The 72089-nt window shown below is 44.2% G+C and overlaps 1 protein-coding gene across 2 annotated transcripts; it reads right to left on the minus strand.

The window, feature by feature from the left end:
* Nucleotides 1-919: 919 nt before the first annotated feature.
* Nucleotides 920-49281, minus strand: LOC147454449 (thylakoid lumenal 15.0 kDa protein 2, chloroplastic-like). Of its 2 annotated transcripts, XR_015188627.1 has the most exons (7): nucleotides 48999-49281; nucleotides 10228-10334; nucleotides 7557-7647; nucleotides 7404-7475; nucleotides 2332-2441; nucleotides 1444-1607; nucleotides 920-1356 (listed from the first exon to the last, which is right to left on the minus strand). XR_015188627.1 is itself a non-coding variant. In XM_086516404.1 (6 exons), the coding sequence occupies exons 1-6, from the start codon at nucleotides 49249-49251 to the stop codon at nucleotides 1264-1266; spliced, it is 726 nt and encodes a 241-aa protein (XP_086372530.1). In that variant the 5' UTR covers nucleotides 49252-49276; the 3' UTR covers nucleotides 920-1263. The 2 variants fall into 2 exon arrangements, 1 of the variants encoding a protein (XP_086372530.1); XM_086516404.1 differs by lacking the exon at nucleotides 1444-1607 and having other exon boundaries at nucleotides 48999-49276.
* Between the last annotated feature and the right edge of the window lie 22808 nt (nucleotides 49282-72089).

A 72089-nucleotide genomic window follows, 5' to 3' on the forward strand; every position in this document is an offset into this window, starting at 1 on the left:
GTGTATGAGGGGAGTGGCCGAGCGTGCCCTACCCGACTCCGAAAACAAAACAGTGATATAAGCATGGTGTCTATGAAATGTGTATTCGATTTTTAGGCTTTTTGAAGCTATTTTAAGATGCTTCTTTTCAACGTTCATGTTTGTAATAGAAATAGCGCTTGCGTAAAGAAAGCTTTGAAGACTCGAGCGACCAAGAAGGAGGGCAAGATATGCTGCTACAGCTCGCTCGCTCGCTCTCTCTCTCTCTCTCTCTCTCTCTCTCTCTCTCTCTCTCTCTCTCTCGTGTGGGTGTGTGTATGTGCTAATAAAAGGAGGAAAATGGTACTACCTCTCTGTCACCCAAGTGTGTAGATTGGTTATGCCATTTCCCTCTTGAATAACAGGTCTTCAGTTCACTCTCCACGTCGGCTAGATCTTCAAGGTAGTTTCCTATGACGTTAAAACTTTCTCTCTTTCTCAATAGTGCCGTCGTTCGCAAGTTAGTGACGGCCTTGTTTCGGCTAGTCTCGTATTGCTCGCTATGTTTTTGCATTTGGATTGTGTGTGTGTGTGTGTGTGTGTGTGTGTGTGTGAGAGAGAGAGAGAGAGAGAGAGAGAGAGAGAGAGACACAGAGAGAGAGAGAGAGAGAGAGAGAGAGAGAGAAGCGCTTGTCATTAAGCTGTATGCTCAGAAGGGGAGTATAAACATGATATGTGAAAGACTACCTAGCTCCACTCTCTACCAAATTGTGTGTGTAGGATGTCTTGCAAGTTGCGGGGGTAGGAGCAGGGTTGGAGATGACCAGTTCTATCTCCTGTGTCTTGTCTGCCCATGTCATCGTCGAGCTCTCTTATTTCCGTCTCATGCATTCTCTAAGCAGAGAGAGAGAGAGAGAGAGAGAGAGAGAGAGAGAGAGAGAGAGAAGTTTTTAACGCCGTAGGACCAATCATGTGCATATGCATTCCCTTCTGTCACATACAAGAACTCTTAAAATTGACTTCTGTAAAAACTGACTTGGACTACTGTCAATAGACTGCATTGGCTTCAAATTGATGGAAGGTGAGTGTGGCTTTGGCACTGCATAGTTATGTCCATTGCAATGTCAAGAACTGCAGAGTAACTGATGTGTCACTATTTGAGCCCTCACTATTCTCACTGATGCGTCACATGGGACCGTATGTACAACATTCTTAAAATACGACGACGAGCGTCCAAGAGAGTCCTCTACTGGCAGCAGAGGACTACAGCTTTTACATCTGATAGAGTGGCCAGCTGAGCATTGATTACTGAATAGTTGAGCATGCACTTGGACCCGGAGGCTCCCTCAAACAAGTGCTGATTGCCGATACAGCTGCTTCGATAGACGCATCCTCGCCCTAGCAGGATACAAGGAAAATTAAAACTACAATCGGATGAGAAAATTATAGAGGAAACGAGCGGCACAAGAGTGACAATCAAACAACCCCCTGAAAGCCTTCACAATTCTTATCAGCTATTTGGCTGATAATAATATCTTTATGTATTACGGTAGTTTGTTTCTCCTCAGTGCCTCGAGAATTTCTTGATAGTTTCCTTGCTTGATAGTTTCCTTGAGGATTGCTTGATAGTTTCCTGGTGAATCTACTACCTAGCACACCATTGGACCATAAACCCGAGATACAAATAATCATAATAATAAATACATGTACAGCACTTTCACACCCTTATTCAATTTATCTTCCTCTTCTAGTATAAGTGCAAGCATGTCTTAAGGATAGGCGCATGGGTGCGGACACACAGAGCATCCGCAGTCCTCAACGGTACATCTGCCTTCCACACAACACACGAAGGTGATTTTCAAGAGAGCGTTTCTTGCAGCCTGCAACACGTTTTGTATGTGGTAGAGCAGGACATATGGCAGCTGGATGCACTGGCAAAGTGGAGCTCCACAGCGGAGGCAATAGATAGATGTCCAAGAGAGACAGGCTCAAGTATCTACAGCGACAAGAAGCCCAAAGATAGAGAGAGATAGAAGAAGGGAAGCAAAGAGGAGGAGGAGGCACAGGTGGACAGAAATGCCTCAGGTTATATACATCTCTACGTCTACCAACACAGGGATCCTACTCCATTGGACCCTCATATTGAGGCTTCATCTTCTTCAACAATTATACGTGTTTCTCCTAAGCCTGATAAGGCTCTTGGGGATGCTGTTGTACCTTCATGTAGTTCAGATAGAGATGAGATTCCTCTTGTCGTGCTCATGACACACTATATGGAGAATTTTCCACCTCTTGAAGAATAACCAATCTACCACACGCGAGAAAGAGAGAGAGAGAGAGAGAGAGAGAGAGAGAGAGAGAGAGAGAGAGAACCTTTTCTTGCCAATAGAACATGTTCCCATATTTTCCCGCCAGCCGACTCCAGAAGCTGCGTGGAACACTAAGATCAACCGCAGCTCCAACATTGAAATTCAGAATATTACCTATATGCAAAACCAAAGTCATAACTGTCGTTAGAAAATGTGGCTCGCAATACAATTCAGCAGAGCTTAATAATAGAGTCTAAGGAAAACAAGAAAGCACAAACTTCACAGCTGAAATTCAATGTGGAACATCTATACACAAAACACGCTTCCCTTAGATGCTAATCACCTTAATCAGCCATTCTGAGTCTTCATTACTTACAAATAATTCAAACTCAGAATGGCTGATTAAGGCTTGATTACATAGGCTGGTTACTAGGTCACCTAGTTACCTTTGTTACTTGACTAGCTGCCTTAACTAGCTGTACAGACAAACTAGCTGAAACATCTGCTTAGCTTGACTAACATCCTAGCTAGGTTCACCAAAGGAAGCTGGTAAAACTCACTAGCTTTACTAGTTAGTGTAGAAGAGAGAGAGCAATGAAATGTTATATTGACGTGGCCAGACTGACCTATGAGACCAAAAGGTATGTATGTACCTACCCTACATGATCATCATATTACATCATCTCAAATCATATGGGAAGGGATGCAATCATGTGAGGGCTAACGAGGTGTACAACAAAGAAAGTATATAATGGTGATCATCCCATGAACTCTCTCATGGGTCTCTGCAGTATGGCCTCAATGTCCTCCATAGTCAGCTCTTTGGGGGGGGGGTGACTCCATGTGGCTCAACGATGCTCCGTAGCCTCCGATGTAGACCTCATCTACGCTGTGAAGATCCTTGCATCCATGGCCTCATGAGCAGCCAAGCTGCATGGCTCGATCAAGAAAGATGCCCCAATGAGGGCATGACTGGGTAAACTGTGGTGGGCAATCCTGAGTAGTCCCTCTGTAAAAAGTAGTGATCTGCCTCTGTATGGATCCTCTGTGTGTAGGTCCTCTGCTCTTGAGGGTAGTCTCTTTAAGTCTACGGACCTCCAGCAAGAAGAGACCTAGGTATCTCTGACCATAGCAGTCCATGATGTGGGATAAGGGGCCAAAGCCCTCTCTAAATAAGCAATGAAAACGCCCGCACATTTCATAGTATGCTGTGCACTAGCAAATATAATCCTCCTCTGTCTCTAGCTCTCTCTGGAAAACTCTCCTCTGGGGTATACCCCTGTATCGGGCCTCGGCCAGTCTCTATCTCCAGCTGGTGAGATGAGGTGTATAGCTCATAGTTACCCGGAACGTGAAATCGGAACGGGGAACGGCAACCGGTAGGAAATGCCATCCCCTGTTTTAGACACTCCTCCTAGAATCAAGCCGAATGAGATCATGCCTGATAATCTTGCTAATCTCTGAATGTGTGAGGGTGAGGGATGGTGCATCCAAGGAATTCTGAAAAGGGGGCAGCCTATCCATACTAAATCCATGCAGCCCAAAACGAGATGATATTTGTGCAAACTAACATGAAGTATCATCCTCACTGGCCAACTGCGATGACACAAACGCTACTCGCGCATATCTGTGGAGTGGAGCTCCCATGTGCTATGAATGAAAGATGCTGATCTAGCAAGAGCCTCCACTACACACAAACACACACACACACACATACACAGAGAGAGATGAAATGATATATTAACATCTTCAAAAGGCCGAATGACCTATGAGACCAATCCATTACAAGCTGGTGAATCTGATACCATGTCTGCGCTCAAAAAAAGAGAGATTAAAATGAATCTAGAAGTGCTACTAGCTAGAACTGTGTGAGGTATGTGTGACTATTGATACAATGGGTGCCCGATACAAGAGGGTGATATAATGGGTGATGAATCCATACTCTGGATGGAGATAGTATGGCTCGAATCCTCTGTTGTAGTCTCAGTTGATGCTGTGAAGCTCCTCTCCTCAGTCATGGGTATCTCAATCTCCCTAGCTCCAATGCTCGGCCAATGAGAGTACCTTGGGTGTGAGTATGAGCTGAGCTTTGCAGTGGTGGCTGCTCCTCTATCTATCCAGTGTCTGGAGTGAAGAAATCAGTAATCTGACTTTGGGATTGTCTCTCTCCAGATCTCCTCAGTAAACTATCTTTGTGTCTGTGTAACTCAAGTAGATACAGCCCAAGACATCTCTGGTCCTGATAGCTCATGACTCTAGAGAAGGGTCCAAAGCCCTCTCTAAATAGACAATGGAAGCGACCCCGTGTCTCGTAATACACTATCACTGACATATATAACGCATCTCTGTCTTTGACTCTGTATGGCATAGGCAGCATATCCTGCTAGTTGCCAGTACTGAATCTACGAGTCTCAATCTCAAGCTGGTGTGAAGATGTCCGTATCTAACAAAGGCACAACGTAACCCATGAGGTAGATGTGTATCTATATAGCTGGGTCGAATCACAAACCCATCCCCTGTGAGTTGGAGGAGATTCTCTCTATAAAAAGCCATCTTCGTGCACAGCTCCTGTGTCGATTCTACCCATGTCCTCCTGTTGTCCAATTGGGTCAAGTCCTAATAAATGAGTCTAGAAATTTCCACCTGTGTAAGAGACAGCGATGGTGCATCAAGGGGTATTGGAAGGGGGGCAAGCTGTCCATGTTGAAGCCATGTATCTAGAACCATGATGACATCTATGCATACCAGCATGATGTGTCCCCTTGTAAAGCTAACTATCTCGAGGACTCAAGGGCCAATCTGGCGTATCTGTCCTTGGTAGTATCCCATAAGCTGTGAATGAAGGAGAGTGATCTGGTAAGCGCCTCTATCTCCATAGGGGGGACTACCAGTTTGGCTCTAATGATCTCGTGTGGCACGGAGGCCCGAGAGATCATAGACACCAAGGACCTCTCCATACCTCTCTGTTGGGTTAGATGTGGCTTAGCATTAGGCTATGGAGGATGAAGCCTTAGCTTAACCATGATGTCAGGGTTAGGGTTAGAAATATGGAGGTTAGGGTTAGGCTATGCCAAGTGCAAGAGCATAAAAAGAGAGAGAGAGAGAGAGAGAGAGAGAGAGAGAGAGAGAGAGAGAGAAAGAAAGAAAGATTTTTAACGTCTATGTCAGGCCGAAATCGGCCTATGAGACAAATCAAATGTACATGGTGTGTATGTCATCCGTCTATCGGAGAGAGAGAGAGTAGACACAATGATAATGCTCAAAGTGCAAATAATTCATTAGAGAATAGCCTCTTAAGTAGGCTTTGTGCTTTACAATCATTGGCTAGAGAGGTTGCATCCTCTTGCTATTGGACCATGTCATCATTTATCAATTCCTAGGTGGCTAGAGGGCTTACCCTAACACTCTCCACCCATCCAGACCCACACAAGGTTCTCAAACCTGAACCCCATAGAGCATAGTTGAAGCTACAAAGGAATCAAAGAGCCAGAGCTTTGTTCGAGGTTCCTGGAACTGAACCTGCGAACACATCCTCTCCAATCCTCCCAACGCTCCATACGCCCTAGTCAATATAGTCTATGTTGCTCTCTTCAAAGAAAACCTTGGTCAATTGAAGACTACCCCAAGATAAGTGTATGCATCTATGTACTCCAGTCTCCTGACCATAAGTGAATGTAGGTGTTGATCTCCCGATTCACTGCGGTGTGGTGTTAAACACCATAACCTTGGTACAGGCAATCCAGTATCCTCTGAAAATCTATGTAATGCATCCAAATGTCATTGCATACCCTCTGGTGAGTTAGAGATCAACACAATATCATCAACATATAGCAACAATGGAGTCCATGTCCCTGGCAATTGTTTCTAGAGTGTGTACATATCCCACCACTAATCTGTATAGAGCCATGATCCCCAAGATCAACTCAATGTGCACTCCAATCTCCTGTAGTCTGCGCATCAATTTGGCTCTAGGAACCATCTCAAATGCTTTGCGAAAATCCACAAAGCTACAATAAATCCGTCTCCCATGTGCCCTACCCTCCTCAATGATGGCTCTGAGTGTCAAAATATGGTCAAGAGTGGAGAAGCCTCTCTTGAAACCGGCCTATCCCACTACCGATATGCCCTCACTCTTTGCCCATCTAGATGCATACAACCGTGCCAATGCGTGTCCAATCATAATAGTACGGTAGTTTCCACGATCCGTAGGATCACCTACTTTGAAGATAGGCACAACAGTAGACCGTCTCCAAGTCTCAGGTAGTCTCCTCACACATGACACGATTGAACAAAACTGCAAGAACCTCTGCCAGCATATCTCTAGCATGTATAAAGTGCTTTGCTACTAGGCCATCATGATCATATGCCCTCCTGGTCTTCATCCTATCAATGGCCATCTTCACCATCTCAGTGGTAAAGAAGGTACTCGTAGATGGCCATGGCTCAGGAGGATCTGGAAGGTTGTGGAGAGAGAGAGAGAGAGAGAGAGAAAGAAAGAAAGAAAGAAAGATTTTTAACGTCTATGTCAGGCCGAAATCGGCCTATGAGACAAATCAAATGTACATTGTGTGTATGTCATCCGTCTATCGGAAAGACAAATGAAACAAAATTGATACAAAACTGAGCTGAAAGTAGATAGTGGAGTATCTGAGGAGGGATGGAGCTCTATCTCTAGGGGTATATGCATGTCTGTATGCTCAAGGTAGTACAATCATGAGAATGCATCAAGCTATCTAGCTCCATCCTGTACTAATGGGGGGGTGTAAGATGTGGTACATGGGTGGGTCTGGTGCCAAGGCTACCCGGATGAAAGAGAGAGAGAGAGAGAGAGAGAGAGAGAGAGAGAGAGAGAGAGAGCAGCAGCAGCAGCAGATTTGAGCGCAGCTAGTCCATCTGTACATTGCACTGCCACGCGGCATTAAGAAACTTTAATGCCGTAGCAGCAATAAGGCGTGAAGGTTACAGTACAAGCCTAAGGTTTCGATTTTCTGTGCAACCTGCTCTGTGCATGCTGCCAAAACAATGTTGATAGTAACACTACAACCATGCAATATATTCTAGCTATAATGGTGAGAGCAGTACCAAACAAACATATGTTAGAAACAAACAAGCAAAACAAATATAATCATCTCTCACCACCAAGAGAGGGATCTGCAACAAATACGATTGTGCTATCATCCACTTTCCAGAAATCCTTGATTGCAAGCCCTGAAACAAATAGTCCTTTCAACAAACAATGATCATAATCAAAAGGGTGTTGTCCACTTCTTTTATTGTCTGGCTCAAAACCTGGAGTATTTGGATAATTTTGGGCTAGCACCCGCAACTTAAATCCCGTCTCTTCCTCAAGGTTTGTTACTTCCTTAGCAATGCGACCCTCCTGGACCAAAACCAAAAGATAACAAGTCAAAGATTTCAATAGATTTCATTATTTGGATAATAACAAATTCACCCTGCCCAACCATACAAGCAAGCAGCTAAGAATGATGAAGTTTAGACAGGATGTAGAAAAACCCCAAAAAAAAAGAAGGATAGAGATTCAAAGGCACAAAAAGTGACCCTCCCAATGTTTACTTGTGGGTTTTGAGTACATATTAGCACTTCACAGTGCTTGGTGCGTGAGTTTCTTTTGGACTCTTCTCCTTGGCTTCACTGGACTTAAATACTTTTGACTCTTGTTGTAGACTCTTTGGGATAAACACGCCGTCTTTTCCAATATTCTGGAATCAAACAAGTAACTTGAAATGCGAAATTAATGCATAATGCCACGAAGTTAAAATGAGTTAGGCTAGGCATCAGAATCGACATATCTAAGTAAGAGGGAGGAGCTTATGCACTAAAGCTTAGAAGTGTGAGGCTTGGTTCTCAAATCCGATTGCAAAGAGAAAGGGAAAAGGTAAGAAGGTGAAGGCTATACAATTGAATGAGGGGCAAATTGCAAATAGAAGCATAGAGCATGCTCCTAATTCGAGAGAAGGAAATTAATTGGTTTCCACCATCATAGTTACCAGGAATGGAAAATCGGAATGCAGAATAGGGAACAGAAACCAATTCCAACTTCCCGTTCTGAATGGCCATTCTGTGTTTTAGACATGACAGGGAATGGAAGCTTGAAAATGGCCATTCCCTGTAGCTATGCACACCATATCCAAAACTTTCACAAAAGCAACGACTATTGTTCTTGAAGGCTGTAGAACCTTTGGGGCTAGATAATTGTGGTTAATTATAGGTCAAAAACTTATGTGGTTTTTCGAAAACTGAAACCCCTTTGAGTATAAGAGTACGTGGTACTACATAAAAGTAGTGTCCAAGTCTCTCTCTCCTTTTCAATTTGTCTCTGAGTTTCACTTTTCTATCATATCTATCGGTGAATCTTTCAGTGTGTGAATTTCTATCTCTGAGTTTCACTTTTCTATCATATCTATCTTCGGTGTGTGAGTATCAGATCATTTTTACCAAGAGCAAAATATTAAGAATAGAAGCGCATTTTTAGAGTTTAGAGGATTCGCACTTCGATATCAATCCTTTCGGATTTGAGATAAAGTTCTTGCTTTTACTGTCTCCAAATAGAATCTCCTTTTTAGAAGGATTAGGAAAAACAATATTTGCAAAATTTTGACTGTCTACTCCAAAGACCAAAAAATACCAAACAAAACAAAACAAAATCCAAAAACTAGACAAAGTAGTATACCAATGCAATTGTAAGAGAAGATGCAACAAAAGGCTACATACTCTTCATAGTAGTCAGAACCAAGTGACGACTAATCAACGCTGTTATGTATAGCACGTTCGGTATGGGTACGCTATGTATATTATTCATTGCCCTCGGATGATACAGATATGGTGCATCATGTATGACAAATAAAGATAGAAACCAACGTTTAATGCTGCCATTCTTGATTTTAAAAAATTTACTAGAAATGACATACATAAAAGTGATCTTTGAAGTTGTCTCAATCAATTGCTTTCAAGCTGTAAGAAAGAACTTGAAAGGCTTAAGTATGGCTCTACTATAGCCTCTTGTTTTAATTGAACAAAAAGCCATGTTTAAGCTGTCCAGATCCATATGATGGTCCACAACTACAGTACGTATCGTACGAATGATTTGGAAGAAGAAGTTAAATATGCAAATGGATGCTAATGCAAGACAATCAATAACAACATCATACAGCTTGAAGGGACCAACTTCCCCCTCAAGGGAGTATTACGAGACTAGACAACCCTTACATGAGTGGCCCATAAAAAAAGGGTAATGCGGGAGCCATCTACAGGGCTCATAGCCAAGAGTTGGGGCAAACATGAACCAACACAACAAGAGGGGACAAAACCACACTATGGAGAGATAGTAACCAGCACATAAATAGCCTTCTTATTGGTTGGACACAACCACAACAAAGCCTGTCACTCACAGACAGAAACATGGGAACCTAGGAAAAATACAAGGCATCCATATATAGGCCTTATAGGCCCAAGTTGGCGCAAACATGGACCCACACAACAAGAGAGGACAAAACGCAGAGATAGTAACCAGCACATAAATAGCCTTCATATTGGTTGGGCAATACGAACAGACAGAAACGTGGAAACCTAGGTAAAATACAAGGCATCCATACAACACATGTACTTCGTTAGCTAATTCCATCCACACTCTTCCCATTCCCCCAAGCATGGCATGTATCACAAAAAACGATGCTTGCCCAAGTTAAACCTCGTTCAAACTTCGAGTCCTTTGGGCTAGCCTAGGAAATGTAATCACTCTTAATGCTACATTCGTACAAACAAGGTTCAGTGATTGTGGTGATGACTTAGAGCAGTACATCAAAAGGTTAATTGTCAATAGAAAACTCGGCCAAATAACTGGCCCTGTAAGTTTATAAGAAAAGAGATATTTCTATTCATCTTTTAAATTATTGTTTAAAATCCTTCTCAACAATAATAAGAGTACAAAAAGAAAGTTTACCTGACCTTCTGAAAGAAATCCTGCTGCATCAATAACAGGGGTGAAAGTTTTCGGCAGCAGCTCTGGTCTGTTTACACCCTGAGGCCTTGCCTGAGCAATATCTATTCCTGATTCCACAAAATGTAGAACTCAATCAATAAATACTAGACTTTTGTGCATATAAATCCGAATACAAACATCTTTCACAAGAAAAACCATCGTTCCACAGCTAAGTCGCATAAATGCACGTGCCTCATGTCCTGTAAAACTTGTAAATCCACTTATCTATAAAAGTAACAGGGCATGGGACTTTATCTACTCAAGCAAAATAATCATTACATGGTAGAAAAACCAAAAAGTAGAGCTAGAACTCCTCTAAATTGCCAATGTTTCACTCAACCCCATTTCTGAAACATGCACAAATACAAGCAGTAAATTTACATGACTCTTACAGCATCGAAGAAAGAGAGCAGTAGATCTATAGACGGGACATTACATTCATTCCACAGTTCTGTTAATACTATCAAGAATGTCGTTCTGATATGATGTGGCCTCCAAAATATCAAAATAGTGAAGGCAAGCTTTTGAAGTTATTTGTAGGAGAGAAAAGATAGAGCTTGTTTCTCTAGCTGGTAATGCCCAGGAGCTTTCTGACGTTAGTTTATGTATGTTATGTATGGCTGTATGTATGTGCGTGTGAAAGACGAAAGGTGGACCCTCTTTACCGCCGAGATGGTAAAGAAAGCCATTGACAGGATGAGGACCAGGAGAGCATATGATTACGATGACCTAGAAGCAGAGCATTTTATACATGCCAGAGATCTGCTTGCAGAGCTTCTAGCAGTGATGTTCAACAGTGCCATGTGTGAGGGCCTACCTGATACTTGGAGTTTGTCTACTAATGTACCTATCTTCAAGTTAGGGAACCCTAAGGATCCTGGGAACCACCGCACTATCATGGTTGGACGCACATTGGCACAATTGTGCATCCATCCTTGAGCAACAGTTGAGTAGATGGGCAGAGAGAGAGGGTGTACGGGCAGTAGGACAGGTGGGTTTCAAGAGACGTTTCTCTACTCTTCATCGTATTCTGACACTCAGAGCCATTATTGAGGAGGGGAGATCACGTGGGGGACGGCTCTATTGTTGCCTTGTGAATTTCCGCAAAGCCTTTGATACAATGCCTAGAGCTAGATTGATGCGCAGATTGCAGGAGATGGGGGTACCCACACAGTTGATTTGGGGGATCATGGCTCTATACATGCCACTAGTAGGGCATGTACGCACTCCAGAGGGAATTTTTGATTTGGTTCACTCCACTATCGGGTGAAACATGGTTGCCCACTATCTCCTACACTATTTGGCATGTATGTGGATGAGGTTGCTGACTATATTGAGAGGGATGGTGATAGAGGAGCACAGTTGGCAGGGACATGGACCCCACTATTGTTATATGTTGATGACATTGTGTTGATTTTTGACTCCCGGGAGGGGATGCAACATCATTTAGATGCTTTGTACACATTTGCCCGTGATCGTGGATTGTCTGTTAACTTGGGGAAACCCAAGGTTATGGTGTTTAACACCACACCACAGTGGGTCAGGAGGTCAGCACCCACATTTACATATGGCCAGGAGACGGTGGAGTATGTATACACATGCATACACCTATCTTGGGGTAGTCTTCAGTGGACAGGTGTTTTCATTGAGGAGAGCAACAGAGACTAGATTGACGAGAGCTTATGAAGCCTTGGGAGGATTAGAGCAGATGTGTTCATAGGTTCAATTTCAAGTACCTCGAGCAAAGTTGTGGCTTTTTGACACTCTAGTGGCTTCAGCTATGCTTTATGGGGTTCACATTTGGGGACCCTCGGTAGACCACCATGGCAGATCTGGTAGCACTGATGGATGGAGATTTATGGAGAGGCCTCTAGTCTCTATGATCTCTCGGATGATTCGGGCTAAGGCCTCAATGCCACATGAGATTATTCAAGCCAAGCTAGCTGCCCCCCTCTCATGGTTGAGGCTCTTACTAGATCAATATCCTTCATGCATAATTTATGGGACCTGCCAAGAGACAGATATGCTCGGCTAGCCCTTGAGTCATCCCTACAACTAGCGCTGCAGGGGGGCACAGTATGGGCAGATGACATCATGGTTTCAGTCACATGGCTTCAGCATGGATAGACTGCCTCCATTCCAGTACTCCTTGGATACACCCTCCCTATCTCTCACACGGACAGAGATCACTCGACTCATATGTCAGGATCTGATTCAACGAGATACCAGGAGCACATGGATACGACCAATACAGGAGTTAGGCACAAAGATGGCTTTCTATAGAGACCATCTTCTCCAACTAACAGAGGATGGATATGTGATCATACAGGCCTATATGGACACTCATTTATCCTATGGGATACGATGTGCTATTGGGCAGATGCGCACATCATCGCATCAGCTAGAGATTGAGACTGGCAAAATTTAGGAGGCCAGGATATGCCAGTTGTGTCATATAGAGCTAGAGACAGAGTTACATCACATTTGTCATTGTCCGGTATACTATGAGATACGAGGTCGCTTTCATTGTCTATTCAGAGAGGGCTTGGACTGTTGGCTAGATTCATGAGATATCAACATCAGAGATGCCTCGGGTTGTTTTTGCTAGAGCTGCGCAGACACGGAGAGAGTCTCTTGAGGAGATCAAGCAGTGGGAGTGTCACAAACCGGTGACGTGGCATGCCACTATACATCTACACACTCTCCCTCTTGTAGGCAGACCCAGAAAAGGCGGCAGAATGCTGACGTGGCTGTACGGCAGATTCGGGATTCTGCGCTGAAAAATCCACTGACATGTGCTGACGTGGCAGAGCGTACGGAACCTGATGTGGCTGGCTGTACGGCTTTGGAGTTAGCCGATGCTTATTCCTCAGATACCGTCACTGCTTCTTCTCTGAGAAAAGGAGGTAACTCTTAACGAACAAACGAAAAAGGTGCCCATTTTTCTTTTTGGTAGCCAAGTTCACTGCTGGTTTTTGGCTGCTTTTCTACGCAATTGCAAGAGAAAGAGAGAGAGACAGCTTTTGCTTTATTTTATTAAGGCATAAGAGGAAGAGAGAGAAGGAGCCTTTGCTTTATTTTTATGCTTTTAGAACCCAAGCTTTTGATTTTATTTCTCAGCCTTTGCGGCTCTGCTTTTAGCATCCCATGTAATCTTTAAATATGTGAGGAGGCCTCTAACGACTCAGAGTATCTGGACGCAGAGTCTGAGTGTGAGCGCCTGCCCGTACTCTTGTACTTTGAACTCAGATTAATACAAAAAGAAATACCGAAAGGGGCGCCAGTCTTTGGGGCCAATCCCTCCAGGCACGGAACTCCGCTACGCTAGTGTTGAATCAATTGTGAACTGTGAAGTATATTTTGAAGTGGTTATTTGTGCTATCGCATTAGATTCTTGACGTGGAGTGTCCAAGTCTGTTACAGTTGTATCAGAGCACGGCCGATTTCTCTTCTACGGGAAATCCGATCCCAAATTTTTTTCCGCGGCACCTATGGCTTCAGGCAAGGATCAGTCGACTCCCCCTGCATCCGGAGATGCGGGAAGGATCACAATGAAGATTCAGGCAAGGAGTATGGCCCACCTCGGCCTACTCAGGCGGAGCGTCGAGAGATGGAGCGTCAACGATTGATCAGCGACGCAACAAAGATGATGCTTAATCTTGCCAAGGACCGGAAAATGGCACAATATATGAGCAAGACCTCTTTGGAGGAGATGCACACGCAGTGGCAGAAAACCACAGAACCACCCCGAAAACCCGTTCTCAAGAAACCTCCTGCTCCCAAGAAGTATACAGAGAAAGAATTAGAAGAGGTGGTTGATGCACGAATTACTTAGCTTTTTGACGCGCAAAACAAAGCTAAAAAGCACGGCAAAAAGCAAAAGAAAGGCGCTGACTTCCCGGGTTATATGGGTCGTCAGTCTACTTTTGAAAAAGCAAGAAAGCAGAAGAAGCGTGTTCGATTTGAAGGAGTACCCAGTTCTTCTTCTTCTTCTTCTTCTTCTTCTTCTTCTTCTTCTTCTAATAGTTCTTCTAGCTCATCTGACTCAAGCGAAGAAGACCGAAAAGGCAAAAAGCGAAGCAAGAAGCAGCGCCTTAGAAAGGGCAAGGAAAAGACAAAGAAGTCTAAATCTCGACCCGTGGGTGACAATTCTACAGAGGACTTGTCTACAGACAGTTCAGACTCTGACAACAGCAACTTTTATGCAAAGAAGAAGAATTTTTTTTAAGCCAACCAATATGACTTTCTGGAAGACAAAAGCAAGAAAGCCCGAGAGTTTAAGGAAGGTGGACAGTCAATTAAATTTGACACTTTTTCTCGTTATAGAGATGCTTCGAAGGCTTTGTCTTTTATACAGCAGTTTGAAATTGCTTCTCGGGAGGGCGTTACTCAAAGCACTCTTAAGATTCAGAGAGTTGCCTCTTACTCTAAGGGGAATGCTCGAACTTGGTGGTCCACGCTTCTATTAAGCAAGACTGCGCCAATTAAATGGCTGAAATTCAAGAGGCTTTTTATTTTTTCTTGGCTGACTCGAGAGTATGAACGCGATATACGAACTGCTTGGAACCATCTTCGGATGACCAAGAAGGATACAGTGGATGCTTATTGCGAGAGATTTTGGAGCTCTTTTCTACTCGCCTCTTCGTTTCAGAAGATCTCGTTTCAAGGAACAGATTGAGCGGTTTACCTTGGGTCTACCTACAGAGATCCGAGATCACTGCTTGGAACAGAAGTCAGCTTCTATTCAGGAGTTAATGAGTCATGCGAAACAGGGTTTCGCCATCCACTCTGGCAGTCTGACCTACCCCACCGATGAGATCATGAGCCGAACAAACTTCGACAAATGAAAGTAGAAAGAGAAAGAGCAACCCAGAAAAGAAGGATGCACGACCCAAGCTTACTCCTCAGGAGCGGGCTCGCTACATCAAGGAAGGGAAGTGCTTTGGATGCGGGGAAACTGGACATATCTCCGCAAAGTACCCTAAAAAGGCACAGAAAGGACAGAATGACAAGGACGATGAAAGGCCAGAAAGTTCTAAAGCAGTTGAGAGACGTGGCAGAAAAGGCAGATAAAAAGCAACACCGGTACCACATTGCGTGGGACCCGAACCGAATTAAATAAATGAAAGTACAAACTTTGCCGTTTTTAGGGCAAAAGGAAAGATCAGGAAGCTCTTTTGAAGGAGCCAAGGCCAACTTCTTTTGAATTGGCAGCTCGATTTGGAATTACGCCCGACAGGCTGAGGCCACAGGCGGAGGTAGTTCGAGTGGCATCCGAATGGGATGTTGCCATTGCACCGAGCATTGGCAAACTTCATTTGCAATGACAGGGGTGTTTAGGGCACGCGGAGTTTTACGTAATTGCCTTGGAAGGTTGTGACGTTCTACTCGAAATCCCTTGGTACCACAAGAACAACCCCATGGGTGAATACCGGGCCGAGAATGCGACTTTGACAAATGAAGGGCTCAGAGATTGTACTTGATGAACTTCAGTTTCTTTACTCACATTTTTTTTTGGGAGAGAACTGAATGATGGATAAAGGTCAAATATGTTTTGACTTGAACAAAAGAACGCCAAGATTTTCTCCACACTTACGCCGATTGCTTCTTAGAGGGCCTGCCAGGCGAGTTACCACCTGCTCGTCCTGAAGATCATACCATTGATATGATACCTGGAAGCACACCACCGAACCAGCCACCTTATCGTGTGAGCCGAGCATAGAACAAAGAGATTATGAACCAAGTGAAAGACCTCTTGGAAAAGGGTCTTGTCCAGCCTAGTACTTCACCGTATTGCTCTCCAGTGTTGTTCGTTTTGAAGAAAGACGGATCTTGGAGAATGTGCATCGATTATAGAGCTCTCAACAAAATCACCATCAAGAACACATTTCAGATTCCTAGGATCGATGATATACTTGACAGATTACAGGGATCCTCATGCTTTAGTATTGATTTGAAGAGTGGATATCATCAGATCCGAATCGCGCCGGGAGACGTCTACAAGACAACCTTTCGGACAACTTTTGGGTTATTTTAGTTTTTGGTGATGCCTTTTGGCTTAACCAATGCTCTTGCGACCTTTAACCGGATGATGGACAGAATTTATCGAGAGTACCTGCTATTTGTTGGCACTTTCTTTGACGATATCATTGTTTTCTCCAAGAATGAGGTAGAACATAGAGATCATCTGCTTCAGGTCTTTCAGGCATTATGAGATCACAAGTTAGTGATTAATGCAAAGAAAAGTGAATTTTTCCTACCAGAGATACACTTTTTGGGACACATTGTGTCAGCAACGCAAGAGTGCAAATGGATCCGGCCAAGATAGAGACTATCCGTGATTGGCCCGATTTGAAGAATGTAGAAGCTTCTTGGGATTGTGTTCGTACTATAGACGGTTCATAGTTTGCAGAGGTTGCTTCCCCTTTGCATATCTTGACACAGAAAGGAGTTCCTTTCTTGTGGGGACCCACAGAGGTAACTGCCTTTCATACTTTGAAAGAGAAATTGACTACGGGAGCAGTTTTGACTTTGCCAGACTTGCAGAAGTCGTTTGAAGTATATTGTGATACTTATGGTCATAGTCTGGATGCGGTCTTAATGCAAGAAGGCCATGTCATTGCCTACGAGAGCCAATTGTTCTCAAGACCGGAACTGACAGCACAGATTTATGAGAAAGAGCTTTTGGCGGTTATTCATGCTCTTACTTAGTGGCGGCACTACCTACTCGGAGCGGACTTTACTATCTTTACAGACCATCAGAGTTTACGCTACTTGTCACAGAAGCAGCTATCAGAAAAGCAGATGCGATGGGCGAACATCTTGTCACAGTTTCACTTCCAGATTGTCCATGTTCAGGGACAGAAGAATTTGGTGGCTGATGCTTTGTCTCGGAAGCCGTTGGTTCTGGCTATTTCCGCGATACATCATAGGAGCTTCGAGGATATGGTCGACCAGTATGCCACAGATCCGCATTTTGCAGACGTTTTCACACGGATACGGGATGGGGAGATAGTAGCTGGATATTCCATTCGGGATGGCTACGTGATGAGGAAAACCATGTTGTGTGTTACACAACCGTTGAGGGAAAAGGTTATGAGTGAATGCCACTGTCCGCCTTTTACGGGTCACCGCGGCATTGCTACCATCATGAAAGAGGTAGAGAGATACTTCTCTTGGCCGGGACTCAGGAAGGATGTGGACGAGTTTGTGCGCAGGTGCTTGGTATGCCAGAAAGTCAAGTTTGACAGGCATAAAGCACAGGGATTGTTACAGCCTTTGCCCATACCCACCCGCCCCAGGGAAAGCATTGCAATGGATTTTATTTTTGATCTCTCCAAAACACAGAGTGGTCACAATGGTATCTGGATTGTTATTGACAGATTTAGCAAGCACGCTCATTTCATTCCAGTGAAAAAAAACAGTCAAGCCGGATCACTTAGCGAGACTATTTGTGGCCCAGGTCTTTAGATTACATGGCATGCCTCCGACAATTGTCTCCGACAGGGCCCCAGGTTCACGAGTTTGTTTTGGACGGCTATTTGGGAGAACATAGGCATGCGATTGCAGTTCTCGTTCCACCCGTAGACTGACGGGCAACAAAGATTGCTAATTCAGTGGTACTGGATTTGTTGAAGTCTTCTTGGTTGGATCAGAAGACTACTTAGGAAAGGTTTTTACCTTTGGTGGAATATGCCTACAGAAACATGTTTGACTCTTTGATGGGAAAGATGCCATTTGAGATTTTTGAATTTGCTACGAAGGTTCTACCCTTCCTTAGCACGAAAGATAAGATTTTTCTTTGAAGCCGACCAGTTCACGAGGGACTTGGTCTGGAAGGCTTTGCAGAAATTTGGCGAACGATAGAAAAAGGCAGCAGATCGCCATTGTCGCGATTTGAAATTGAAGGAGAAGAATTGGGTGCTCTTACATTAAGGGAAGGCACGACCGAAAAAGAAAACAAAAGGGAAAGGAGCGACCTCTTTGTAAGCTTAGCACGACATAGTGTGGACCTTTCCAGGTTTTCCGAAAAGATAAATGACATCTCCTTTGGACTGAAGCTGCCAGAATACTTGGAGGATTCACAATGTTTTTTTTTAATGTGAGTCTCTTGAAGCCTTTTGAAGGCGATGTGCCTGTTGATGAACAACCCAAATTGGACGAAAACGAGCAGATACTCGTTCCAAAACAGAAATTGGCACGAAAAGAAAGAAAGAAGGTAAAGCGAACTGACGGTTCTTGGTTAAATTCAAGACCTACTTCGCAGTGGACGCGAAGCGAATGGAGGAGAAAGACCTAGCAGATATTCCTCGAAATGTGAATCTTTACCTTGAAGCTTTTGGTTTAGCATAGTCTACTCCAAATGGAACCCAGAATTCAGCTTTGGCCGGAGATATGGTGTAGTGGGTTTGCACAAGAGGGGAGTTACTCCGCTCCTTAGTCAACAGATGCCTCGATTTTTTTGAATACTAGAGTCACTGATGTCTCTTTGAGCTTCAGGGATACTGAGAGCTGACAATATTTTGTTGGATGACTTTATGAAATGGAATTCTGGAAAAATAAGAAATTGACTTGTTCTTGACTTGTTTAAGTTCAAGAACTGATAAACGAAATGACTGCAACATTTTAGTCTAAATGATCTCGAATAGACATGGTTGCAAAAGGGGTTAGTCAATCAGGCATCGATAAGGTCCTGAGTGGATCTAGATGCGATTGCTAACTACATTGCCGAAAAATCATGATCTAAGATCCGAATGAGTGTTGAATGTCATGTGATGTCCTATGATGTCTAGTGATGTCCTGTGCTGTCGTGTGATGTGACTGTCAATTGGTACATGTGCTAGATGTGTGTTCCTAGTACGTAGGTACTAACAGCCAATGTCTGCTAAGGCAATTTATGGCTTCTGTCTGTATTGCAGGCGTAATCGAGGGCGATTACAATGCTTTCAAGAGGGGGGTATGTCACAAACCGGTGATGTGGCATGCCAGTACACATCTACACACTCTCCCTCTTGCAGGCAGACCCGAAAAAGGCGGCAAAATGCTGACGTGGCTGTACGACAGATTCTGGATTCTGCACCGAAAAATCCGTTGACATGTGCTAACGTGGCAGAGCGTACATAACCTGATGACGTGGCTGGCTGTACGGCTTTTGGCTACGCTGGTTTTTGGCTGCTTTTCTATGCAATTGCAAGAGAAAGAGAGAGAGAGAGCCAGCTTTTGCTTTATTTTATTAAGGCATAAGAGGAAGAGAGAGAAAGAGCCTTTGCTTTATTTTTATGAAGGCTTTAAGAACCCAAGCTTTTGATTTTATTTCTCAGCTTTTGGGGCTCTGCTTTTAGCATCCCATGTAATCTTAAATATGTGAGCAGGCCTCTCACAACTCAAAGCATCTGGATGCAGAGTCTGAGTGTGAGCGCCTGCCCGCACTCTTGTACTTTGAACTCAGATTAATACAAAAAGAAATACGGAAAGGGGCGCGAGTCTTTGGGGCCAATATCTCTAGGCACAGAACTCCACCGGGCCAGTGTCGAATAAATTGTGAACTGTGAACTGCTTTGAAGTGGTTATTTGGTGTTGTCGAGGTAGATTCTTGACTTGGAGTGACTAAGTCTGTTACAGGGAGACATTCACAGAGGGAGATCACTGACTTCTTTAGAGCAGTGACTCAACAACCAGATGAGCATACTTCACAGCACAGTTCAGAGCCCACTTATACCAAAGGTATATTAGTTGACAGAGCCATTGAGCTTGGGAGAGCTAGACGCCCACGCCTACGAGGGCGACCACACGACATCGACAGAGGCTCCATCAAAGGCTCGGGACTATTCTAGCACGACATGGGAGATGCCCAGTACGACTATTTATAGAGGCGGACATTGATGAAGCTCTTCAATGACCGATGCAATACTTTCTAGGACAACGCCTGATATCGGGCATCCTCGGGCATTGATGATGATGACGATGATTTTAGTCTTTCACTTTACTTCATTTTTATTTTTGTACCCAGACATTGGATTAGGTCCACCAAGATTGTATCAATTTGGTCTCATAGGTTATTTTGGCCTTTCGAAGACGTTTAATATAACATTTTTTTCATTTCATTTCTTCAAGTTCAGTTATTAGCAGTTTCTGTTCGTGTGTTGCTATTGATTTCTCGCTTGGAGTGTCCAAGCTTGTAATAGTGGTATGAGAGCTTAGACGATTCTTCTTCTAAGGAGGATCCGATCCTTTTCTACAGCACACATGGGTTCTTGTTAGAGTTCAGGCATCTCTCTGGATTCGTCCACTTGGTCCCCATTTCTCCAAGGGACAGGTGTTAGGGAGTGAGGGTGTAGCACGGCTACAGTGTCACTCACACAAGAGGGGTAGTTAGTTACAGTTGGTCAGGAGTTCACACTGGATCGATGGGCAGTGACATGTGGCAAGTGGTACTGATGGTGGTCTAGTGGACACCGTGACCAAATCACCACCACCGCAGTTTGGAGATAGGCTTAGTTGGATGGGATATTTTGCTAGCCGTTGGTGGCTCTTTATGAGATGCATACGTGTGGTTGGTTCTAGTTGTCGGAGACTACATGATCATCCACTTTGTATGGTCGAGCGTCTTAAGTCTGGAGTCTGGAGTCCAGCACCACACACGCACTCTCCCTGCACATTGGAGCCCCCACACCCCCATTGTGCCCTTGAGTCCTGGGCTTGGTGCTGCCAACCAGAGTTTGAATGGTTCTATGTCAACCAGAGTCTGAATGGTTCTATGAGTTTGTCGAGTTCCACTGAGTTTTGAGTCTGTTGTTGTGCTTTGAGTTTCTGTGTGATGTTTTCTTTCTGTTGGAGTGAGGTTTCTCGCGTACTGCACTGAGGAGCACCCACTGTGGAGAGCACGACACAATTTCCCTGCTTACAGGTGCTCTCATTTTTGGCACGCCTGGTGTGACCTCAACTGAATTCTCACTCCACTCCATTGCTACAGGTTGAGGAGCTAGCTGGTTCAGCTCCTCGCTTGGTCTAGTCTGTTTAGCTCTTCACCTCGTCTAGTCTGTTTGTGTGGTCCAACATGGTCTATACCAGCTTCGCTCTAGTCCAGCTTGGTCTAGTCCAACTTGGTCTAGCTGGCCTAGTCTCTCGCCCCTATCGAGCAGGAGTAGCCGAGTCTAGCCTGGTCTAATCGGGTATGGTCTAGTGGGTCTAGACTATCCAGCAAGTTCGAGGATCTCGGCGCCAAGAGCTTGTGTGAGTTGTTGCTACTGCATGACACATACAAGGCAGTCTAAAGATCGACAAAGCCTACTTAGCCCTCTAAAGTACTACCACAGAAAGCGTCAACCTTTCGCGCAAGTAGAAGTCCACCAGCCCCGTTACCCCTCCCCTCCCACGCAGCAAAGTGGGTGGAGAAGGCTCTTCCCAAGACTTCGTAGCAAAAACTTCAAGAGAGTCTTCAACCTGAAGCCACTCTAGAGGAGTTTGTCACTGTTGCTACTAGGATAGAAGGAGCAAGAAAGCTATTCAACGACTCTCCCCAAGAAGAGACTGCCTCTGTACTCTTGGAAAGTCCATCTGACCCCTTGACTTCTTTACGCAGGGAACTAGATGCCCTGAAGTTACAACGAGCTCTTCAAGAGGAGAGATCGTTTTGTCTGTGACACGAGAAGCCTCCACACCAAGAGGCTTTCGACCAAATCAAGCGAGAGCTAGAAGCGCTCAGGACTCAACAGGAGTCTTAAGGCTATGGTCTCGTGTAGCTCATGCCGCTCTCCAGGGCACCCTCCACCATAGTAACAAGGAATGGCCATTTTCAGGTCTCCGTTCCCCGTTCCCATTCCAAGTTCCCGTTCCGAATCCCCGTTCCGTGTTTCAAACGTGAGTACCCGTAGCAGGGAATGGCATTTTGTGGCAATTGCCGTTCCACGTTCCCGTTCCGGTTTCCCGTTCTTGGTAACTATGCCCTCCACATGAATGCCCCCTTCGGGCTTATTGCCAATTCTGTGAAAAGTCTAGACATGAGGACAAGGATTGCTACTACCTAAAGGGATTGCCGCAAATACGGCAAAGTCTTGGTCCTACTCTTCAACAAGGGTTAGAACCTGCCACCTGCATCCAACATGGTTTCGCCCTATGGCCATCCAAACCACATGCCACCTTTGCTGACAACCCCTCCTCTACAAGGTATGCAGAGCACTTTTCCACCTCAGAGCTTTTATCATGCGAATGCTCCGTCAGCCCCTCAAAGCTTCTGCACCTTCACCTCCACCTCCATGCACCAGGAGTAAGGACTACCTCGCCCATCCAATCGGCCCATTTTATGCAGGGAATATGGGGATCACCAAAGCAATTGCCCCCTGCGGAAAGTGTCCCCTCCCTGCCGTCATTGAATCGAAGCTAAGGATCACTACAGTAAGGATTGTCCCAAACTCCGTGCATCCACGTCTTCGAGCCCAAGTCAGAACCAAGATCAATCTGATAGAAGTTAGCACCCTCCCTCAACCGGCACTTTCTACCCATGTGGTTGCCCCTCACAGTTGGTAGAGGAGCCCATGGGTGTCCTCACTCGGGCCCAGAGGGTAGCTCTCGGCATTAGCATTCCAACAAGTTCAACTCCCCCACACATTATCTCACCACTGAATACCCCTCTTCCAGAGGTTGACAAGCCATCCCCTAGTGCCAAAAGAGGATCTTCATCTCTGCTCTCCGATATTGATGGGGCTTTCTTAGAAGCAGTTGCTGACCTACAACAGATCAAGGAAACAAAGAAGGCTCTGATCCAAAAAGAACAACCTACAGCGGAAACTATCTTAAAGAATACCTTTCAACAAGTATCACTCTACAACATGCTTCAGCTAGATGCGAGCTTTTGAAGTGACACCCTTGCAGTTATTCAATCGCTTTTCCCCGGAGCACGTCCTAATGGTGGGCACCTCCCAGTGCAACCATCAGAGTCCTATATGATATCCTATCCATTGATCCCCTCACGGATTATAGAAGCCCTCGCTCGTCTCACCGTGTCCATTTTGGGGCAGCAATTCTCAGGAGCCATCGTGGATGGTGGATCTAGCATCAACCTGATGCCTGAGTTCACTATGTTGGCCTGAGGTCTGCAGCCTACCAGACCTGCTCCCTTCATAGTTTCATTGGCCGACCACAGGACAGTCTACCCATTGGGCATAGTGGACAAGGTGCCTCTGCAAGTACAAGACTTCACCTTTAGCTTGGATTTTGTTGGTGTTCGTCTTCCCCAGGATGAGGGAGGATTTCCTTTGCTCATCCGTAGACCATGGCTGTGGCACACTAAAGCACTGCATGATTGGGGAAATGACGCAATGTGAATACATACTCCTGGCTCCCCAATGAAACCCATTTGACTTGAAGGAGGCATGGATCCAATGGTGCAACATAGTTCCTTGTCAATGGAGTCCAACCCTGAAATCGAGCAGCCTACTCCACCTCATGGGTCAGACGAAGACCTTTTGGAGTGGTTGGAAGCTGCCAAATCTATGCCTTATTATGGAGTCACTATTCAATCTTTGCCTGCAGCTACTCCCATCTCCAATGTCTCTACGGTAGCTTAGCCAGTGAGCCACTTCAGCCAACAGCAAGTATGAAGGTCACAGGGGCTGATAACTCAGCTTCTCCCTTTGTGGAAGTCTTTGGCCATGGTGACTCGTGAGCCTATAAACCTTAAAGGATGGAGTTCGCCCAGTCCTCAACCTACTCTGTGTCTCAAGCACTGTCATTTGCCGAGCTTCCCCAAAGATGGTCACAAGAAGTAACTCGAGGTGAATCTCTGCTCCAAAAAGCGGCAACCTCTTCATCTTCAGCAATACCCTCTCCAGAACCAGCTCAAGAAACGAACTCAAGCAACTCTGACAACCCCCACCAAGTTCTTTCACCTGCATGGCTGTGGGATCACTCGGTGTTGCTCAATCAGGTACATGTATACAAGTGGGAAATCGAAGATCCCTATTCACATAACTTCACCCAGCTTGCTTTTCTCTGTACAATCCGTTCACGAGGAAAACCAATACAAAATTGGCTAGTGGTACCAAGCTTTGGAGGTGGCTAGAGGAAAACTATTGCTATGGACAAACGACTTCTGTCAGCCAACTAGAGTCCTGTTGTGGTGTAGCTGCACTAGTATCACAAGATGATTCTCTGCTAGTGGTGAATTGCGAGCTTCTTGTAGCAATTTTGGGTTTCTTCAGTATGTCATGATGATGGGAGCATTCCAGCTGAGAATGGGATTCCTCCATGACCCCCCAACCCACCCCCTCCCCTCTCTCCCCTCACCAGCCCACCTTGCCCCTACCCTCCTCCTCTCGCCCCTCACCACTCCCCCTCTCTCCTCGCCCCTACCCACCCCCTCTCCTCACCCCTCACGACCACCCCTCGCCCTACCCTCCCTCTCTCCTCGCCCCTACCCCACCTCCTCCCCTCACAACCCCAACTCGCCCCTACCCACCTCCTTCCCTCTCCCCTTGTCCCTCACCACCCCCCTCGCCCTACCCTCCCTCTCTCCTTTCCCCTACCCACCCCCTTCCCTATCCCCTCGCCCCTACCCACCCCCTCACCCACTCTTGCCCCTAACCACCTCTCTCTCTCTCTCTCTCTCTCTCTCTCTCTCTCTCTCTCTCTCTCTCTCTCTCTCTCTCTCTCTCGCCCCTACCCACACTCTCACCCCTCCCCTCACCCCTACCCACCCCTTCTCCTCACCCCCTCGCCATACCACCCCAGAGCCCCTCCACCCCTACCCGCCCTACCCCTTTGCCCCTACCCACCCCCTAGCTTGTCTACTTGTCCTTCTCTAGCCCTTGTTGTACCTTTCCTCTTCTCCCCGCATCTTGCTTGGATGGGTGTGGCATTGGACCTTCGTTATGCTTCTTCAGCTTCTGATGTCGGTACCTTGTATTTGCCCTCCCCTCTCCGTAAAAACTTCTCACCATGATTTGGTGAGTTTGGTTGAACAGTTATTGGGAATATGCCGCTTCTTCCAATGACCTTGGTCTACATGGAAGTTTTCAATGAGATGGTGAGTGGTCTTGTGGCGGGGAACCTATAGGAGGGCTACAATGTCACTCGCACAGGATGGGCAATTAGTTACAGTTGATCAGGAGTTCACACTGGACCGACTCTCGCTTGGGCAGAGACGTGGCAAGTGATACTAATGTTGGCCTAGTGGACACCGTGGCCAGATCACCACCGTAGTTTGGAGATAGGCTTAGCTGGATTGGGATATTTTGCTAGCGGTTAGTGGCTCTTCATGAGATACATATGTGTGGTTGGTTCCAGTTGTCGGGGACTACCTGATCATCCACTTTGTATGGTCTAGCGTCTTGAGTCTGAAGTCTAGCACCACACACGCATTCTCCCGACACGTTGGAGCCTCCAGACCCCCATTGTACCCTTGAGTGCTGTTCATTCAAGAAGATCTCGTTCAGAGAACAGATTGAGCGGTTTACCTTGGGTCTACCTACAGAGATCCGAGATCGCTGCTTGGAACAGAAGTCAGCTTCTATTCAGGAGTTGATGAGTCATGCGAAGCGGGGCTTTGCCATTCACTCTGGCAGTCTGACCTACCCCACAGATGAGGCCATGACACAACGAGCCGAACAGACTTTTGGGAATGAAAGTAGAATGAAAAAGAGCAATCCAGAGAAAAAAAAAAGGATGCACGACCCAAGCTTACTCCTGAGGAGAGAGCTCGCTTCATCAGAGAGGGGAAGTGCTTTGGATGCGGGGAACATGGACATATTTCCGCAAAGTGCCCTGATAAGGCACAGAAAGAATAGAATGATAAAGACGACGACAGGTCTGAGAGTTCGAGAGCAGCTGAGGAATGTGGCAGAAAAGGCAGATAGAACAGCAGAACTGGTACCACATGGCGTGGGACCTGCACCGAATCTAATGAATGAAAGTACAAACTTTGCCGCTTTCAGAGCAAAGTGAAGGATCAGGAAGCTCTTTTGAAGGAGCCAAGGCCAACTTCTTTTCACTTGGAATTGGCGGCTCGATTTGGAACTACGCCCGACAGACTGACGCCACAGGCGGAGGTAGTTCGACTGGCACCCGGATGGGATGTTGCCATTACACCGAGCATTGGCAAACTTCGTTTGCAATGACAGGGGTGTTCAGGGCACGTGAGTGACGTTCTACTCGGGATCCCTTGGTACCACAAGAACTACGCCGTGGTTGACTACCGGGCCGAGAAAGCGACTTTGATAAATAAATGAAGGGCTTAGAGATTGTACTTGATGAACTTCAGTTTTCTTACTCATTCTTTTGGGAGAACTGAACGATGGATAAAAGTTGAATATGTTTTGACCTGAAGAAAAGAACGCCAAGATTTTTTTTCTCCACGCTCATGCCGATTGCTTTTGAGAGGACTTGAAGATCATACCATTGATCTGATATCTGGAAGCACGCCACCGAATCGGCCACCTTATCGTGTGAGCCGAGTACAGAATGAAAAGATTATGAACTCAGTGAAAGACCTCTTGGAAAAGGGTCTTGTCCAGCCTAGTACTTCACCGTATTGCTCTCCAGTGTTGTTGGTTTTGAAGAAAGACGGATCTTGGAGAATGTGTATCGATTATAGCACTCTCAACGAAATCACCATCAAGAACAGATTTCCGATTCCTAGGATCGATGATATACTCGACAGGTTACAGGGATCCTCGTGCTTTAGCAGGATTGACTTGAAGAGTGGATATCATCAGATCAGGATAGCACCAGGAGATGTCTACAAGACAGCTTTTCGGACGACTTTTGGGTTATTTGAGTTTTTGGTGATGCCTTTTGGCTTAACCAATCCTCCTGCGACATTTAACCGGATGATGGACAGGATTTTTCGAGAGTACAGACTATTTGTTGGCACTTTCTTTGACGACATCATTGTTTTCTCCAAGAATGAGGCAGAACACAGAGATCATCTACTTCAAGTCTTTCAGGCAATTACGAGATCACACGTTAGTGACTAATGCTAAGAAAAGTGAATTTTTCCTACTAGAGATACACTTTTTGGGACACATTGTGTCAGCAGCAGGAGTGCGAATGGACCCGGCCAAGATAGAGACTATCCGTGATTGGCCCGATTTGAGGAATGTCCATGAAGTTAGAAGCTTCTTGGGACTGTGTTCGTACTACAGGCGGTTCATACGAAAGTTTGCAGAGGTTGCTTCCCCTTTGCGTACCTTGACACAGAAAGGAGTCCCTTTCTCGTGGGAATCCACAGAGGTGACTGCCTTTCAGACATTGAACAAGAAATTGACTACAAGACCAGATTTGACTTTGCCGGACTTGCAGAAGTCATTTGAAGTATATTGTGATGCTTGTGGTCGTGGTCTCGGTGCGGTCTTGATGCAAGAAGGCCATGTCATTGCTTACGAGAGCCGATTGTTCTCTAGGCCGGAGATGACAGCACAGATCTATGGGAAAGAGCTTTTGGCGGTTATCCACGCTCTTACTCAGTGGCGGCATTACCTACTCGGAGCGGATTTTACTGTCTTTACAGACCATCAGAGTTTGCGCTACTTCTTGTCACAGAAGCAGCTTTCGGAAAAGCAGATGCGGTGGGTGAACATCTTGTCACAATTCCACTTCCAGATTGTCCATGTGCAGGGACAGAAGAATGTGGTGGCAGATGCTTTGTCTCGGAAACCGTTGGTTCTGGCTATTTCCGCGATACATCATAGGAGCTTCGAGGATATGGTCGATCAGTATGCCACAGATACAGGTTTTGCAGATATGTTTACACGGATACGGGATGGGGAGACAGTAGCTGGATACTCCCTTCGGAAAGGCTACTTGATGAAAAAGACTATGTTGTGCGTTACACAGCCGTTGAGGGAAAAGGTTATGACCGATTGCCACTGTCCACCTTTTACGGGTCACCGCGGCATTGCTACCACCATGAAAGGGGTAGAGAGATATTTCTTTTGGCGGAGACTGAAGAAGGATGTGGAAGAGTTTGTGCGCAGTTGCTTGGTATGCCAGAAGGTCAAGTTTGACAGGCATAAGGCACAGGGATTGTTACAGCCTTTACCCATACCCACCCGCCCCTAGGAAAATATTGAAATGGATTTCATTTTTTTTTATCTCCCGAGAATACAGAATGATCACGATGATTTTCCGATTACATGGCACGCCTGAGACGATTGTCTCCGACAGAGACCCCAGATTTATGAGTTTGTTTTGGAAAGCAATTTGGGAGAACATTGGCACGCAGTTGCAGTTCTCGTCATCGTTCCACTTGCAGACTGACGGGCAATTTGAGATTGCCAATTCAGTGATTTTAGATTTATTGAAGTCTTGTATCTCGGATCAGAAGACTCAATGGGAAAAGAACTTACCTTTGGTGGAATTTGCCTACAATAACACGATACACTCTTCGACGGGGAAGACGCCATGTGAGATTGTTGAAACTGCTGCGAAGGTTCCATCCTTCCAGAGCACGAAAGATTAGAAATTTGAAGCGGATGAATATTCGCGAGATTTGGATACGGCTTTTGCCAAGGTTCGCGAGACTTTACAGAAGTCTCAAGAACGACAGAAAAAGGCAGCGGATCGCCATCGTCGCGACTGGAAACTGAAGGAGGATGATTGGGTGCTCTTACTTTTGAGAAGGCACGCCTAAGAAAGAAATAGGGAAAGGAGAGGCTTTTTCCAAAGCTTAGTATGTGATACTACGGACCTTTCCAGATTACTGACAAGATAAATGATGTCTCCTTCCGATTGAAACTGCCAGATACTTGGAGGATTCATAATGCATTGCATGTGAGTCTCTTGAACCCTGTTAAGGGTGATGTGCCTGATGATGGGGAGCCTGATGAGCAACCCAAAGTGGAAGAAAACGAGGAGATCCTTGTTCCTGAACAGATTTTGGCACATAATGATACGAAGAATAAGGGTAAAGTCCGAAGGCGGTTCTTGGTTAAGTTCAAGAACTTTCCTGCATTTCATGCGAAGTGGATGGAGGAGGACCTAGCAGATACTCCTCGGATTGTGAAACTTTACCTCGATGTTTTGGTTTAGCATAGTCTACTCCAAACGGAACCCAGAACTCAGCTTGGCCGAAGATCTGGTGCAGTGGGATGCACAAGAGGGGAGTCACTCCACTCCTTTGTCAACAGATGCCTCGATTTTGATACTAAAGTCACTGATGTCTCTTTGAGCTTCAGGGATACTGAGAGCTGACAGTATTCTGCTGGATGACTTTATGAAATGGAATTCCTGATTATGATACTGATTTGTTCTTGACTTCTTGTGAGTGCAGGAACTGATAGCCGAAATGACTGCAGCATTTTGGTCTGATTGATCTCGAATAGACATGGTTGCAATAGGGGTTAGTCAATCGGACATCGATGAGGTCCCGATTGGACCTAGATGTGATTGCTAGCTACATTGCCGATAAATCATGGTCTAAGATCCGAATGAATATTGAATGTCATGTGATGTCCTGTGATGTCTGGTGATGTCCTGTGATGTCGTGTGATGTGACTGTCGATTTTGTACATGTGCTAGATGTGTGTTCCTAGTACGAAGGTACTAACAGTCACTGTCTGCTAAGACAGTTTATGGCTTTTGTCGGTTTTGCAGGCGTAATCGCGGTCGATTACAATGCTTTCAAGAGGGGGGTATGTCACAAAGTGATGACGTGGCGGATAGCAGAAACCCTAATTTCTGCCAGAAACCCTAAAATTCCTGCAAACCCTAATTTTTGCCAAAAACCCTAAATTCCGGAAATCGCGGAGGCGGAATATTAAAATTTTTTTTTAAAAAAAAAAAATTTTTTGGAAAATGATGAGCGACGCGAATTTTGCTGTTGCTTTTTTTTATAAAAAAAAGAGAAAAGACTCTCAAGAGAGAGAGAGAACTGATGCTTTTGATTTTAAAAGCTTTTGGGGCTCTGCTTTTGGGCATCCCTTGTAACCTTTAAATTAGTGGTGAGGGCCTCACTTCTCAGGGCATCTGGACGCAGAGTCTGAGAGTGAAACCCTAACCGCTCTCTTGTACTTTGATGATTGATTAATACAAAAAGAAATACCGAAAGGGGCGCCAGTCTTTGGGGCCAATATCTCTAGGCACGGAACTCCGCCGGGCCAGTGCAAATCTATTGTGATCTGTGAATTGTTTTGAAGTGGTTATTTGGTGCTGTCGCGGTTGATTCTTGACTTGGAGTGTCCAAGTTTGTTACATGCCTTGTTCATGTATGTGGCATTACAAGTATTCTAGATTGCAGAGTCGAGGTGTTCACAGGATCACTAGCCAGTTCTTGTTTCATTTCATCTTCCGCTGCCACCTTTGACATGGTATCAGATGACAGAGCCCTAGGTGCCACGGCCACCTTGGATGCTCGTATTTGGCTGATCCCGTGCCCTTTTGAACTTGATTGAGAGAGAAGAAGCTTGCTGTTTTTTTCATGATTTTTCTCGAGTTTGAGATAGATTTGGGTATGTGGAGGCCTTGGATCCTCGTCTACGACTTCCCCGTCCTTTACCCCGAGGGGAACCTGATGGAGGCTGTACAGGATGTGTAGCATTTTTGGATTGCTTTGGTTTTCCCATGTTGCCGAATCTTCCTGCAAGGGGAGCAAGCATGCAGTTGTTGCATCCAAAGGGAAACCATTTCATTTCCAACTTGCTCTTCAGAGAGAAGTGTTTGGACAGTAGAAGGATCTTCTTCAGCACTTCAGGAGCACGTTTCTATGGCTGTCTTTTATACAACAGTTTGACATCGCTTTCGCGAGAGTACGCTATTTAGAGCACTCCAAGATTCGGAGAGCTACCTCTTACTTTAAGGGGAATGCTCGTACTTGGTGGTCCACGCTTCTTTTAAACAAGACTGCGCCAGTTAAATGGCTGAAATTTAAGAAGCTTTTTATTTCTTCTTGGTTGACGCAAGAATATGAACGAGGTGTACGAGCTGCTTGGAACCATCTTCGGATGACCAAGAAAGATACAATTAATGCTTACTATGAAAGATTCTGGAGCTCTTTTCTACCTGCCTCTTCATTCAAGAACATCTCGTTCAGAGAACAGATTGAGCGGTTCACCTTGGGTCTACCTACAGTGAAACCGGCCTGTACTTTCAAAAAGGGCGGTAGACCTTAGACTTAAACCTTATTTGCTTTCACCCATTTAATTTGTCGCCCACTTTACCTGTACTTTCAAGACACAACAAAGGGGAAAGGGATACAGGCTGCTAGAATGCACCTGTATGAGAAGACCGACACCAGATTGGCCCCTAACTTAGGCGCCCCTTTCGGTATTTCTTTATTGTTTAAAAGAGGGAATAAACGTTGTGGTTCCCTACAAGCTGCCCCGCACAAGCTTGGCTGAATTTCAACTGTTCCGGCCCGATTTCGGCGGCATAACGGTACTAGGACCCTTCACAGTCAGTATTCCCATGCATTGAATGACTTTCCCGACGCATACGGGCACTTTGCAAAACCTGGCGAGAATCTGCAGCACGCTGAATTCTCTGTTTTCAGCCCCGAAAATGCGCCAGATCACCTGTACAGCGGTCCCCTCGCGTCCCCGAACCTTTTGGGGGTATTAGGGTCCGTTTAGGGCCAAAACCCTAAACCTGCAAAAATACACAGCAGGCTGTAATTTACTGTTTCAGGCTCCATTTCGCGTGCCGGTCGCATCCGTAGCGAGTACTCGAGCTCCCGCACCTGTAGGGCTACTTGCCCTTTGAATCGGACGAGATTTCTGGCGTGAAACCTCTCCGAATTCACCTGTACTTGCGGGGGATTAGCCGCTAGCTAATCCAGTACCTGTGCAAGAGGCTCTTGCCTCCGCATGAACCCACACAACTGTACATTGATCAACTGAAAAGCCCACTAGAGGGGCATAACATACTGCCATAGAGGAGAGAGAGGGCAGTGCGTAGGGTGCAGGGCATCACTCCTGGCACCACACTGTACATAAGAGGGAAAGGAAGCACTCCATAGCTCTTAACCTATGACAGGAACTTGCAGAATGAGCCTCCAAGCTATAAATTCAGCGCCACTTCTTCTTGCATGAGGAAAGTGCACAGAAATGTGCCACTTGGCACATTTACAGCCTATTTCCGTTTCGGGGTTGCCGCCTAAAAATCTCCCAACCGGTTGCCCAGTTGACTTCATGGCAGAGTACTAAAATGTTCCCCTTGTCATGCCGGAGGTAATGACGTAAACACATTTTCAGGTCCCAAAATAGCAGTTCCCTAAATTTTAGGAGATGCTGCCATTGTATCTTTCTAGGTCATCTGACCCCCTTTGTACACTGCAGCCACACCCAGAATTAAAGTAGCCTCTGTAGCAAAGGATTCCACTTTGGCTAGTCAATGACCCCACCTTGGCTAACCATAGTCCTTGTCCAACCTTAGTGCTCTCTTGCCCTCAGGCCTGGACTCCTCTGAACAGTTCCACACTAGCTATGCAATGCAGGGCAGTTAGATTTCCCGAGGGGTGTTTCCAAAAAGTGAGAGTAAATAAATAATAAGAAAGAAATCAACAAAAAAGGATAGATAGTAGTCACGCTGGTGACATACAGAGATCCGAGATCACTGCTTGGAACAGAAGTCGGCTTCTATTCAGGAGTTGATGTGTCATGCGAAGCGGGGCTTTGTCATTCACTCTGGCAGTCTGACCTACCCCACAGATGAGGCCATGTGTCATGCGAAGCGGGGCTTTGTCATTCACTCTGGCAGTCTGACCTACCCCACAGATGAGGCCATGACACAACGAGCCGAACAGACTTCTGGGAATGAAAGTAGAAAGAAACAGAGAAATCCAGAGAAAAAGGATGCACGACCCAAGCTTACTCCTGAGAAGAGAGCTAGCTTCATCAGAGAGGGGAAGTGCTTTGGATGCGGGGAACATGGACAGATCTCCACAAAGTGCCCTAAAAAGGCATAGAAAGAACAGAATGATAAAGACGATGATAGGAATTCGAGAGCAGCTGAGGAACGTGGCAGGAAAGGCAGATAGAAAAGCAGAACGGGTACCACATGGCGTGGGACCTGTACTGAGTCAAATGACTAAAAGTCAAACTTTGCCGCTTTTGGGGCAAAGTGAAGGATCAGAAAGCTCTTTTGAAGGAGCCAAGGCCAACTTCTATTCACTTGGAATTGGCGGCTCGACTTGGAATTACGCCCGATGGACTGACGCCACAGGCGGAGGTAGTTCGACTGGCACCCGGATGGGATGTTGCCATTACACCGAGCATTGGCAAACTTCGTTTGCAATGACAGGGGTGTTCAGGGCACGCGAGTGACGTTCTACTCAGGATCCCTTGGTACCACAAGAACTACGCCGTGGTTGACTACCGGGCCGAGAAAGCGACTTTGATAAATGAAGGGCTCAGAGATTGTACTTGATGAACTTCAGTTTCTTTACTCATTCTTCTGGGAGAGAACTGAACGATGGATAAAGGTCGAATATGTTTTTGACCTGATTAAAAGAATGCCAAGATTTTTCTCCACACTCATGCCGATTGCTTTTCAGAGGGCCTGAAGATCAAACCATTGACCTGATACCTGAAAGCACACCACCGAACCGGCCACCTTACCGTGTGAGCCGAGCACAGAATGAAGAGATTATGAACCAAGTGAAAGACCTTTTGGAAAAGGGTCTTGTCCAGCCTAGTACTTCACCGTATTGCTCTCCAGTGTTGTTGGTTTTGAAGAAAGACGGATCTTGGAGGATGTGCATCAATTATAGAGCTCTCCACAAAATCACCATCAAGAACAGATTTCCGATTCCTAGGATCGATGATATACTCGGCAGGTTACAGGGATCCTCGTGCTTTAGCAAGATTGACCTGAAGAGTGGATATCATCAGATCCAAATCGCGCCGGAAGACGTCTACAAGACAGCCTTTCGGACGACTTTTGGGGTTATTTGAGTTTTTGGTGATGCCTTTTGGCTTAACCAATGCTCCTGCGACATTTAACCGGATGATGGACAGAATTTTTCGAGAATACAGGGTATTTGTTGGCACTTTCTTTGATGATATCATTGTTATCTCCAAGAATGAGGCAGAATACAGAGATCATCTGCTTCAGAGATACACTTTTTGGGACACTTTGTCTCAGCAGGAGTGCAAATGGATTCGGCCAAGATAGAGACTATACGTGATTGGCCCGATTTGAAGAATGTCCATGAAGTTGGAAGCTTCTTGGGACTGTGTTCGTACTACAGGCGGTTCATACGAAAGTTTGCAGAGGTTGCTTCCCCTTTGCATATCTTGATACAGAAAGGAGTCCCTTTCTCGTGGGAATCCACAGAGGTGACTGCCTTTCAGACATTGAACAAGAAATTGACTACAAGACCAGATTTGACTTTGCCGGACTTGCAGAAGTCATTTGAAGTATATTGTGATGCTTGTGGTCGTGGTCTCGGTGCGGTCTTGATGCAAGAAGGCCATGTCATTGCTTACGAGAGCCGATTGTTCTCTAGGCCGGAAATGACAGCACAGATATATGAGAAAGAGCTTTTGGCGGTTATCCATGCTCTTACTCAGCGGCAGCATTACCTACTCGGCGCGAATTTTACTGTCTTTACAGACCATCAGAGTTTGCGCTACTTCTTGTCATAGAAGCAGTTTTTGGAAAAGCAGATGCGGTGGGTGAACATCTTGTCACAGTTTCACTTCCAGATTGTCCATGTGCAGGGACAGAAGAATGTGGTGGCAGATGCTTTGTCTCGGAAGCCATTGGTTCTGGCTATTCCCGCGATACATCATAGGAGCTTCGAGGATATCGTCGATCAGTATGCCACAGATACAGATTTTGCAGATATTTTCACACGGATACGGGATGAGGAGACAGTAGCAAGATACTCCCTTCGGGAAGGCTACTTGATGAGAAAAACCATGTTGTGCGTTACACAGCCGTTGAGGGAAAAGGTTATGACTGAATGCCACTGTCCACCTTTTACGGGTCATCGCGGCATTGCTACCACCATGAAAGGGGTAGAGAGATACTTCTCTTGGCCGAGACTCAAAAAGGATGAGGAAGAGTTTGTGCGCAGTATGCCAGAAGGTCAAGTTTGACAAGCATAAGGCACAGGGATTGTTACAGCCTTTACCCATACCCACCCACCCCTAGGAAAGTATTGCAATGGATTTCATTTTTGATCTCCCGAGAACACAGAATGATCACGATGATTTTCCGATTACATGGCACATCTGAGACGATTGTCTCCGACAGAGACCCCATATTTATGAGTTTGTTTTGATGGGCAATTTGGGAGAACATTGGCACGCGGTTGCAGTTCTCGTCATCGTTCCACTTGCAGACTGATGAGCAATCAGAGATTGCAAATTCAATGGTTTTAGATTTATTGAAGTCTTGTATCTCGGATCAGAAGACTCAATGGGAAAAGAACTTACCTTTGTAGGAATTTGCTTACAATAACACGACACACTCTTCGACGGGGAAGACGCCATTTGAGATTGTGGAAAGTACTGCGAAGGTTCCATCCTTCCGGAGCACGAAAGATTAGATATTTGAAGCAGATGAATATTCGCAAGATTTGGATACGGCTTTTGCCAAGGTTCGTGAGACTTTGCAGAGTCTCAAGAACCACAGAAAAATGGCAGCGGATCACCATTGTCGCGACTTGAAATTGAAGGAGGATGATTGGGTGCTCTTAAGTTTTGAGAAGGCACGCCTAAGAAAGAAAAAGGGAAAGGAGAGGCTTTTTCCAAAGCTTAGTATGCGATACTACGGACCTTTCCAGATTACTGAAAAGATAAATGATGTCTCCTTCCGATTGAAACTGCCAGATACTTGGAGGATTCACAATGCATTGCATGTGAGTCTCTTGAAACCTTTTAGGGATGATGTGCCTGATGATGGGGAGCCTTATGAGCAACCCCAAGTGGAAAAAACGAGGAGACCCTTGTTCCTCAACAGATTTTGGCACATAGGGATACGAAGAAAGGTAAAGTCCGAAGGCGGTTCTTGGTTAAGTTCAAGAACTATCCTGCATTTGATGCGAAGTAGATGGAGGAGGAGGACCTAGCAGATACTCCTCGGATTGTGAAACTTTACCTCGATGCTTTTGGTTTAGCATAGTCTAGTCCAAATGGAACCCAGATTTCAGCTTGGCCGGAGATCTGGTGCAGTGGGATGCACAAGAGGGGGGTCGTTCCGCTCCTTTGTCAATAGATACCTTGATTTTGATACTAAAGTCACTGATGTCTCTTTGAGCTTCAGGGATACTAAGAGTTGACAGGATGACTTTATGAAATGGAACTCCTGATAAAGATACTGATTTGTTCTTGACTTCTTTTGAGTGCAAGAACTCATAGACGAAATGACTGCAGCATTTTGGTCGGATTGATCTCGAATAGACATGGTTGCAATAGGGGTTAGTCAATCGGACATCGATGAGGTCCCGATTGGACCTAGATGTGATTGCTAGCTACATTGCCGATAAATCATGGTCTAAGATCCGAATGAATGTTGAATGTCCTGTGATGTCTAGTGATGTCCTGTGATGTTGTGTGATATGACTGTCGATTTGGTACATGTGCTAGATGTGTGTTCCTAGTACGTAGGTACTAACAGTCAGTGTCTGCTAAGACGGTTTATGGCTTTTGTCGGTTTTGCAAGTGTAATCGCGGTCGATTACAATGCTTTCAAGAGGGGGGTATGTCACAAAGTGATGATGTGGCTACCGGCAGCAGAAACCCTAATTTCTGCCAGAAACCCTAAAAATCCTGCAAACCCTAATTTTTGCCAGAAACCCTAATTTTGCAGAAACCCTAATTTCTGGAAACCCTAACCCTAACTGCTGGCTGAAAAACAGTAAAAGCTGGCGCCAGTGCCACGTGGCAGCAGTTCCGAGATTTGCGGAGAAGAAAAGTATCAGCATGGGCGACGCTTTTGCAACTTTTTGCTCCACGCTGATTTGATGAGAGAGAGAGAGAGAGAGAGAGAGAGAGAGAGAGAGAATGAAACTTGCTTTATTTTATTAAAGCCACAGAGAGAGAGAGAGAGAGAGAGAGAGAGAGAGAGAGAGAGAGAGAGAGAGAGAGAGAGAGAGAGAGAGAGAAACTCTTTGCTTTATTTACTTGCTCTCTTGAGATAGAGAGAGAAACTGCTTTTGATTTTAAGCTTTTGGGGCTCTGCTTTTGGGCATCCCTTGTAAGCTTTTTATTAGTGGTTTAGGGCTCACTTCTCAGAGCATCTGGATGCAGAGTTTAAGAGTGAAACCCTAACCGCTCTCTTGTACTTTGATGATTGATTAATACATAAAGAAATACCGAAAGGGGCGCCAGTCTTTGGGGCCAATATCTCTAGGCACGGAACTCCGCCGGGCCAGTGCAAATCTATTGTGATCTGTGAATTGTTTTGAAGTGATTATTTGGTGCTGTCGCGATTGATTCTTGACTTGGAGTGTCCAAGTCTGTTACACGGCACCAAAACAGGTTCAAAACAGATACCATCCATTTCAAACAAATTCCAAACAGGATCACCAAACAAGATCAAGCAGAATCAAACTTAAAAAGCAATCTCGACATCAGTCGAGCTCAAGAAGTCAATTGACTTTCCATCCTGAAACCTGCACCAAAAATTAGGGTTAGGTTCATTCCATAAGGTCGTGGCAAAGCACAGCATGGTCCATCAGCTCTTGGACAAACAGTGTTTCTTTGGTGGCGATGGTAATCCCAAGATAGCAATCGCACCGAACCACCAAGGTTATCAACTCGAGAAGAGACATCTACTGAGAGATGTCGAGAAATTTCAAGATATAATCTGCTAGGGTTTCCATGGCAAGCATTTCAGGATCCCCCACTCTACCAGAAGTTGCACTCCGAAGGAAGATGTCAAAAACCATATAACTTCGGGCAAAATTTTTCTTGAAAGCTTGCCAAGTCCTTGGAAGTGTGCTGCTTGGTAGCTGTAGACATCAACATCTGCATGGCATTGCTTCTGAGAAAAACAACAGCTCTTAACAAATCTGGATCCTTCTCTTGCAAGTGATCTTTATGGCTTATGCCCTGTAAGACATGAGCGGTGAAGACGGGGGAGCGCCCAATGCGCGATGAAGTAAGGGTGGGAGTGGCTAATAAGTCTGAGTTGGAGGGTGGAGATACCTCATATAAAATTCCAATAGCTATGTCTGCTCTTTTGTAGGACCGGTATGCTTTTAGAAAAGCACACGCCTGATGCTCTGATACCACTGTCACAAGACGGGCACCACGTGCCAATAGAAAAGAATAGACTGAACAACTTTAAGCAATTCAAATAACAATTGAACTGAAAGAGAGAGAGAGAGACAACACGTGACACGGAGTGGCGGAATTCCACCCCAGAGAGTATTGGCTCCAAACCTTGGCGCCCCTTTCAGTATTTCTTTAAATTGCATCAACACAGTACAAGCTGGTACTCCAGACTCTGCACCTTCTCCAAGATGCATGCGAGAGAATGAGCCCTAACCTCATATTTAAAGGCCCTTGGCCTAAAAAGCAGTTTACATGAAAAGCTTTCAAACTCAAAAGCTTCTGGTCCAAAAAGCAATGCCAAAAGCTGCAAGCGCAATTTACAAAAATCCGTACAGCCTGCCACATCATCATCCAGCGCAAAACGCGGAAATCCATACAACCTGCCACATCATCATGCCAACGCAATTTTCGGAAAACTGCCACGTCATCAGTTTTGGCATGTGTCCGGATCCTGCTTTATTTTAATCCTTTATAGCACTTGGGGCCCCATCGAACGGGGTCCCCCATAAGTTGGTAGGACTTCTTCTTCTGTTACTTGTTCTTCTTAGAGTTTAGGCCCCTCGGCCGACATCTGCAAGTTGGCTCCATTCTTTAGGCTTTGACACGTCAGCAGTTTGTTACAGAGACCCCATCCAATGGGGCCCAAATTAAATAAAGCAGATACACACACTCTATGCCTTGCGTAAAAATTGATGACGTGGCAGTTGTACGAATGACCGACACCGAAAGGTAGACATCGAGAAACCTTTGGTTATAATTGTCCATGGTCTATGTGGCAAGCATTTTCAAGTTGCCCCATTCTGCCAAGATCCAGACTCAAAGAGAGAAGTCATATAACTGCGTGCAAATATTGTCTTGAAAGCTTGCCAGGTCCTTGAAGCATGCGGTTGCTTCACGATTGCGCTCCACCGTTGCATGGCATTATCTTTAAGAAATCCCGTTGTTTGAGAAATCTTGGATTCTTTCGTATAGTTCCCCAAAGCATAGATGTCGTCAAATTGTAGTAGGAACTGCAATGCTTTCTTCCGATCTTTCATCCCGCAAAAGGTGATTTTGAGCCGCCATCCTTGAAATCTCTTGATTGGTTAGGAGCGTGTCCCGGGTATGGATAATAAGGGTAACCATACGGGCTCCAACCATTGTAACCTGGTGGCGGTGGTGGTGGGGGAGGTGGAGGCAATGGCAGTGGCAAAGGCGGTTGCACTCGATCAGGGTCAGATGGCTGCACCATATTCCTAAAGACTCCCCCGATCGGAACAGACGGTTGGGACTGTTGCCGGTTGGAAGCTCTTGTATTTTCTGGTGCTAGAACATAGATACAAATGACTTATTAAAACCTTCATACTTTTGTCAATTCTGTCTACGATAGAAGTGAACGTTATACCTTTCGCATTTGTAGAGTAGTGTACACTTCTATTGCACTGAATCCGTATGTACATTTGATGTGCTAGCTCGATCATCACCCCTCTTTTGAGCACGTTGAGTTGGGAAATACTTAGGCTGTAACCCATAGGGAATACCATCCTTCGACACTATTTGGCCTAGAAAGTGGATCTCGTCCAAGAAGAATTCACTTTTCTTAGAATTGAGAAGCAACTTGTGATTGCGTAGCTCGTTGAACACAATGGTCAAGTGACGCCTATGCTCCTCTTCAATCTTCAAAATAGACATCAAAGACTATGCCAACAAATTTTTGATGTGGACGGAAGATCCGATCCATCATCCTATTGAACGTACCAGGAGCATTTGTAAGACCAAATGGCATCACTAAAAACTCATATAGACCAAATGTCTTCTTAAACACAATCTTGTGCACATCCTCTAGACTGATACGAATCTGATGGTATCCACTCTTAAGGTTTGTCCGGTTGAAAATTGCAGCACCCTCTAAATGGTCATAAATATCATCGATCCTTGGGATAGGAAACATGTTCTTGATGGTATTCTTATTCAACGCACGATAATCAATACACGTGCGCCAAGAGCCATCCTTCTTCTGCACTAGAAGCACTGGGGAGCAAAAGGGTGAAGAACTAGGTTGAATCAGCCCTTTCTCTAGTAGTTCCTCTACTTGGCTCATAATCTCTTTTTGTTGGGCCGCACTAACCCTGTAGGAAGGCCTATTTCGTGGGCTACACCCTAGCACCAAATCTATCGCATGATCCTCAAGCCAATCCGGCAGCAACTGAGACGGTAATGAATCATAAAAACAGTCACTAAACTCTTGAAAAAATGTTGACCTTTCTTTATCTAACACAGAGAAATTTGGCTAACAATTATCTGAAACATCACGTGCAAAAATCAAGTTATGATTCTTAATTATAGAAGTGATAGCCGAAGCAAATACAATAGGGACAAACTTCCCTTTAAGCTTTACATCAAGGATGTGAGTTTTATCCCTATGCTGAAGGGTGATCCTTTTGTTGAAGACATCCACCACTCCATGTATACGGAACATCCACGGGATTCCCAACAGCGCATCGCACCCTTCCAGTGGCATGATATAAATTTCCTCTGTGTCCACATATGACTAAATATGCAGACGCAGCTTTCCAATATAGGAGTAACACACTCTGAGAGGCCACGACATGCCAACCTTGCCTCTGTTGTGTACCCCATCTCCTCAACTTTAATGCCCAATTTGATGGCCAATTCTAGTGAGATAAAGTTTGCTTTAGCACCTAGATCAAAGAAGAAAGGTGTTGTATGATCCTTGACTTTACCCCACGCCCTGCATAGCTCACTGGCATCTGAGTTTGGCCTATCACCCACCATATCTGGCACTAAGCCGGTTGTGGGTTTGGGCTTCTTCCCTTTTTTTTCCTCTTTGTCCTCGAAGTCAGCTGGCCACTTTCTCTGTAGACAATCTGCAGCAAAATGACCAGGCTGCTCACATATAAAGCATTTGTTTTAAGTCATTAAAGCCTTCTTCTCTTCAAACGACTTGCATACAAAAGGCTTCCTTTTCTTTTTCTTAGCATGTCCTTTAGATGTCTCGGCTGAGTCCTTGCCTTTATCTGCCTTTTCTAACCCCCATGACGCTTTCAGGAGCCACTTTTGCAAAGGGCTTCTTTGCTGAATTATTCTTGGGCTTGCCCCCTTTCACGTTGCCCTCAAACCCCCTGTCTTCTCCCTTCAACAAGGCATGACCAGTGTTGGTAACTTCCATAAGCTGTGTAACAAACTGCTGATGTGTCAAAGCCTAAAGAATGGAGTCAACTTACAGAAGCCGGCCGAGGGGCCTAAACCCTAAGAAGAACAAGTAACAGAAGAAGAAGTCCTACCAACTTATGGGGACCCCGTTCGATGGGGCGCCAAGTGACATAAAGGAAGAAAATAAAGCAGGATCCGGATACACGCAAAAATTGATGACGTGGTAGATTTTCGAAAATTGCTCTGGCATGATGACGTGGCAGGCTGTACGGATTTCCACATTTTGCACTGGCTGATGACGTGGCAGGCTGTACGGATTCCGTAAATTACACAGGCAGCTTTTTGGCTTTGCTTTTGGACCAGAAGCTTTTGAGTTTGAAGGCTTTATATGTAAACTGCTTTTCAGGCCAAGGGGCTTTAAATATGAGGTTAGGGCTCATTCTCTAGCATGCTTCTTGGAGAAGGTGCAGAGTCAGGAGTACCAGCTTGTACAGTGTTGATGCAATATAAAGAAATACCGGAAGGGGCGCCAAGGTTTGGGGCCAATACTCTCTAGGGTGGAATTCCGCCACTCTGTGTCGCATGTTGTCTCTCTCTCTCTCTCTCTCTCTCTCAGTTCAGTTGTAATTTGAAGTGCTTAAAGTTGTTCAGTCTGTTCATTTCTATTGGCACGTGGTACCCGTCTTGTGACAAGCTGAGTAAGGGTAGCCACTGAACTACTATTCTTTGTACAGTAGTTCCTAAGCACTTTAGGCAACCCACAACAATACTTCTCAATCTGCTCTGTCAGTGGCACAAACCTGTAGGAAGTTACTGAGAGCAACGCTTTACGATACTTCTGATTGTACTCCGCTAGGCTCTTGCAAGTAGCCGCATTGAGTTGGTGTCAATCTATCATGACATCGGCTTCAAATTCGTTTGACGACCACATAGAGCAAACATTTGCTTGAAGTAAAACCATGTGGCGGATGTTTGTCCTTGCATCAACAGCGTCGTCCACCATGTACGCACATTACCTTTCAAGAAAGTAGCAGCTTTCCTGACCTTGGAGGCTTCTATGAATTCCCCTTGAGTAGGCACTATCAAACTCTTGGAGGAAAGTAAGAGCCTTCGTCTTGTCCTCAAACCCGCTGAAAGTATCGAATTTCACAACTGCACCACCTATGTATGGTTTTGGCTTTTCCAGTGCTCCCAATGTCACAAGGCAGGCACCACGTGCCAATAGAAAAGAACAGACTGAACAACTTTAAGCACTTCAAATAACAACTGAACTGAAAGAGAGAGAGAGAGAGAGAGAGAGAGAGAGACAACACGCGACACGGAGTGGTGGAATTCCACCCCAGAGAGTATTGGCCCCAAACCTTGGCGCCCCTTTCGGTATTTCTTTATATTGCATCAATACAGTACAAGCCGGTACTCCAGACTCTGCATCTTCTCCCGAAAGCATGCCAGAGAATGAGCCCTAACCTCATATTTAAAAGCCCTTGGCCTAAAAAGCAATTACAGTGAAAAGCCTTCAAAACTGAAAAGCTCCTGGTCCAAGAAGCAATGCCAAAAGCTGCCAGCTTTTCGTAAATCGCACTGGTGTCCGTACAGCAGGCCACGTGTCAGCCCGCCACATCAACAAATCAAGGTTAGGGTTAGGGTTAGGGTTTTTGATTTTAGGGTTAGGGTTTCGGGCAGAATTAGGGTTTTTGATTTTAGGGTTAGGGTTCCAACAGAATTAGGGTTTTGGGTAAAATTAGGGTTTCTGATTTTAGGGTTAGGGTTTCAACAGAATTAGGGTTTCGACACGTCAACAGTTTGTTACACCCAAATTATCATAGGGAAGTGTCTGCAACATGGGCACTGTAATAGGGATCATCGGTGCCCCTTGGCCATTGACATTTTGAGTCACTCGCGCCATATTTTCCTACTGGTCAGAAAAACCAGCCATGCCAAAGTTGCCTTGTGACACCTCAAACTGGCCTTGATTGCACTGAAACCCTTGCTACATGCCAATATTACCATACATGGGGTTTGGCATCATGACTTGCATACCCCCAAAGACTGCTCCTGGCATGTATTGTTGGTTTCCAGACACATTACCAGCCATGCTTTGAAACATAGATCCACCCCTGAAATACACACGATGTACCGTGGGTGGTGGAGAAACCCGATGCATAGCCTGGAAATTGACTCCCTGTCCATTCAAGCCAACATTTGGACTCTGGAGGGTGGCTGATCGAGTTGGTAAAGCTTGTGGGATTGGCATCCTAATCACCTATTCGTGGACAAAAGGAATTTTTCTTGGAGCCCCAATTGACTCCGCAACATGCGAGAGCCCCCTACCCAATTGGGATACATAAGGAGTGTAACAAACTTGGACACCCCAAGTCAAGATTCTTCCGTGACACAGCAAAGATTCACTCTAAAACAGATCACAAAAGACCACGGCCCGGCATAGTTCTGTGCAAAGAGGTATTGGCCCCAAAGACTGGTGCCCCTTTCGGTATTTCTTTTTATATTAATCCGTGTGCAAAGTATAAGGGAGTCCGCAGGATCTCACACTCAGACTCTGCATCCAGATGCTATGAGTAATGAGAGCCCAACAGATGGGATGCCCAAAGACGACAGTCACTGAACATTCACATCACATTCAAATCATATCACATAAAATCCATCCAGATCTAGGACCAGGATTCCTAGCAATGTGTTAAAATCGCATCTAGATCCACACCGGACCTTACTGATGTAAGATTAACTAATTCTTATTATGATCATGCCCTAGATTTCTCAAGACCGAAATGTTGCAGTCATTTCATCTTTCAATCATTTCGTTTTTCAATCCTGCACTCAAACACAATCATATGAATGAGTACTCAAAAATCAGGTTCGTTTCCGGGAATTCAAGTTCATCAATCACACACTTAGTTCATACTGAACAGAGTGTTTCACTCATTTAGTCTAGTCATCTTTTCCTGTGTAGCCATCTCATCCCTTGGGAACTCTCGCTCACCACAGTATCCCGTCATCTCATTCATCATCGGTCATCATCATTCAAAATTCATGATTCTTCTCGTGATCGGGTTCATTCTGGAGCTGTCATTGCTCTCGATTGCATTCAAATGTAAATTCATCATGATCTCATTCTCGATTTCACCTGTTATCTGTACACAAATAACAAGATCTTCCAAACACATTAATTTCATACATAAATCAGAGCATCTTGGGGAATTCCTATTTCAAAATTGTTCATTCATAAAGTCATAAAGCTGAATATTGTCAGCACATTTGTATTCCTTTCAGTTTCCTTTTTCAATATCTGTTTTGGAGCAAGTATCTCCTCGCCCAATTCTATTTCGGTCTGTCGGTCGTTCTTATTCTTGTGCCTTTTTGGGACACCGCGCAGATATATGTCCTTCTTCCCCACAGTCAAAACACTTCCCCGTTTTGAGGTATCCGTCTTTCTGTTCCTCTGTCAGTCAGGGATGTGCATCTCTCTTTCCTCGTCTTCTGTCATTATTTGTCGAATCTTATTGGGTCCTTAGAGTCAAAGATTGATTTGTTGGATAAGTCACGTTATCCGAATGCATAGAAAACCCTTGCTTAGCATGTCCCATTAGTTGCTGTATGACTCAAATTTCTGTAATAAACAGTAATCTCGTATCTCTTTGGGAAGTCCACAACAAAATCACTCAATTTGCTACTTAAAACTCATCTTTTTAAAAGATGAGGCAGGGAGAAAAACATCCCAAAATCTCTCGCAATAAGTATCCAGAGTATCTACCTTGGCCATCCGAAGATGATTCCAAGCGGTAATCACGTCATGTTCGTACTCTTGAGTGAGCCATGAGGAAATAAAAAGTCTCTTGAACTTCAGCCACTTCGTTGGTGCATCTTATCATAACAAAAGAGTGGACCACCATGTCCGTCCATTTCCTTTCAAATAGGATGCTGCCCTCCTGATTTTGGAGTGCTCTGAGTAGCGGCCTCCAAAAAAAGCGATGCCAAATTGTTGAATAAAAGAGAGGGCCTTGTGCGCATCTCGAAAACCTAAAAGGTGTCAAATTTCATTGCCTCTCCACAGTAAGGTGCAACGTAAGTGCATGTTGAACTTTGCTCAAGATGAGTGCTCCGAATTGTGCTCAAGGGTTCCTTTTACTTACGGAAGGGAGAGCCTTCCGTTCCTTTAGTGAGAGAGTGCAAATGATCACAAACAAAGTGAATGACACTGTAAATGAAGATGCTGAGATTGAGAGAGAGAAGAATACGACACTAGACTGTTGTCATACCCTCCTCCAAGGGCCCCTCTCTCTCCATAGAGAGAGGTCTATGCTATTGATTGCACAATCTGTTACAATGGTCTAGATGCAATGGACTTGCCGACGATGTCGACGACAATGATGACCGCGACGAGACGGGCTGAAATCTGAAAACGCTAGGGGCTAAAATCTGCAAATTTACTATCTGCTGAATTCTGACTCTGTGTCAGCGAGGACGGCGATGGCGACGACACGACGACGATGCACTGAAAGCGTAGATGCTGAAATTTGCGAACAGCGGGCTGAAACTGAAAACGCTGGCTGATCTGACCGTGCGGCGAGGATTTGTTGCGGGTAGGTGAGATCTGCAAGGTTTGGGGCTGATCTTGCAGAGTCTAAGTGCTAAAATCTGGAAACACGGATGCAATGGCTGATCAAACGCCGAGAAACTGCAAAGCACTAGAGCATTGCAAAAACGCCAAGGTTGATGTGGTACTGCTGACTGAAAACGCCAGGTGCACTGCAGCAAAAACGCCAAGGTTGATCTACCTGCAGAAAACAATGGATGTCTTGATGGCTGAAAACACTAGGGAGTTCCGCCGATCTTGCTGAGAAGGTGCACTGCCAGATGTTGGGTCTCTGCTGCCTCTTCTGCCAGAAAGTGCTAGCGCTGTTGTCCGCATGCACATAGGGTTAGATGTGCACGTGACATCCACCCTCCTTGAATTCTTTGGTCTTCTTGCTCTTATCTTTGAGAAAGTCGTATTGATTGGGTATAAAAGTGCTTCCTCTTTGAATAAAACATCTGATCATCAGAGTCCGCACTCTAAGAAGAGGATGAATCCTCCTCAAAACTGCGAAAAAATCTTCAATGGAATCTGCTTTTCTTGGCCTTCATCTTGTTCTTTCCATGTCTTTGGGTCTTTCGTCGTTTCTTGCCCTTTCTGTCCTCTCACTGGAATCAGAAGAGGAAGAGTTGTCGGAAATGTCAAAAGAGGATGAGGACAAACTGGACACACTCTTGAAGCGTACACACTTCTTGGCTTTTCGTGCATTTGCAAAAGAAGACTGTCGACCCAAATAACCAGGGTAATTTGTTCCCTTGCTACGTCTCTTTGAATGCTTCGTGGTCTTCAATATTTGGTTGACTCGTCGTTCGATCACATCATCGAGTTCATCTTCAGTGTACATCCGTGCAACAAGTGGTTTCTTCAATGCGTACTTAAATGGTGAATCGATAGCCGTACACCATCGGGAATGCATCTCATCAATCGGATGGCAGATCAAAAATTTCCCGTACTGTGGATCCTTCGAATATTGTAGCATCTGCTTAGCACAAGCATCGACCTGCTGTTGACGCTGCATCTCCATTCATTCATACTCCCGTAGGCCGTGGAGGCCCGTACTCTTCTTCCGATTGCCCATTTGAATTTCCCGTATTTTCACCCGATCCGGAATTCTCGGGTGGGTTTGTCTGATTCCTGCAGGATTCGTCACTTGAATCCATGTGTGTCGCGGTACAAGATCGGATTTCCTGGTGGAAAGAAAATCGATTGAGCTCTAATACCACTGTAACAAACTTGGACACCCCAAGTCGGAAATCTGACACAACACACAGGATAATCACTTAAACAACTTCACAAGCTTTATCATAGATAAATAGAGTTGACACGGCCAGCGTAGTTCCGTGCCCGGAGGCATTGGCCCCAAAATCTGGCGCCCACTCAATTGATAAGTGAGGATGTTGGAGATCTTGCGTGGGTGAAGAAATGTTTCCAAGTTGCCCAACACATGGTGAACTTTGTCACCAAGAGACCAAATGTACTTGCCATGTTCACAAAAATAGTGATTTAATGGTTTTGAGACCCTACGAGACTCATTTTCGCATACACGTTTATCGTCTTGAAAAAACAATAAATTGCTGGAGTGCGGCAAAGATTGATGCTCCCAGTTCTGAATCGAGAGTGGGCAGCATGGGCTAGAAAAAATGAGGCAGTCTCTTGCATTTGCTCGTCTCGTACTCAAGAAATCGCGGTGAAGGACCGTAGATGACTTGACAAAGAATTGAGTCCCATTTGCAGTGTGTTGTGGCTTATGGATACAGAGAACAGATCATTGGACTGTTGTATGACAGCAGAATTCACTGAATAGTTATCTATGCCCGCCTTGGCTACTTAATCATTTCTCAACATCAATCATGTAAATGCGAGTCATTGCAATTTGCAAGGTTTTTGTTACAACACAATCTATGGATGCCTTATGTAGAGTCTAAGCTATCAAGACAACGTGGCATCTACTTTAATTTTCATAGGCCAATCTATACAGTGGCTATCATCGTGCATCGTCTTTGGGGAAAGAGGACCAATACCAGAATGAAGAGTTCCATAATGGATGGACAGTACATCATACAGATTTTGAGTGATGATAAGCAACTCATTAAGATCGAGGATGAGATTCTTTTTTACCACAATGGAAGCCATTGGTTTAGATCACCCAAAGCTATACTTAGAGAGACACAATTGGAGCCAATCTCGTGGTAAGGGAAGTTGCAACTGACTTGGTAATTCCTCGTCCATAATTTGCCATGTGCCTTGCACTTTTGTTTCCCACTATGATATCTAAAATCTTCTACTTTGTACTTCTTATTTATTTTTATTGCAACAGCGTATTGCACAGAGGGTGGTTCTTTCACAAGATTCCGGCTTTAGTCCTTGTGAAAGAAACGGACTCTCTTCTATGCCAAGAATATCAATTGGACGAGAGCGTCAGCACCATCTAATGTACTGAAGTTCTCCTCCTCGGATTGCTAGCAGACCAGCAATTGGGCCCAAATTGACATCGTTCCCTTCCGGGTTATGAAGGTTTGGAAAAGACATCAGCAGGAATGTTAGAGCTTGAATGCTCAAAAGTCAATATGGGCATTAAGAGAAATTTTCCACAAATGGTTCACTAAAGGTTGATGTTCATGTCCGCTTTGAAGGACGTAGTCGAAATTCTTTTTGAACTGCACAGACTTGAAGGCTATATCTTTGGAAAAAAAGCACGCAGGAATTTTCCCTACGCTGTTATCATCTTAGTGATTAGAAAGAAAGACAACTGGAGAATAGATTGAGAGACGTACCATTGAAAGCAATGGATAACGCGACAGCAGCTACAACGGAAGCTTTACACACAGAATGGCCAAAGCCACTGTCATCCTTGTTCTGCGGAGATGTTTTAAGGGCTGCTACGGTTAATGAAGTATAGTGGGTAACCGCGTTTCCGAGGGAAAATACTCTTCTGTTTTGCGGGTGCGTAGCTCCTTGTCGCAGAGAGAGCTTGCGGGAGGCGCCCACGTGCAGCAGAGAAAAACTGGTTGGCAACGAGCATGCCATTTTCACCTATGAGGATTTGGTTTGCCTTATTATTATTCTTGATTCTTGATTCTTGATTCTTCGAAAGTCTTGTTATTATTTGAGAAAATTACCAAAATACCCCTGAAATTCGGGAAAATTCCTAAAATACCCCCTCATATTTTTCCAGAAATTCCCAAAATGCCCTTAAAGTTTTCTAAAATACCCCTTGTCATTCTCGTGCACATCTCCAACACTTTCCTTTTTGCAAGTCTTCATAGGAAGATTAACTCCCTCTGATAGAACTTGGATTTGGATGGCATTGTGGGCTCTAAAGCTCAAAAAAACTTAGCATTAGTAGACATAAATTCTTCTATTTGTGAGCTCATTGGTGAAAAAATTATAAATAAGACACTTAAAGAGGGCTTAAAGATAGATCTCTATCGTCAAACAGACTAAACTATGCAAAATTTGGAGAATGCATCCAAAATTGATACAAGGGGTATTTTGGGAATCTCCCCAAACTTTAAGGGTATTTTGACCATTTTCATTATTATTATTAGGATTTCATCTAAATGAAAGTCTTGTTAGCAAACTCTCACTCAAACTCTCACTTAGCTATCCACATGTGATATATCTACTGCATGTCAGCAATAATCATGTGCATGGCACAAAAGAAACTCTCTCTCTCTCTCTCTCTCTCTCTCTCTCTCTCTCTCTCTCTCTCTCTCTCTCTCTCTCTCTCTCTCGTTTGTTGAGCAAATATCGACGTCAATATTGAAGATGATGCCTGCATCTAGGCATTAGAGTAAAAACAAGAAAATTATAAGCAACAGAAGGAATTTTTGCAGTAGCAAATCTAAAATGAACACATTGTTACTTAGGGTTTCTCTTTGTTATCTTGTGGGCAATGTCTATTGCAACTCGCAAGGAAGATCCACAAATAGTTGGCAACCAAGCAAACAAGAGCCACGAGATGCCAGTTTATTATGGCCAATTTGTAACTGCACCATCTTATGAAAAGGTGGCTCCAACTTGTTGACTCAACGTTTATTATAATTTATTATTTTTACGAATGTACATAAGAGTCTTATTAGACTCGGGCCAAGAACTATCAGATTGTAACTTAATCATAGAACCATTTTGATTAGATAATCCCATTTAGATCTCGTTTTGACCTTTTGGCTAAGGTATATAAGCCAACTTTTATAAGATTGACTCAAGTTTTCTTGATAATGAATTGTGCGCGAGGTCAATTGAGTTATATTTATGTCTACCTCCTTACTTGAGCTGCTCATATCTCCCTCGTGCAAGGTCTATTTGTAATAATGTGAACATCATTGTGCTTTCAGGTGAAAGCTCTTCACAACAACGTAAGTCTCTCGCAGTATCTCCAAGTTATGTGTGTGACCCTTCTCTTGCTATTTTTGTCGTTTCTCTCAATGTATAAGTTTGTTTTGAATTTTGAGAATAGGAGAGATTAGAGAAGGGTTAGAGTCACCCCTGACTGAAGCTAGTGAGTGCATCGAATGTAGAAATCAACCTACTCAAATTAAGTCAATATTTTAGAAGCATTTTTTTGTCCAAGCATCTGATGGTGTGTTTAAGACCATCAATTGGTTCCATTTGATCTTGCTTACCTTCATCATAAGTTTGGATAAGGTTTGCAACTGCTAAACGAGCTTTTGTTAAATGGCACTCACTAAAGATTTTCACTCTTGAGACAAAAGTAAGTTGTGACTAGGTTTTTTTGAGGGCTTGACACCCTTTCGTAGCCTCCATGTACTAGTCGGGCCAGCTCGGATTGGTAATTTTGTATGTGATTCTTCTTAGTATTACTGCAATAAAATAGAGAATCCCTTAACCTTTGGCTACCTAAACTAAAGAAAATGAAGCACTTAGTTTCGTTGTCCCAAAACTCCTCTCAATAACTCTACATTAGTAATCTTTATTTTCACTTCTAGCAAATAGTTGGGGATTAGTTTCTACCAATTGTGTTGGGGTATTTTGGGAGTGTTGGTGAGAACCTCATTTGAATAGCTACACTAGATTTGGACCAATGTTGTATGCTTGAGTCTTATGAGTACGCCTTAGAAATATCAACTCAATTAACTCAGTCGAGGATTGATTTTTTGTTGTTTTCCACATCTTGTGCCATTTTTAGTTTTCATAGGATTAAGGTAAGTAATCCATATGTTGTTGTGCACACTCTTCAATACATACAATGGCTTCTATTTATCTATTCATATAGCTTACGAGCATAAGGTCCCTATCACATACATCTGCTCGGATGATGTAAGTGACTTTGAGCTGGTAGTCGTTCATTGGTGCGACAGGTCATTCGTCGCGAGAACCCCTTGCCCACATCAAGCTAGCATCGCACACTTACACTTTAAGCAGCACAAAAACACCTAATTTAAATTGAACCTTCAGCATGGGCGACGAGAATGGGCAACCTTACAACTACGCTAGTCCAGTCGGTTGCTCAACTTGCAAGAAATAAAATTATAATATAGATTGTCACCGCTCATGTGACACAAAGGGTGTCCAAAAAAGCCATTTTGGCCATGTGCAGGTACGCTGTGTGATTGAGGTCTAACTACTATGTATATTCAATATGTCTATCAACATCACTAAACCTAAACATGTACATGCCATTGCCTAGGGCATACTAGAAAGGAAGTCAATATTGAACACCCCATTGATACCTTGGATTGCTAGAAATAGGCTTGTTGCACAAGCCAACATTTCCTACATCGATTATCTCAATTATGCTTGCTTTTAATGTCCAAATCAATGCTTATTACCTATCTCAGGGTGATGCACATCCATCCTGCAGAACCACTTTAGCACATAACATGGCTGCAAAAATTTCAGCATCATAGCCATAACCATCCAAGAGCCACACGAGCTTCTACCATCAAAAATCACAACCATAATCCATGAGGGATCTCAACCCTTTACCATAAACCATAATCCTTATTGAACCAACTCCCACACTTGGAGTTTGACCATACACATTGCGATCAAACTGAGCAACACACACATGGCCCTAAAAGAATGAACTTTTTATGCATAAAAAAGATGCGACCAGGAACTAAACATGACTTCAAAATACTATTTTGATCATGTTAACCATGCATAATTGACGCACTATGACCGCCCTCACCCCCTAGCACATAGAGCTAGTTTTGATCTAGAAGGGTGGAAAGTAGTATACACATGCACATGAGACATCCAATCCACCCATGAGGTTGCATAAATCATATGACATCATCCCATTGACTCAACCATGATGCAAAATAGCCCCACCACTTTGATCAAGCATATACCATAAATGTGAAATATATCTTTTTGCTATTTTTGGGTACGCCATGACATGCAAACAAAAGTATTTGACCTCAAAAAAATGCATCAGTTTCAATCCCATAATATAGACTAACACCTTCTCACATCACTCTCCCCATATGAGACTTATACGAACAACCGTGACACAAAAAGAAAACCACTTTACTAACCATATATCCCCATATAATTTTATAGACATCAAACACAGGATCAAAATCTTTGGCTTTGATATTGATCTATGTCTGCAAATGTTTGCAAATGACACTACCGCATTGTGCAAGGCTGATTAGGACTTGTTGAGACTATTTTGGGATGCCTTACCGTTTTGTGCCTGTGAAGTGGCTCTCAAATAAACCACCACATGTCATTAAATCTAATATCTAATTAACCCAAATGATTTTCTCATATTAACTGATCACTTAATGTGGGGCCAATAGTAAAGGGACCCAAATGAGAAATGGTCTATCAAAGAGCAAGGTTAACCAATGGAGCAAAAGACCTTAGGGTTGTCTTCATTAAAGCCTCCAAAGGTAAGTGTTAAAAGCTTGAAGACATAGTCGTTAATTTTTACTCTTTAGTCAATTAAGGTCCAAGCATGCAAGGGGGCAGCTTGCTTAAGCTAGGGCTGTGCTTAAGCAGGGGGCGTGCTTGCTTACCAAGATCAAATATCTTGCTACAAAGAGGGGGGCGAGCCCTACAAATGAGGGATGTGTGTAGGAAGTATGCACCTCACCAAGGACCCATACTCTTATGAAAGGAAAGGGGCCACATGTCAAGTGTAGAGGCACATTGCTCAAGCAGGCAAGGGTTGTGCTTAAGCAAGGGGGGTGCTAGCCTAACCTCACAAGAGGGAAAGAAGTACACTTGTCAAGAGACTACACATCTTGCCCCAAAGGGAGCCAAGCTCTCATTGGCTAGAGGGCTACATGGCCTAATGAGCTTCAGGGGAAGCCTTGGAAAGTGGGTCGACCTAGCTATCTCCCTCTCTCTCTCTCATTTGAGCATCCCACGACCTCTCTCACTCTCATTCTTCCCTTCACACACTCTTGTGAAGCAAGAACTCCATCTCCTTCTGCAAGCTTGAGAAGTTGAGTGCCTACTACCACAAGCTCTTGGCTATGGATGCAAATCCACACAAGAGAATGCTTATGCTTGCTTATCAATCTCTTCAATCTCCATTATCCCTATGCTAAGCTATGCTACAAGGGCTATGAGTGATTATGTGAAAGGGGTTATTGCTTTCTCGTAGACCTATTTCTACTTCTCTCTTCTTCCTCACTCCCTGCCAGCTCTCCTCACCTTTCATGGTGTTTGAGGTCTTAGGATTGAGGCTGGGAATTTTTTTTCAAGTTCATGCTAATCATGTTTATTGTTGTTATGCTAATGCTTGGTGAGTGAAGCTTGCCATCTTCACCTCATCAAGAAGGTCCCAAGGAACACAACCAGTTGTATTGTAAACAACTCTTCCATCATGGAAGAATCTATAATACAAATGCCTATTGGAGGGGGGACCGGCTCCAACTAATCTGGTCCTCTATTGGTGTCAATTTCTCTAAACTCTCTCTCTCTTTTACAAGTTTTGATCATGCCGTGTTAATGAAGTAATGTGTTAGTGTTGCTCTGTCCATCCAATCACTTTCTTTCTCAATCTACATCTACACACAAAGGATTCTCAAGGAAATGCTCAATATGTTATTCACTTTTTGCTCCAACTCAAGTTAAAAGGCTAATTCCATTACACCACAAAACTTGCTTTGAAGATTCTAATGGGAAATATTTCTTGTCAGTTACTACGACAAGATGTCAAGATATACCTATCGGACGTGTCTTCAAATTACTCGGGATTCCAATGGGGTTCAAAGTAACCATGGCTCACAGCTGAGAATAGGACCTTGCCAAATTAAGAAAAAAGGTTTCCATGTGGCAATCCTTTCAATACTCTCTGTCTTTAAGAAGTTTTGTGCTCAACAGTTATCTTTTTCCCTCTCTTATTTATCAACTCACCAAAACAAACCATAAATTATATATAAACCACTCATCAGCTTCACGGCTCCATATGGTACTCCCCCTCGGTAACACCTTACACGCATAGGTAACCCATACAAGGAATGATCGATAACTCGCATACTACAACAAAAAAACATGTTATCGACGCAGATATCGACGCGGCCCGTCGCTATCCGCGTCGCTGTGAAACCAGTCGCTATTAGCGACGCGGATAGCGACGCACATAGCGACAACCATAACAGAAAAAAAAATTCTTGGGCAGAGGGCAGGTAGCCTGGCCTGTGCCCAGTTAAAAGATGGACACAGCCACAGCCAGACTTCCTGCCCTCTGCCCAAGAAAGCGAGCAGCACCAAAATATCAACCATGCTCCCGTGCGCAGAAATTTTGGTAGAGTTCCCTTTGTTTTTACATAAACTTTTCAAAAAAAACCATATCATGTATACGCCTCCTACATGCTATCCATGTAAGATCTCACATGAGATTTAAGGCCAATGAAAGACAATCGTACCAACTGAAAAGCATAGCCATAACTTAAAAGCATAACCATAACGAACCATAACCATAACTTAAAAGCATAACCATAGCGAACCATAACCATAACTTAAAAGCATAACCATAAATGGCTATAACCACTTTGATCAAAACCATAATGCAGATAACCATAACCATAAACAAAATTAACAATAACCATAAGCATAACCAGAAAGAGAAACAATAAATGTCTATACAATGACAATGACAATAATCATAACCACAAGGGAAACAATAACTATCTGAACACTAACTGTTTGTACAAGAAAGAGACACAGAAGCGTGTCTGTGTCTCACAAAGCATATAGATGAAATCTGGTCCACTAATGACTAGGCGTCGCAACCTGCACATAGGACAACTCACAAAATTAGTATTGATATTACTTCACATATACTGACTTAATTAAATCAACTCACACATATTAACGTCTCACCTCACACTATGAGAGATCGTGGTGTTTACCGCGGGCCATTACCGCAAAACAAGAGAGAGGAATTCAAAATGAGGAGAGAGAATCGTTTTGATGCAGAAGCGGCACTTTACCGCACATATTACCGCGCAAATATCCGTGATTATTGCCGCAAACATTACTGCTAAGACAGGCTGGACCCCCTTCCCCCTCCCTCTCCCGCGGGTTTCCATTTAAATCCAATACAACTCCTACACTCTCCAGAATGCTTGCTCACTTCACTTAATCTCTCTTTCACTCTAAAAATTCTATACCTAAATCATTGAACTCACAACAAAACCATTACAAATACTATTCATAAGCACATAACGAAACATTTGCAAATTAATCATATACTACACCAAGTGAGAGAATGGAGAGTTTTTTTAATTCTCATCTTGTATAAGATCTCTACAAGCACTAGGATCCATATTTAGACCCATAGTATTCAAATCAATAAACAAATTTAGAGATTCTTCCTCCTCTCCATCACCTCCTGTAGAATCATCATCACTTTCTCCCTCTTCCTCCTCCTCAAGATGACTATTTGCAAGGCTTGGCTGACCTTCTTCAACTTCTACTACATCTTCCTCTGCATCTTGTGGTGATGGTATGATGGGATCAATTACTGGCTCAATGTCCGTCTCTGCAAAGATAGATCTACCCCGCGGCGTGACTGGAATGACATACCAAAGTCTTCTTTGAAATATACATGGCACATAAAAGACCTGTACGTCACACACTTATAAGAATAAGCTGATATACATAACTTAAATTTTTAATTTAAGTTAATTGCACATAGCCTAAATTACCTGCTCGCGACTACTAGGATACACCAAGTTGTCAGTTTTTCCCCGATGGAATTGGGTGGAATCCACCATAATGAGCCCATTTTCATGTCTTTTGACCTCACCCGCAAACCATCGACACTCAAAGAGGATTTTGTGAAAAGATCTAAAATCCACTTTGATTATTCTCTCTATAGTACCACAATATCTGACCTCATCTGTTGTTGTGTCAAAGTTTCCCATCACGCCACAATCATTAGTGGTCCGACGCTCATCTATCTTGCGGGTGCGAAAATGTCGGCCTTCGAACCAAATGGAGTTGAAAATGAGACCCTACAATCACAATGCATAAGAGGTTACATCGCATTTCATTAAGTGATTTGCATACATGCATACATAACATCTACACACTCACCTTGCGCAAGCATCCTCGCGCATACTCCCATTCTTTAGGGCTTATTTGTTCTCCTTGTGCTTTGGCATTGGTCATGGCATTATGGATCCACTCTACTTGAATCAAGTCAGGATATTTTGAAAGCTCTTTAGGAAAAGGAGGTGCACGTCTACCTCCATGGGACCTCTTTCATGCATCTCTATCCCTTTCTCTAGCTGTGCGGGCTTCCAAGTACATATTGACCCATTTGGTCATGATAGTGGCATTGAGTAAAGAGTAGTTGTTGACTATGGCATGAAACTCTCTATCCATGACCAAGAGTGAGCCTTTTCCACTGGAAATGGTTGAGTGCTTCCTAGGATCCTCTTCTTCACTCCACAGACGAGGCAATGATGGATCCACTGTGATGAGATACTGTGAGACATACACAAATGCCTCTTGCACCACCCAACCTTCTGCCATGCTCGCGTGAAAACATTAAAACCACATATTTTTATTAGTAACTCCATAGCGTTTAAATGCTATCTATATTGTATTTATTTTGCATACCTCCGGTTGTGACCTCAATCTAACAAAATCCTTTAAAGTCTTCAAGAATCTCTCCAAGAAGAACATCCATCTAGAGTGAACCACCCCACAAATGGAAATCTCCTCAACAAGGTGAAGCAATAGGTGTATTTGGCTAACAAGGATTGTACATGGGAATGCATCCTCAATAGCACACACTGCCTCTAATGCTAGCTGATGGGCTACTGGTATGGCTTCTACTTCTATCTCCTTGGATCGAGCTCACAAATCTACAGGGCAAACGTTATATAGTAGATGAAAAAAAATTCCAAAGTTCATGCATGCACAACATGATATAGTACTTGAAAAAAACCCATTACCTCACAATCTCACCCACTTTGAATATTGCAGCCTTCACCTTAGTGTCCCCATAACCACTAATAGTTATGGGAAGTACAAACTACAAGCAATAAAACATCTTAGTGAATGTCAACCTATATATAAGGACACATAGACACCACAAATTGTTCTACTCTTACCTGAAGGATTTTATGCCAATCATGGGATTTCAATCCATACAATTGAGTGGAGCCACCCTTTTTGGTTTTTGTGAAAGCACCTTTGAGTGACCGCATATATCCCGTTGGAGTTCTGATGGATGCAATAACTTGCTTTGTCCGCTCTTGGTCTGCCTTTGACATTATCCACGATGCTTTTGGGAGAATCATCTTTCCCCGCTCCCCCATGCGGGGCGTGGCTGAAGGGGGGAGACGTCTAATGGCTCTTAAATCTTCCCTAGCACCCAATGAATCCTTCTTGCCAATTATGTGATCCCATATAGCTTGCCCAACATTTTTGAATACATGCATAGGGTCCAATAAGTGCTGAATTTTCAACGAAGCCCAATAGGGGAGCGACAAGAATATTGAGTACCTCGACATACCCTTTGGCAACCCATTGGGAGGCGGTGAGGTACCATGATGCTCCTCCCAATGCTTTGCCCAATCAGCCATGTTCCAATGGAACGGCTGCACTCCATTGATAGGGGGAGCATATCTACGATGTGAAGGAGTTAGGAAGCGATGGTTGTTGGGATAGATCACCTTCCCAAGAAGAGGAGGTCTCTCTGTCACAAGGGAAGGGCCACAAGTGGGACACGCAGTATGTCCAGATGTTGCCAATCCTGCCAAGAGGTAAACAAACGTTACACATGAGACGATAAACCTAAAGCAAAGAGTACAATTAACATGTGCATACTTACCAGATACCTCTCCAAATCCTGGGTAATCATGCATGGTCCACATGAGGATGCACTTGATGACGGCATTGCGGTCTCGTGGTGGCCGTGAAATGTCAATGACATCTATGCCTCTCCATAGTTCTTGAAGCTCATCAATAAGAGGCTGCAGATATACATCCATGTTTTTTACCTTGTGCTTTCCTGGAATGAGAAGTGATAGTAAAATGTTTCCCTTTTATGTTGCCTCCCAAGGCGGAATATTGTAGTTTACAACAACCACCGGCCAAGTGCTCCATGAAGTAGAGCGGTGCCCAAATGGATTCACTCCATCACTAGCTAACCCAATCCTCAAGTGACGAGGCTCATCCCTAAACTCTGGCCATGTGTCCTCTATGTGGTTCCACGTTGGTGAATCAGCTGGCACTCTCATAATACCATCTGTGGAGCGGTTTTTTGCATGCCAACTCAAAAGCTCGCTCGTACCCTTCGATCTAAACATGTGTTGGATGCGAGGGATGAGTGGAAAATGCCTCAAAACTTTACGTGGAATTCTGTTGCTCTGCATTCCTTCTTTGAACCTAGGCTTCCCGCACGATGGACATGTGTCACAATCGGCATGCTCATTACGAAAGAGCACACAATCATTCACGCAAGCATGAATGCAATCATAATCCATCCCTAATGCAGTCACCACTTCGCGGGCTTTTCGTCTGTTCTCTGGCATGTGATTGCCAGCTGGCAGCATCTTTCCTAGCAACCTATCACAAGAAGAAAGTACATTAGAAGCTAATTTATGCACTCCACAAGCATCCTTCACAATCTGTAAACATACCTCAAAAGTGCGTCGACACTAGAATTGCTCCATCCAAACATCGCCTGAAGGTTAAGGACTTTGAGAGAAGCCCTTAAAATGGAGTAAGAGCATCTATCATATAGTGCGGTGTGTGCCGAATCGAGTAGCTCACTCCTCGTTTGCTCGGAAGCTTCTTCGTATGCACACTCTGGTTCATGCTCCTCCTCTCGTGCAAAGAGATCCTCAACCATTCTATGCAAATGGTCGTCTTCTGCATCCACGTAAGGAGATGGGATGTGGTCACTCGGATAAGAGGGAGCAGCAGTACTTGGCTAATTTGATGTGCTTCCTCCCTCTCTAATGGATTCCTGGCGCATGCGCTCTTCCACCCTCCTTTCCCCTCCTCCACCAACCACACGCCAATGTGGGGTGACGTCAATAGCCGTAACAATTCGCGGATCGTTTGTTTCCATCCGTGCACGCTTGCGAGGATCGTCCCATAGTCCATAATCTTCTACATGGCTCAAGCATATCCGTCGAAGTCGAGCAATGGCGCATTTGCACCGCACGCATGGGCATGGTAATCGCTCGGCCGGCCACCGTGATCTATCCGGTTCAGTGGACGGGCCAAAATCATCCCAAGCAACCTACATAGATAAATTACATACACTAATTAAAATCAAATTACCAAAGAATGTTAATAAAATATTAGTAAAAAGTAAAAATTAACCATTTAGGTAAAAATGTCAATTTCAAAGTACTAGAAATACTTTCATTTTATATATATTTTATAAAAAACATAGTACCGATAGATTGTGAGGATCAATAGTAATAATGTCGGAACGTGGCCATCTGTTTATTTGGCCCGAATTTGCGCCGCGGTAATATACGCGGTAATGTTTGCGGTAAGAGACGCGATAATGCTCGCGGTAATAGGAGCGGAAAATCAAATTTCAAAATTTTTTATAAATAGGGGCACCCACGTGCCCTGCGAAGTTCAAAGCCCTAAAATTCAGATTTCATCGTCTTCTCCACAGAAGCCGAGAGCGCGAACCTCACAACCTTGAGCTCTACCTCCATCTCTACTCTTCTACTCTCCACCATCTCTACTCTTCCACTCTCCTACCCTCTCCCAACAAGCGCTTCAATTCCATGTAAGTTTTGTTGTTATGTTCTTTGATTTTTTCACACGTATACACACACATGCATACACTCATATACACGCATGCACACACATGTATACACATGCCTACACACACACTAATTAGTGCATGTGTACGTTCTTTACACATTAATTAGTGCATGTGTACGTTCTTTACACACTAATTACACACACTAATGAGTGCATGTGTTCTTTACACACACTAATTAGTGTAAGTAAAGACACACCAAAACTTAAATTTGTTAATTATTAGTTACTTGCAAAATCTAAACTTGTTAGATTTTATTACTTGCATAACCTAATATATTAAATTTGGGATTGGCCATGCACACACTAATTAGTGTGTGATTAGTGTGTGCATTGGCCAATGTGATTGGTCAATGCACACACTAATTAGTGTGTGATTAGTGTGTGCATTGGCCAATGTGATTGGTCAATGCACACACTAATTAGTGCTCATTAACACACACTAATTTGTGTGTGATTAGTGTGTGTATTGACCAATGTGATTGGTCAATGTACACACTAATTAGTGTGCTATTAGTGTATGCATTGGCCAATGTGATTGGTCAATGCACACACTAATTAGTGTGTTATTAGTGTGTGCATTGACCAATGGGGTTGGCCAATTCACACACTAATTAGTGTGTGCATTGGCCAATGTGATTGGTCAATGCACACACTAATTAGTGCTCATTAACACACACTAATTTGTGTGTGATTAGTGTGTGCATTGACCAATGTGATTGGTCAATGTACACACTAATTAGTGTACTATTAGTGTGTGCATTGGCCAATGGGATTGGTCAATGCACACATTAATTAGTTTTGGATTAGTGTGTGCATTGGTCAATTGGATTGGCCAATACACATATTATTTAGTGTATGTGATTAGTGTGTGCATTGGCCAATGTGATTGATCAATACACACACTATTTAGTGTGTGATTAGTGTATGCATTGACCAATGGAATTGGCCAATGCACACACTAATTAGTGTGTGATTAGTCCAATTACACAAGCCAATGCACACACTAATTAGTGTATGTTAACACACACTAATTAGTGTGTGCACAATCTAATGCACACACTAATTAGTACATGTTAACACACACTAATTAGTGTGTGCACAAGCCAATTATTCACGCCAATGTATACACTAATTGGTGTGTTTTAACACACACTAATTAGTGTGTGCACAATCTAATGCACACACTAATTAGTGTATGTTAAAACACACTAATTAGTGTGTACACAAGCCAATGCACACACTAATTAGAGTGTGTTAACACACACTAATTACACTAATTAGTGTGTGCACAAGCCAATTACACAATGCACACACTAATTAGTGTGTGCACAAGCCAATTAAACAAGCCAACACTAAAACACACACTAATTATGTTAAATTAAACAACAATCAACACAAAAACAGAAACATACCTCCATGATTAAGTCGTAGGTGACGTATTAGGCTCCAATGACCGTCCAAGTGATCACGCAATCGATCACACTAATCATAAACACAATAATCTCTTATTAGTCAATACACACACTAATATCTTATTAGCACTCGCGGCTTTGCAAGACTCTTCTATAGGTTGTAGACACACATTGGATACTATAGAGAATCCAATGTTTGAAAAAAATCAATGTGTAAATTTTTAATCATATATTCAAATTTTATACCCTAGTTTAATCTTTGTCATAATAAATGCAGACCATGTCTTCTTCTTCCACACCACGCTTTCGCAGCATTGAGGATTTCATGGCAGACGGAATGTCATATCCCGACGCTCTCTCTGCCTATCATTCACAGCCGTCGCCTCAGCAGTCATCATCAAGGTTCAGCTGGTTTCGGGACGCTCTAGGTGGGTCCACTGCCGTACCTGTGACCGATCCAGATCTGGAGAGGGCATTGCGTCTTCGGGCTGAGTGGTTAGGTTCACAGCAGACCCTTACATAGCGCTATTCACCGGCGCAGCTAGCAGCTTTTGGATTATCAGAGGTCTCTACTCCGACTGGTGGCACTCCATACCTGCAGAGTTTTCCAGCTACAGCTCCAGGTTCAACTTTTCCTTCACAGAGTCCAACGCCCCAGGGTCCGACGTCGTTGGGCGCGACGCCACAGGGTCTGACGCCACAGGCGTCCACCTATCCATCACCTATCCCACCTTCTGTCCCAGATTCACGTTGGCGCTCTTCTGGCAGTCAACGTCAGGGCAGCTCGCGCGCTAGCGCCGGTCGATCTCGACGAGGGAGCGGAGCTAGTTGTTGTTTTGGGGGGGGGGGGGGGGAGTACTACAGATTCTCCTCCACAGTCACCGCTCCTTGCTCCAGCAGAAGATGAGGACCATGACATGTCTTCACCAGATGCTCGCGGGTTATACTACCAGGTTCATAGAGGAGGTATGGTGGATCTCAGGATAGCACAGGGCAAGAGATTCCGCACACACGTCAACCAATTAATCCACTCCACATATATCAATTGTTTTCTCAAATTTGATCAGCAAGATCCCTACAACTTCACATATATAGAGACAACCATGCACATGCGTTTCCCCAACCCTGAGGGGCAACAATTTTCAAGGCAATGGTTGCAAGAGCATGTCAAAACATTTCTGAAGAACAAAAAATCTAGTGTGAGGAGAGCGGCAAAGAAGACAAAGGAGTCTCCAGAGCATAGCTATCGGCCAGGAAATGTCCATGATGTAGAGTGGGAGACCGCTATGGGCGAGAAAGAGGACGAAAGGGCAACCGGTGCAAGGATGTATACGTGTCAAGTTGAGGCCAGATCCCATCAGACTCCTACGCATTATGGTTCGGGAGGAAAAACGGCTTGGAAAGACAAATATGTAAGTAAAAATATTAGTTTTATTGTAAAAAATATAATGTTTTTCATTCAATTAATTGGTTGCTATTTTTTGTCAGTATAACATTACCATGAGTCGCCCGACCAGAGAAGTGCAGAGATATAGAGAGAACCATACCGAGTATCAAACTTGGTGTTAGTTGTTTGAAAATCAAATGATCTCTCGAGAGGAGTTCGAAAATGCGTGCAGAAGTCTGCAACATGTAAGTTTAATCTTATCTAAATAATCAAATTGTTGATTTTATATCAAATATTAAATAACAAAGTGTTAATTGTTTCTTTTTTATGGTTTTGCAGAGTCAAGGAGTTCCACGTGAAATGCCGCCAACTCCCCCATGAGCATCCTCTATTTTGTATACGCGGGCCCCGTTTGCCCTATCCCACATGACCATACTCTATTTTGTACACGCGGGCTTTTTTTGCCCTTTATGTAAATGCAATACCTATCATTTTTTGGCTCAATACCTCCCCCAATTGTAATTCCACTTATGTAAATGAAATTATCAATCTTTTTTTGGCTCAATGTATTGTCCACTTGTGATATTTTGTTGTAATTAATAATAATTTTGTAAAATAAATAAAAAAATAGATGACCTTTTGGATGGTCCTGCAAAAGACAATCCAAACGGTCATCTGTTTTTTTATAATAAATCCCTTCGCGGTAATGCTCGCGATAAGCCTGATGCGGTAATATGTGAGGATACTGTTGCAGCAAAGCACGCGGTAATATTTGCGGAAATATTGCCGCATCCATTACCGCATCAGTTACCGCTAGACCATTACCGCCAGCTTTGCCGCAGTATTTGCCGCGTACGGGAATTTTTATATTTCAAGTTTGTTTGTTTTTTTGCGGTAATGTGAGCGATAATATCGCGCATATGTTATAGTGTCAAGCGATCAGCGAAACTGTAAGGCCTCCCAGTCTACAGGCTCTCCTGAAGCTTCAAGATCATTCAGTACTTCATAGATACCTCTGCGATATCCATCTGACTCCTCCTCACGTGATGGAGCTCGATGCATCGCAAGATTCTGCGTTTATACAAAAATCAAAGTTATAAGAATACATGATTCATCGCGTTTTAAAAAACGCCATAGTTAAGATTGGATTAGAAACTCACAAACTCATAGCGAAAGGTGTCGAAGCCTCCGCTGCCAAGATGAGATGTCCCCCTAGTCATCTGTCATACTTGTGCGGCCTCACGCTGCTGTCTAAACCGCGGGCCACTGTCGGCTCATCCTCCCTGATCTGCAGCCACGTCTCGTGTGGGATGCCCGAAGGCTTCGACGAGCCGGTCCTGAAAGCCTTCCGAGCTGCATCTCGTCGATGTTTGATGGTGTCCCGTGCAACACCCTTAATCCACCGCGCCGAAACAACGGAAGAACCCGGCGCAGGCTGGTACTCTCTCAGGATGGTCTCCACTATGTAAGTGACTTTTTCCTTTTCTTGTTGATCCCAAGACGTCAGAATGCTGGTCAAAAATTGCAGCTCCACAAGCTGGTGAATCCGCTGTCGCATCTCAGTCCCTACTCTATCCATGTCAACAGAACCATCTCCCCGTACTGTATAGAGCTTGGAGGCACTAGGATCGTGTGTCCCCCAAGGTGTCCGAGGTGTGCCAAGAGGTGTGTCAAGAGGTGTGCCTGGGTAAGACGTGGGTCGTGAGCGAGGAGGGTCGAAGCATCTGTGGACTCTCCTCCACAGCAACCACCACCTCCACCTGACGATCGCCGAGATCGACGAGTGTGTCTGTGCTGCGGAGATGAGGACGTACCCGCCTCTGCCCCACCCCTAGGTGTCGAAGCAGCCGTGATGGGAGAAGAAGGCATCGTACCCATAGGCGTCCTGAACCCCGTAGGCGTCCCCCCCCTAAGCGTCGAACCCTCGGGTGTGAAGCCCGGAGGCATAGTACCCGTGCCTCAGGCTACCCAGTACTGAGAAGCCTCTGCCATCTGAGCAGGTGTCATCCGTGTAACGAAGCCCATGAATGCATCTGCACTCATGGAAGCGGGATCTGGAATCTCGTCTGCCATACTAAAGGCCTACACAAAGAAAGTAAAATAAAGCGTCAGAACACAGTTGTTTAAATTAACTTTAAGCTTAATTTTAAATCAAAGTCTTCACACAAACACTTACAGGCCTAGGCCTCGACGAGTGAGGCATCATCGATAAGATCTTGCATCGTATCATCGTCTATCTCTAATTGCAAACATAACTCTGCCCCAACTTGTTCTGGCAGATTGTCTTCATCCATTGCATGTTCATTTACAAGTGTCAATTCTGGCTCGTCTACGTTATCCCTCGTATGTCTGTCAGCTTCCTCTGCCATACCTTCGTCCATCTCATCTAATGTCACAGTAGTATGGACGTCGTCTGACTGACTTTACTCCATGAGATCTTGCCCTTCAAATACTTGTTTATTTCTTAGAGCAACCTGAACCACAAACCACCATTGTCACTCTCGAGGGTCCGGTACAAAGACCACTTGCTCGCAATGTTCGGGGAGAGCAAATGTGTCACTCGCATATGTCCAAGTCTTTGTAGAATCTATTTGCACAAGTTTGTTTCCATCTCTGTGTACCGTTGCATTGTGATCAGAAGTAATCACCTTGAACCACTTCACATCCAACAAAAACATCTCAAACCGCCTGAAGCTTACTTTCAGGATATCTGACACCAGACCACAGTAATCCAGGTTGCTAGTGCTCTCATTCGTGTCTCTAGCACTGGCCCTGCTCTTTTGCATGAAACTAACCATTACCCCACTGTCAAACGTGTTTCTTATGCTGTCAATTTGTTGTGTTCTGAAATGCTTTCCATGCAACCACAGTGCCATGTATGTATGATACTTCCAGTCACATCCAATAGCCAGCTCTTCCTCTTCTAGAGATATGGGTTCTCCGATCTGTCGAGCTGCTCTCACTGTCTTGTCCAACCAAGACATTGTAGGCAATTCAGGTAGAGGAGCGAGATAGTCTGGCAAGGGTAAATCTCTAGTCGTTCGGCTTCGCCTGAAATCCTGTCGCTCCCTATTGCGTCTCTCTTTCTCTTCTTTGTACCTTTCAAGCCATTTTTGCATCGGCGCTAAATTTAGTATACAGAAGTTCATGATCTTTTCTCGCATGGCGTCGTTCATTTTCTTTGGCACCCCTTGCCCTTGCGGCTCCTCTCCCACCAGTCTTGCATCCTCCTCATCGCTCCACAGTCGAGGCATTTCTGGGTCAGAAACGGATAGAAATTCGGTCGTCAATACAAGAGACTCTTGCACCAGCCATCCTTTTGCCATGCTCCCCTCTGGACGCGCTTTTTGGCGAACAAAACCCTTAAGTGTTTTCATGAACTGCTCTAGAAAGAACATCCAACAGCTGTGGACTGTACCTGCCACTTCAACCTCATCTCCTACATGGACGAGCAAGTGCATTTGGATAGTTAGGCAGCTCGTGGGTAGATACTTCTCAATCATGCAAACTGCCTCAATGGAGCTAGCCCTTGCGACTGCAATAGATTCCTCCCATATCTCCTTGGAAGAGATCCACCGCACTAGCTCTGAAATCTTGTATATGCAGGTCCGCACTTCCTTCGTTAAACACCCCTTGATCGCAATTGGAAGAATGAATTGCAAGAACTTATGCCAGTCGTGCGATTTCAACCCTGACAGTTGATCGTCACGGGTGAATGGTGTCTTGAGACATCGCATATATCCTGTTGGCGTCCTGAACTCTGAAATCACCCTTTTCACTTGTCGCTCTTCGTTTTTTAGCAATACCCATGGCGCTCTTGGAAGTTTTGTTTGACCAGCTGCATTGGTGAAAGGCCACAGCTCTGGCATCTTTCCAACCGACTGCAAATCATCTCGTGAAGCTCGATTGTCTTTCATTCCCATGATTGTCTTCCAGAGGAGATCTCCCACATTCTTGAATATATGCATTGGATCCAGCAAATGGTTAATTAGTAGATCACCCCAGTACGGCAACATATGGAGAATGGACAAACGTTTCATTCCTGGAACAGGTTGCCCCTCATGTTGCTCCCATCAGCGACGCTACTCTTGTACATGCATAGGACTACATTCGACGCGACCAAGCTGGCCTTCGCGCAAGTGATGGCCATCTGGACATCCAAAGACTGCCCGGAAATTGGACATGCATTGTATCCCGAAGTTGTTAGTCCTGCATATATCAAAGCATGAATCAGGCCAAGGCAAAGGGCTTGCGAATAGCGAGAATTTTGTAAATCAATAACCATTACTAGAAGCTTCTCTGTATCCTGGCCAATCATGCATAGTCCACATAAGAAGTCCATGGATACTTGCATGTTGTTGTCCTACTGGTTCAACCGCATCTGCTATGTCGATCCCATGCCATAACTCCTGGAGCTCGTCAACTAGTGGAGCTAGATAAACATCCATGTTTTTTGCTTTGAACTTACCAGGTACAATCAAGCTTAAAATCAAATGACCCTTCTTGATAGCAAGCCACGGCGGGAGGTTGTAATTGATAAAGTACACAGGCCAAGTGCTCCATGATCAGCTTCTCAAGCCAAATGGATTGACTCCATCCATTGCCATGCCCAAACACAAATTGCGTGGTTCACTCTTAAAATGTGGCCAGGTATCTTCAATGTGCCTCCAAGCCTTCGAATCAGCGGGCACCCTAAATGTTGCGTCAGTGGATCTATTCGTAGAATGCCACCGTATCAACTTTGCAATGGAACGACAACGAAACATGCTTTTTATCCTAGGAATAATAGGGAAATGCCGCAACACTTTAGCTGGCACTGTCTCGCCAACTGCATCTTGTTTGTAGCGCATTGCTCCGCACTTAGGACACGACACACAATCTGCAAATTCATTGCGAAAAAGAATGCAATCATTTGGACATGCATGAATCTTGTTGTAGTCCAAGCCAACTGAGGTCATAAGTTGCTTTGCGTCTGGCCTGGAGGGGGACATTTCATTGCCAGCCGGGAGAAGTTGCTCCTGCAATAACCTGTTTAAGCCACATTAAATTAAAATTAAAGCTCTCCAAGCACATCACCGTTGCAATCGGAAAATCTCTTTTGTAAATTACGTACCTAAAGAAAGCAGTGACGCTTGCATCTGACCACCCGTACACTGACTGAAGATTAAAAAACGCCAGACAAGTACGAAGCACAGATATTTGGCGCCTTCATAGATTGGTTGACGTGCCAACTTTCTCAACATGTCTTCAAGAGATAGGCGCACGGCTTCTGGTGCTGCTTCGTTCACGTTCTCCTCGCTTGTCTGGAAGAAGGCATCCAGCATCTCCTCCATGCCGTCGTCTTCTGTCTGTAAGCCCTTTTCTGCTTCCATCCGTGGCTCTATATTGGTCGGACCTTCACGCATAATTTTTTTTCTCTCTCTCTCAGATGTAGGTGCTATGTAATCAATGCCCGTTCCGTAGGAGTCGTATCGCAGATTCTGTACGGTTTCTCTAGCAAACTCTCCGTACTTGTGCACATGCTCATTACATATCCTACGCTTGCACAGGATTTGATACTTGCAGAGCATGCACGAGCATGCAATCTTTTCCTCCATGTTAGTTGATGACGTTGCCATCTACAATGATTATGAATGATGTTTTAATATATATATATATATACTCCTCACAATGTAAACTACTTCGCATTCTCTAGTCTTGCCCAATCTCCGTACACCTCGGTCCAGAGGTGTACGGAGATCAGGACCACCGGGTCAAAATCTCGTCTTTATTGGTCAAATCCTATATGGGTAGACACATACGTGCACTCCCAGGTGTACATGGCAATGCATGAAGCATGCAAAACCCCTTTGCCTCTTTTAGTTCCATAGTTTTTTCTTTGTCTACGTACCCTATCTCTCGTTCTTTCTCTCTCGATCTCGCTCTCGCTATCTCTCTTTCTCTCTCTCTCTCTCGATCTCGCTCTCGCTATCTCTCTTTCTCTATTTTCCTATCTCTCTCTATTTCTCTATTTTCCTATTTCTCTGCCATAACTCCTGGAGCTCCACTTCCCCCTCTCTCTCTCTCTCTCTCTCTCTCTCTCTCTCTCTATATATATATATATATATATATATATATATATATATATAAAACTCTCTTTCTCTATCTCTCTATTTCCTATCTCTCTCTCTCTCTCTCTCTCTACTTACCTCTCTCTCTCTCGCTCTCTACTTCCCTATCTCTCTAATGATCGAACGAGCGACTGATCTAGGGAGATCTAGACGCCCACGACTGCGAAGGACTACACAACATCGACAGAGGCTGCATTAGAGGATCTAGCTAGGTCACTTTGGCTCGACATGCACATCGTCCAGTCAGAGTACTGACCATGGAGGAGATCTACCTATCCCAACTAGCTCGTTTAGCCGTTTAGTCCACACCCAGCAGTTTAGGATTCCATAATATTTTATTTTGTCATCTTCTTACTCTGACTTTGTATCAGATCCATCACATTATAACTTTCTTGTCTCATGTCTCATAGGGCACTTTGGCCTTTCGAAGACGTTAATATAACATTTCATTTCATTTCATTTCTCTCTTTAATTTTTTTTTCTTTAGTTTTAATTTCCTAAACATACATTAATTCTCTCTCTCTCTCTCTCTCTCTCTCTCTCTCTCTCTCTCTCTCTCTCTTTGATTACCTACACACACACACACACATTTCTCTCTCTCTCTCTCTCTCTCTCTCTCTCTCCTACACACACACACACACCTCTCTCTCTCTTTCCTACACACACACACCGCTCTCTCTCTCTCTATTTTCTACACACATCTCTCTCTCTCTCTCTCTCTCTCTCTCTCTCTCTCTTTCCTACACACACACACACCGCTCTTTCTCTCTCTCTCTCTTTCTTACACACACACACACACCGCTCTCTCTCTCTCTCTCTCTCTCTCTCTCTCTCTCTCTCTCTCTCTCTCTCTTTCCTACACACACACACACGCGATGTAGAGGTAGAGAGAGAGAGAGAGAGCAAGAGAGAGGGGTTGGGGAGGGTGGAGATGGACATAATACCTGCGCAGCAGGTTTCGGCCAAGACCCGAGCATGCGAAAATGGCCCCTGCGCACGGGTTTCGCTTTTTTTCCCCAATTTTTTTGGTGTCGAGATACGCGTCGCTATACGCGTAGCAAATAAAGCCTTTCCACGCGTATATCGACGCACATTGCGACGCGTATAGCGACACCCGCTAATGTTGTCGATATACGCGTGGAAAAGCATGGCCGTCGATATAGGCGCGTCGATATCTTCATTTAGTGTTGTAGTGGCACTCATGAAGTGATATTGGTGATATGTATACATTTATCAATAAGTTTGATCAAGGGTTTGATTTGTACCCGGGGAGGTCACCTAATAAAATGTAACCTATCACGTGAGTTCAACAGAAGGGTATTTAAAGTTCTTGAAACTCACAAAAATATATATACAAAAGGGTATTATTTTTTCAAATTTGAAAAAAACTTACAGATTTTAAAAGAAAAGGGTACATTATATTCTTAACAAAATTGAGAGATAAGGGGTTTTACAAACATGTCTTGAACGCACGTGATATGGTAGTTTTACACATAGTGAACCCCCCGAGGATTTGTATAAGTAGATTCTTTCATCCAATGAATCTATAAAGTGGTTCTCTAAGGAGCCTGGGTTCCCAAATATTGACAGCGCAGTGGGCAACAAGCAGTATTTTGACCATAATTCTTTGCTCATTGAAAATTTTGACATGACACACAAAGAGAAAACATTTTAAATTATATTTTTGATATTTGGTTCGAAGGGTTCGACCTAATTTATAGTAGTTTGGGAGATATAATCAAAATAGTGTACCTATCGTCTGCTGACGTCTATAGCACGTTAAAGAAAAAGCGTTTATTATGCACCTATGTGACCATAAACACACTGTGTGTATAAATCAACGTGCTAAACAGGATGAAATAAGCATGGAGTATCCTTGTACATATCCGACAAGCCCATACATATCTATGTATACAAAAAGCAACCACCGAGAGGATAGTTACTCATAAATGAAGTAGAGAGAGAAAGAGATGATAGCTATGGAGTTTAGAGCTTCTTACCGTGTTTGAGAAGTGATTACTGATGGTCTGAAGGCTTCTTACTTTGCCAAAAGAGACCAATGATGAGAGCTATGTAGAAATTTTTTTCCACGAAGTTGTTCTGCAAGAGTGTGTACACCATGAAAAGAGAAGAGAGAATAGTAAGCACATTGTCAGGGGGATTTGTGTTCGAAACGTGAACCGGGAAGGCTCGAAGCCTCTGGCGTGAGAGGTGGCTGAGTGGAAGAAGCAAAAATAGAATGATAATGGCTAGTAAGATACCCGAATGAGCACTATATCATCAATAACTGAAATAAATCGTATAAGGCTTAGTCGACTCGGCCACTTATAATCATAATGATAAACAACAATGGATTAGGTTATTAGCTCTAGCAGAGATAACAATCTGAAACCAATGTTTCACTTTCTTGTCCCCAAAGCCCTTAAACTCATCCAATTCCAAGGAGTCCATCCCAGTTACCTTACCTTGTAGACTTTAACAACCTAATTGATTTACCATTGTGGAGATATGTCAAAATAGGGCATAAGGTTATCAATGATATTAATGTAATATGTATGTAGATTAAGAAAGTATAGCTGATGCAAGAGCTTATGAAAGATAAAGCCGCTTGATGAGCACGGATCTTGAGAGAAAAATATCATGAAGCTAATGTTGGCTAGTTATAGAACTTACGCATAAGATAGGGAAAAATAAGAGAAATCTATAATGACAGAGAGATCA

Source organism: Adiantum capillus-veneris, chromosome 7, assembly GCF_014529385.1.
Source record: "Adiantum capillus-veneris isolate H3 chromosome 7, ASM1452938v2, whole genome shotgun sequence".
In the NCBI taxonomy this organism is placed as follows: Eukaryota; Viridiplantae; Streptophyta; class Polypodiopsida; order Polypodiales; family Pteridaceae; genus Adiantum; species Adiantum capillus-veneris.

Coding starts and splice junctions, on each gene's coding strand:
- LOC147454449 (XM_086516404.1), bottom strand. CDS start 49,251: ATGGCATGCTCGTTGCCAACCAGTTTTTCTCTGCTGCACGTGGGCGCC. Junction 10,335..48,998: donor GTTATCCATTGCTTTCAATG/GTACGTCTCTCA, acceptor TTGTGGAATCAG/GAATAGATATTGCTCAGGCA. Junction 2,442..7,403: donor TGCAGATCCCTCTCTTGGTG/GTGAGAGATGAT, acceptor TTTTGCATATAG/GTAATATTCTGAATTTCAAT.